This window comes from Plectropomus leopardus, chromosome 3 (assembly GCF_008729295.1).
Source record: "Plectropomus leopardus isolate mb chromosome 3, YSFRI_Pleo_2.0, whole genome shotgun sequence".
Lineage (NCBI taxonomy): Eukaryota > Metazoa > Chordata > Actinopteri > Perciformes > Serranidae > Plectropomus > Plectropomus leopardus.
This window is the reverse complement of record NC_056465.1, coordinates 32,938,745-33,008,276: the sequence shown is the minus strand read 5'-3', so window position 1 is coordinate 33,008,276 and position 69,532 is coordinate 32,938,745. Positions and strand designations below refer to the sequence as shown.

General features: G+C 39.5%; 1 protein-coding gene and 1 pseudogene across 1 annotated transcript; both read right to left on the bottom strand.

Annotated features, from left to right (window-relative positions):
• Positions 1-12,500: 12,500 nt before the first annotated feature.
• LOC121940987 lies at positions 12,501-19,091 on the bottom strand (annotated as a pseudogene).
• Positions 19,092-30,171: 11,080 nt separating this feature from the next.
• LOC121938372 (chymotrypsin-like elastase family member 3B) lies at positions 30,172-33,883 on the bottom strand. Its single transcript, XM_042481630.1, has 8 exons — positions 33,841-33,883; positions 33,630-33,718; positions 32,896-32,993; positions 32,647-32,775; positions 31,740-31,876; positions 30,679-30,821; positions 30,431-30,583; positions 30,172-30,316 (listed from the first exon to the last, which is right to left on the bottom strand). The coding sequence occupies exons 1-8, from the start codon at positions 33,881-33,883 to the stop codon at positions 30,299-30,301; spliced, it is 810 nt and encodes a 269-aa protein (XP_042337564.1). The 3' UTR covers positions 30,172-30,298.
• Positions 33,884-69,532: the final 35,649 nt, after the last annotated feature.

Here is a 69,532-nt window from a genome sequence, read left to right as displayed (position 1 = left end):
TCCTTAAAGGGACAGGTCACCAAAACAGAAACATTGTATACTGCTGCACATGTGCACTGCAGTAATATTTTGCACATTTTTAGAAGTAACTTTATCGGTTTTGTCATTGGTAATTGCCTACAGTAATGTGAAAAAGAAATGTACCTTTTAAGCACTTTTCACAAGGGACTGATATTACCAGGCAACCTCACATGATTTAGAAAATTATGTTTCATTTGGCACATTCACATGGGATAGGGATAGTCTGTATTTTAATTGGTATTTACTGTCATTATTCTCCAAATTGATGGCAAGACTCAACGTAACATCCACTTCATTAACGACAAGAGCAATGGCTACTATGAAGAAAAACAGGCATTGGACTCACGAAGAGACAGTTTAGTTGCTGTGTGGGTATCCATGACGCTGTCAAAACTTTCATTTATAATTGCCAACGAAGCCGCCATAATTTTCCACGGGGGTAAAAAGGTGTGGAGAAAACAAAAATTTCCAAAAAATACAAATAAAATTTTAAAAATAATAACTCAAAAGTTACACATTCTTAAGGGCAGGGTCACCTGAGTGACATGCTATCTTCAAAGCGTCACTACGGTCTGAGAATCAGATCCACCCCTCGCTCCTCCACAGCCCCACCCCCTCGTCAAATGTGTTCACTTCTGACTCCAAAAAACCAACATGACGACACCCAAAATGCCAAATTTGAGGCTTCAAAACGGCAATCCACAACCAGTGGGTAACGTCATAGTAGATACTTAAATTTTTAAACAGTCTATGGTACAGACATGACTTAAATTACCAAATAAGAGACTAAGTTAGCCAAAGTTGACCCCGACACCTGCTCTTGCACCTTTTGCTGTTACTCATTGACATCATCATTTCACCACTAAATTAAATTGATAAACCGACCATAAAAAAATTCCATTAGGATTCTGAGTCAAGTCACAGTTGGATACTGTAGCTCTAACAAAATCCAGTTATCCTAAATTGTGAAATTCCAGACCTGGATCATCTACAAAATCTGCACGTGACCTTATCTTCACGGAAAATTTAATATCATGTGTGTCACAACCATTTAAAAAGTCAGCTGATAATTTCTTTCCACTGCTTCAAGTTGCATACAATAAAACTGTCACCACCTGAAGTGGGCAGAAATTATTCAGGTCGTTTTAAACATGTGGTGGACCATCTCCATTTACTTTTGATTATTTAATGCGTTGATAACACGATGATTAATGCGACCTTGAATAGTTGGAGTATACTGTTCTTCAGGTCATGGCACTTTGACCACGGTTATTACACTGAGTCTCGCAATTGATTTACAACTTTCACACTGTTCATACTTTTATATTGAAATAAACTCTCACTGAACCCTGCGGGATATCTGATTAACATGCAGCGACAAAAAACTTTCACCAGTAGACATTCTTGTGCAGAAAAGAAAACGAATGTTTGATTTGCAGAATTCCTACAGTTTGAAACCAGCTGAAATCACGTGTTCTTGGCATGTGCACTCAATCATGTCAGCACTGTTAATTTTCCACAAGTGCAATTTTAATTAATGAACAGAACTTGTTAACCAAAGAGTTTGATGATACTGTCTGTAACCATCTAATTTAATTTCACTGCTTCTCAAATGGCTGCTGTAACATGCAATTAAATCCAGCACCCCACTGATTTTCCACTGAAGTTCCTGCACTGAGTTCCTACAAGAGCCTTTTCATGTGAGTTGAGAAAGTCTCCGCTCAAAACACACACGTCTGCCTGTCGCCTGACACTTGAACTTGAAGTTGTCTGCAGCTTATACCTCCGCTACTCCTCAGGAAGGCTTTTGAGATCCTGAAGTGACATGACCATTCAGGGCCACACGCCATAGATTGTAACATGGCTAAAAATAGCGAGTATCCCTGTTCAACCTCAGCTGGACTTTGGCAACATCTGTATCTGTAGCGACCTGGTGAACAATACCCCTCGCTGAGGTGATAAAAGGGAATAAAAACTAGACCATAAATACGAGCAGCTACTGATGTAACTCTCCTCTCCCTCCCACACAATAAAGCCCGTCGATTTCATTATTAGCTCAAGTGAACACCACATCTTGCTGCAGGCTTCGTTTGATTATAGAACTGTTTCAGCGACAAAGAAACCAGCCAGTGTTTGTTGGCGCTAATGATCAGTGCTGAAATAGACCATCTTTGATGTAATAAACCATTTTTGATTCTAGGAAAGGGAAACAACCTGCACCCTTCAGTGTCTTTGTGTCAAAGTGACTAATGGGAACGACATTTTTTTAAAGTGGTCCAGTACTGAGCGAGAGGGCTGCAGCCGGCAGCTGCATAAGAGGCCACAATGTGGGACAATTTTCGAGAACTTTTGAGGGGGCAAAACAAATCCCAGCCTTGGGGTAGGTACATCAGTGCAGCCCCAAAAAACTGCTTGGAGGGACGTCAACAAAACACACGCCACTTTTAATGCTGCATTCATGTGATGTCTAAATAATCGGAATAACGACTTTCCCGATGGGTAAATTCACATGAACGGCCTCTCATGTCGGGAAAACAACTTGGCAACTTGGAGATGATTTGACGTTATAAATGCATGAACATGGCGGGCATTTCCCCTGTTTACTGGTTTAGAGGAGGGAGGGGATTGACAGCGACACAGTAGAGACTGAAACATAAATTAGATAAATAATATAAGCATATTTCGTTTATTTAATAAAAAGCACAGTCTAGAGCCATATGAAAAGTGACCATAGATGTCTTCTGTTGTGATTTGGTGCTATTTATATATATAATATATATATATGATAAAATAAAATAGATTTTACTTTTGACTTGCAACCCATCTTCTTTTTAGCCTCCATGTTGCTCCCGCTTTATTACCTCTAAGCAGATGAACACAACAAAGTCGGAAGAACAACTTCCCAACTCGGAAACTCCAACTTTCTGCTATCAAAGCTTAAACTCAGAAGAAAAAGAAGAGGAATGATTACATCAACTCTCGAGTTCACTGGGTCCTACCGAGGACCTACACTGCAGTGGAGGAAGGCAAAGACACAAAGGCTGAGAGGACGGACTACGAGGCCATTCTTGGAAATGTTCCCACCTCCTAGCTTTTACCCCACGTTCCCGAAATCGAGCATATTATCCTATTATCAGCAGATCAGAGGGTGCCTCTGACCTAGGCTGCCGGTCACAGAGATTAATTTCACAAATCTAAAATATGTGTGTAGAAGATAAATTTGAATGTGAGTGAATTTACGACAGCACAGTGTGAAGTAAGTAGGAAATGTTTTCAGGGTTTCTGGTGCCCTGGGGAACAAGCTCTTTTTACACAGCATCTTTTTTGAAATGATACAGACACAGAACCTCGACCGACTGAGGTCAGAATACCACTTAGACTAAAAATGTCAGCAGCTAATACGAGTACGAAAGGTCCTGATGCACTGCGCTCAGACAGAGTGCGGGAAGCCTCTGGGGGAAAGCATGTGTCACCACCCACGCTACTAAAAGTAAGCTACACTTTGTCACAGCAACTCAAACACCAGAGAGGGATTTTGTCCACACTGAATAAAAGTTGTACTGCTTTCATTGCATGAACTGGCAGTGTGTGCAGCAGTTTGCTTACTTGAGATTATAGGAAGTGTGTGGGGGAAGTCGACAAGCCGGGAAGAGTTGTTCTTCTCGTAATCGCTGGGAGGCTGTTATTTACTGGACCCAGTGTGTACCAGTGCAGAGCTGGTACGAATTCAGATGTGGTTGCTCTCAGAGTTTGTTTTGATTGTCATGACAGCCTGCAGACACTGCACCTGTAGGATCAGTGAGGAGAGGATTATGTAGCTTTGTTGGTCTGTAGCTTGCTTTTTTGAAATGATGTGTTGACAATACTTCAGCCACCATTCATTTAAAATTTCTGCTACATTACACAACATAATTTCACACTTCCATGCCATTATACAAAATCAAAATGAACCTACCAACTTTAAATTATCACTTTTTAGCTCTCTGAAACCTGGAGTGACGTCATTTTTTTGGTGCTGCTTTCAGATGCCAACTTTTGAGCTCTGAGAAAAGTTTTTCAAAAACATGGGAAAACGCAACTAAGTAAGAAATTTTCCACAAATTGCAAGACATTAGTAGATTTATGAAATTATTTTATAAAAGTTAAAATATTCAATTTACATATATAAAACAATGTTATAAAATTATTCTAATTTTTTCAAGCACTTTTTCTACATAATTTCTTTGTGTCTTTGTTTTTATTTTTACTTTCTTTTTCTTTTTTATGTTTGTTTGCTTAACTTTTTCTTTAAATAGTTTTCAGGTCATTTTCTTGTTAGGTCTTTTTGCTCATTTCTGGGTCATATATTCTTTCCTTGCTCATTGCCTTCTTCCCATGTTTATGAAAGAAATCAAACCAATTTGCTCGGATTATAAAGGGTTTAGCATACTGAAAGCATCAAAGTGCATCATGTCATCACCAAAACAGGGAGCTGCCATGCCTAAATGAAACACAGTCATTATTAATTAAACCTCTGTGTTGCCTGCTATGATGTGTCAAAATGTCTCTCATGAAAAAAGCCTACAAACACCACTGAGTGCTGCAAATAAAGCCTCTGGCTCACACACAGACTTCACTCTGTATTCCAGCTGCATGAACCTTAAGAATGAAAAACTGAGTTTGTCCGACCACAGTCATCGTGTGTCCTCACTTGACGGTTAGCTGCAGACCTTCGCCCGTCAGCAACCAGTAATTACATACCATCCTGCCTGCTGCTGTGAAACCATCACTGCTACCGTTTAATAATCAGATTAAGTCGTCGGTCTCCTAACAGACTGGTGGCGAGGTGGCTGAGTGAAGATGCACCGTGTTACCTTAAAGACACTTTCGCCTGTACGTTCACACAAAAGTTCATGAAACAAATACTTTTATTTTTTGTTTATTATTATTAATATTATTAAATAAAGTACACACATACTATGTTTGTCAATTAAAGATAACAGATGGGTCACCTGATGGCTCAGTGGATAGAGCGGGCGCCCCATATACAGAGGCTGTTTCCTCGCCGCAGCAGCCGCCGGATCGATTCCAGCCTCGGCCCTTTGCTGCATGTCACCCCCTCTCTCTCCCCCGTCACACTTGTGCTGTCCTATCAATTAAAGGCAAAAACGCCCAAAAAATATCTTAAAAAGATAAAAGATAGATAATTTTCGAGTCCAGAGAATCACATTTTGCTGTAAAACTGTTCAAGTATAAGACTGTGAAAATATGTAATGATAAAGATTACACCACAAAAAGGATTGTGACCTTTCTTTCACTGACTCTAAAAGCTGTGCATTTTGTTCTTTGTTTTGCAACTTCTCACAGGTTTTAATAGACGACATCACATCACCCCAACCCTGGCTTCCCTCCATTTGCCCCCTGTTTGTTTTAGAATTGATTTTAAGATTTTACTGATCACTTTTGAAGCTCGTTTGGGTCTGGCCACAAGCTACATAACAGAAATGTTGACCCATTATCAGCCAGCTGGCAGCCTTAGATCCTCAGGTGAGAGCCTTCTGGCTGTTCCAAAGTCGAGGCTTAAAACTAAAGGTGAGCGTGCCTTTGCCATCAGGGCCGCTCGGCTTTGGACCGACCTGAGGAGATAAGGCTGGCAGAATCAGAGGCTTCTTTTAAATCGCTTCTGAAAAACCATTTTTATAGACGTGCTTTTATGTGATGTCGTCTATTTAAAATGTATCTATTTTAGTTTGTCTTTTAATTTATTCTTTTATTCTGTCTTGCTTGTGTTTAATTCTGTTATTAGCCCGATTATGTCTTTTTACTGCTAATCTTCTTTGAATTGTATTTACTGTTATTGGTATGTGTTGCTGTTATTTTTGTTTTGTAATTGTTTTTCTCTTGTTTAATTCTTAGTTTGGCATTATTGTTAGGCTCTCATAGTTATGTTGCCTCTGCAAGAAACTCTTCTTGCTTTTTTTGCTTTGTTGTCAAACTCTGTTTTTAAAAAGGTGCTTTATAAATAAAGTTACTCTTGTTCTTAATATTGGAACCAATAAAAAGACTATGAGTTGCTGAATAAAACACATCAGTGAGATGACGTTACATTCGTGCCGAGATAACAGCAATGCTGGTATTGGTGACATTTATCATGCAAGACAAGAGATGTAGTTCACAAAATGGTTTCACACAAAACTAAATAGCACTGCAACAGCCACCGACAAACTGCTACTTTCTTGACAGGTAAAATTATGCTTTAAATTGCAAACTTGTAATTCATTGCACCATTCACACAGGATTGGAAAAATCATTTTCCAACATTCGCTACCTTTCCTATTTTTTCCCAAAATACAGCCCCATTGGGGACACTGCAAGGGAAGTGACTGTCACTTTCACTGTGACCAGTGTGATTTATTTGACTGACATCTCTCTGACCCTCTTGTTTGGTTTGTTGCACCTGTTTGAATGGAAGTACGCCTTCATCAGTCTTATAGCTCAAATGTGCACTCAGTGATTCTAATCCACCACACTTTTGTCATATTCAGCAAATATCTCCTTGCAGTCTGCTAGCTGTTCGTTTTGTTTGCGCTGGGAAAAGACATGGTGTACATACACAGCTGTGGCTCTGTAAACAACAAACAAAGTCAGCCACACACCACTATTTCAGCCAATCAGCAACAGGGAGCATTCCTGCCCGTGCTCAGGACAGGGGAAAGGTCATAAAGTGCAAAGAGAAAGGGAGTGGGAGGCAAGAGGCACAGTAAATCAGAATCAGAAACACTTAATGCTAACATAAAACTCTTGTGCATTGTCAACAATCTTTATCCAGAACTTCGGACTCAACTTTTATGAAGTTTGGTGACCTCGCAGAGCTCCACCCAACTTCAACCTGAGCAGATCTGACAAAGTGAGTGGAAACTCCTGTGTGGGCGTTCAGGACCTTTAATATGTGGTCATATATCTGGTTTATTGTCCTTCAGTATGCATTGAGTGGCACTGTTAATTATTAGTAGAGTGTTTCTTAGCACTTCTATTAAATTGTTCATGAACACTGTTAAGTGTCGCCATAGTTTTATAGCACAGCATAACCTATTTAAAAGTGCACAGTAATTGCTAAGGTGCAGAATGACACAGAGGTGCCACAATTGTGAGCTATAGGTTTCAATGTATAGTGATCTATCATACTGCTGGAAAGATAGAGCGGCTCTAATCAGTGTTTCAATATTAAGAACGGCTCAGATAGTACATAGAAAATGAAAGGGGTCGCTGGCAGTGAAAGAGATAACTCTTATCTTATCACCTGCAAAGCTCCATGAAGCCCTTCATCAAGCCTTTGTCCCACATAATGTGCTTGATGACTGTCTTTTTCAAAAATGTTTAAATACAACAATCATTTCTACTTTTGCAGTTTCTGGCTGTGATAAATAATGTAATTTGGCAGTTTTCAAAGAGACCCACAGTCAGGTTTGGAAGGCTTGGAGGGCATGTTTTCTTTAAAAATCAGCAGTAAAATCATTACAAAATACAACCATTTAAATTCATATGCCCAGTCCTTAAAAATGTATTTGACATGCCTCCCCCTGTTGCACCACTCCCTCCCCTCTCATAAATAACGAACAGTCCCTTACTTAATGCAGGACTTTTACCTGTAACAGATATTTATGCACTGTAGTAGTATTGCTACTTTTACTTAAGTACAACATCTGAATACTTCTTCCACCACTGACACATACTCGCCACGCACGGACCCCTTCCTGCACGCGCAACATGCGCACGTGCACATTGTTTGGTTGAACAGTAACACATGGGAATCCAACAACAATAACAAAACGTGAGAAAATAGCTACTTAAATGAACAAAGGAAGCACAGAGCTACAGCCACAACCACACAACGCCGTTAAAATATCCCACCTGAACTGCCGGCTTCCTTCCGGCCTTCTCTGAAGAGAAGTTGCCAAAATCCAGCTCCGGCTAATGTTAGCTTGGATTAAACGGCCCACTAGTGACACCATGTCGAAGCGTCTCCGTGTTCTCAGTTAGTTTTTAATCCCGGACATTTGCGGAGGGCTCCTCTCTTGTTCAGAAACGCGGTTGTTGGTGTTTCCAGACACAAAAAACCTTCACAAACGGACAAAGTCTTCCTGTGAACTTGTGCTAACGTTAGCAGTTCAGCCGTTAGCATCCCGGTTATCCTCAGTCTCCGCTGCTAACAGTAACTCCATCACCCTCCGCCGGTGTTTTGGTGAAAAATATCGAAATAGGAGGCATTTGTTGTCGCAAAGTGTCATTTTTTTTAGCTGTTTTTTGAGTTATCCTTTCGCTGAATACCAGGCGCGCGCCTCTTCTCTTTGAAGTTTGACGTTTGACCTACGGCCTACGTCATTACGTAAATTCACATTGCGCGATTTAATTGGCTAATCTCATGAATGGATAGAATATATGATGTATTCATTAATTTATAAAACGATATTTTTCTTCTAAAAAGTAAATAAATATGTGACACTGAATGGAAGAGGGCAAATAGAAAAATAAATATAAAATAAATGAATGGTAAAATCAATCTCAAAGATGTTTATTTTGAAATTAATGTAAATTCATTTAATTTCAGGATAAACCTTTTGAATCTCCTGGGTAAATTTCCAATCTGTGAAATAAAAAAAAAAAAGAAATGCTAGATTTTATTTGTTTTACCATTCTTATTTTAGTGTAATGCTGTGGAATGTGAATAATAATAAAAGTGCATATAGAATACATAATTAAAACCTGCTATTTGGTAATATGTCGACTGCATGATTTTAAAATGCTGTCTGCGCCTGTGTTGTTGTTTGATACAAGGCTATCAATTGTGTTTTTGACAATATGTAGTTTCTGCGATGTCTGATTCGGTATTATTTACTTTTTTGAATAAAGTTGAATTTAAAAAATAAACAATAGTCTAATTTACAAGCCATTCAAACAATTTCATAATCTTTTAAAAACATAAAACAACTAAAAATATTCATAAATCTTAACACCAAGCCCTGTTTAGCTGCAGAGTCCGAGGCACATGACCACTTGGCCCATGCAGTAATCCCTCTATGATTGCATTCCCATTTTGTGTGTATGAAAATGCTGTTCAGATTGTTTATCAGGAAAAACACTTTCTCCGGAACAATTTCTCCATGTTTGGACTGTGGAGGGCAAAGCCCAGTCAGCTATACTCACACCTCTGATATCTTTGTTGCAAAACGCTGACAGCTTTTGTGGATGAAGGATTCTGATGGATGGTGAAACTGGAGACATTAATTCAACATTCAACTAAAGTTAAACACACCTAAAGGATTGCAAAGTTTGCTTTACGACATGGCTCAATGCTTGTGTTTACTGTTTTATACACTGTTGTATTTTATCATGGTATTAAAATCTGTCCCTCCAGTGCTCCACTGTTCTGTCTTTGCCTTTTGAGTTGTGCAACTACCTGAAACATGCCTGTGGTTGAAGTAGAAATGTGGCAAAACTGAAGAAAACTGCAGATAAAACTGGGTTACACTTCACATGAACTCCAGTATCTGACACTCTGAAAACACACACAGACTATTTTCATACCAGCTGCTGTGGATTAGAACTGACTCTGTTCATCAGTCAGCTTCTCAAATGTTGCTCACTGAGCAGTGTGGCACTTTGTTGTTTTCTGATAACAATGCACTCACTAAATCATCACATTGTTTAATCGCTATGTGACGAAAAAACAAGCTGTTCTTTAAAGCTGCCAACTAAGTATTATGATATAAATGTGTTAAATTCTGAAAATGGCAATTATCTAATAAACAGCTCATTTGGCATGAAAATAAAAAAAAATACAAAGCCATACTATACAGCTGAAAGTCTTTCAACATTGTCCTGAAATAAATTACATAACTCAACATTGACCACTGCCCTCATAAATTACACAGAGTGATAATTAAGTAATAAATAAAACAATATGTGGCTAAAGTCTCCCTTTTATCTCGGTGTCCAGTACGAGAAGTCCACTGCTGCTCCTGGACCGTCAGCAGCGTGGGAGGAGCAGACACTTTGACTGGACTCACAAGGTCAAAAGACAACAGCACATCTAGGTTAACCCTTTGAAACCTGTTCAAATTGGCCTTATTTCTTTAAAAAAAACAACAAAAAAAAAACATGGGAAGAAGGCAATGAAAAACGTAATAATAAAACAATGACAGAAAAATTTGCAAGAAATTGGTCAAAAGTACAAGAAAATTAAAAACTATTTTAAAAATAAAATAAAATAAAATAAAATAAATACTACTACTACTAATAATAATAATAATAATCAGGAAGGAAAACACTCAAAAACTTACAGAAAAAATACCTGAAAAAAGGCTTACAATTATAATAATTCTGTGAAATAATATTAAACATTGATAAATATCATTATTATCATAATATTATTATTAATCTACTATTTTCGTGCAATTTGCAGAACATTTCTTGCCAAGTTGCTAATTTCCTTTTATCCCATGTTTTAAAAAGATACCAAACCAATTTACTCAGAGTCCAACAGATTTAAATACTTGTGAAAGGCGTCTAAATGCAGCACAAATGTGATGTCGATCCAGGTTTCAAAGGGTTAATGGCCGTATTGAGGCCTCAACTTTTAAAATGGGTTGCTCTGACAAACATGGATCAAAACCTTGTGTGGGAAGCTCATGGCAAACTGGAAACAGAAGGATATAAAGGCAATCCAGGCACCAAATGAGGAGGAAAATATGAAAAAGCATTTTTTGTAGTGGCTGCATCATTAAAAGAGGCAACATGTTTTCTAAACTGTTTTTTAAAGGTTTTTAAAATCCTGACAAAGACCAGCAGTGGTAAAAACATGTTGGCTCTTTTAATAATTTAGCTACTACAACAAAGGCTTTTTAATGTTTTCTTCCTCAATTATACGTATTGTCAAAGTCCTGGATTTCTTTTCTGTGTATCCTGAATAGAGTATTGAAAAAAATTGCACCGGTCATTTCTTTTGTTCACACAAACTAAAAAAAACTGCTTACTAAATGTAATCACGAGCTATCTGGATGATATTGCTCCAATTACACAGTACAGACTTTGCCCATGCTTCAGTGTGAAGTCACAAACTTACTGTTCAAAGGAAAATCAGATATAAAAACATCTTATTTGCTACTTGAAGTTGTTTTTACTGAGCACCCTTACAGGGAACCAGTAAATCTTCTGATCTATCATGTGCAAAACACACGCACGACCAGGATTATCAAAGCTGACTATCAAATGAATTGATTATCCCTTTGAGACCCCAGAAAATTGACAATGCGCAACATACCCAAAATTACCAAGAAATTAGTAAAAAAAAATAAAATAAATAATACAAGAAAATTATCAAGAAAACTGCATAAATGTATTTTAAAAAAGGAAAGGAAATGGCCTGGAAAAAGTGGATTTTTAAAAATAATAATAATAATAATAAATCTTTTTTTCTATATTCTTTGTGTAACATAATTTTAAATGCAATATAATGATTATTAGAATTATATTTTTCCCCTAGCTTAAAAAAACTAATAATTCTTTCTTCCTCTTTCTCATTTTTCACCTTTAACAAATCCCCCCCCCCACCCCCCCCCTTTTTTAAAGAAATCAAACCAATTTTATCATCTTTCAGAGGTTTAAATGCTTTTGAAATGTTTCTGAATGCAGCACAAACAAATAACTAAAGGGTAAACAAACAGTTATAAACATTCATACCAAACTTGTGTTATCTGTGTGAAAATGATGTGCCAGGTGAAAAAAGTCACAAAACTCTAGTTTAAAAATAATAAATTTTTAATTTACAAATATTATTGAGTCTTAAAGGAGCAGTTTGTAGGATTTAGTGGCATCTAGTGGTCATGCTGTAGGTTGCAATCAACTGAATACCCCGTCCCCTCCCCTCCAAGCATGAAAAACTAACATCGGCCTTCACTTCAACATAAATATGTAAAAAGGGTCTTTCCAGAGTCAGTATTTAGTTTGTCTATTCAGGGCCACTGTAGAAACAACATGGCAGACTCTAAAGGAGGACCCGCTCCCTATGTAGACATAAACGGCTCATACTAAGCTATTATGAATATTAAATTCCATTTCTGACAATAGATGCCTTTAAATCCCCAACACTGTTCCTTTAAATACTGAAGAATAACAAATATATTAAATGCTACATTAAACATATTTAAAATTTTAACGTTACAAAGTTGAAAAAAAAAACCAACGACCTCTCACACGTCATATAAAATACAAAAACAAGTCATGACATTCGATACCACCCATAGTTATATTATAGCAGATAGTGAGTCTGAACAATAAATTTAAGACATAATAAAATAAACATCAGACGCCCAGAAACGGCAGGTTCACAACAACACGTCCAACACCTCACAGTCTCCAGCACGGTGGTGATAGACAGCGTTTACGACAGTGCTTAGTGGGGATCATGAGCATACCGCAACCTGAGAGCTGTGTGACTAATACATTATTGCATTGAGTTATAGATATAAATTTAACTTAATAATATTAAAATTGTGTCGCTTTATCAGCATCCGATGTGTCCTCGTCTCTCGACATGGCCGGATTATCATACATCTCCAGACTCTTCTTTTTGTTCCCCGTTATCTTTTCGTCCTCGTCTGTTTTTCCGCAGCTCCTGCAGCACTTGCAGCACTTGCAGCACCAGCAGCAGTGTCTGCCGCAGAAGCCCAAAGTCGAGGTCACCATTCTGTCCCCAGGGCGCCATGGAGTGCAGGGGCCGGGGCAAAAACTCCCAGTTTTGGAGGACCTCGGGCAGGAAGTGGGGGCAGCGATTCTGCATCACGTTGATAATGATCACAATGATAGCCAACGCAATAATGGGCACGCCGACGCCGACCAGGACCTTCCAGCCGGCCAGCGACAGGCCAAACACAGACAGAGGCAAAACCAGGAAGCACAGGAAGAGGTAGAGTGCGGCAAACCAGCGGTATTTGGCCGTACGGTTCCCCAGCGCTCTGGCCAACCTGATGGGCACCCGCATGAAGGGGATTGGATACCAGAGGAGGATACCCATGATGTTGAAGAAGAAATGACAAAGTGCAATCTAGAAAACAAACCACATGTAACAGTCAAACAAAAATATAACTGTCAGACGTCAAAGAAAATATTAAACAATAGAGTTGAGGGCTAACATCGACACGCTGACATGGTGACACTGACGATGCTCGCAAGGTGATGCTTGGCGGATATGTTTACCATGTTCAGCTGAGTGGTTAATATTCAATATTTAGCAAATTATTCAAATTAATTAAAAAAAAAAGCTTGGATTTATATAAAGCCTTTAAAGAGATTCAAGGTTGCTTTACAAAGTACAGTAAACTAATCTTCAATAAATAAACAAAAAAATATAAAATACACAGGTGAAAAGTAACCATACGTATGCATGTTGCTGAAAATAGTCATTAGTTATGATTCTGATCGTAATCCGCCTAAAAACAGGCAAATACTTTGTGCTGCATCTTACCTGCAGGGAGTCGGCTAGTGTTTCTCCAGGGCTCGCCATGGCAGCGAGGATAGCGGTGGTTGTCGTGCCAATATTTGACCCCAGTGTCAGCGGATAAGCTCTCTCGAGACTGATGACACCAATACCTGGAGAAAGAAGATTGACAGGATGTAAATAACGCTATCATTAAAAAATGATAACAAGATTTTAAGAAAATACAGCTGGACAATGCATATGTGGAGGATGACTGGAAAGAAGTGGTAAAATTGTGTTAGAACGAGTTTTACCTCCAATGAATTGAGAAAAATTAAATAAATAATTCTTCGTAGGTCTTCAGAATCAGTGATTTCTTTTAAATCACTTCTCAAAAAACCCATTTTTTATAGACTTGCTTTTATGATGATATCGCTTTATTTCCTTTTCATATATTTTTATTTCTTTTTACTTATTTCATTGTTTTAATTAATATTTTATCTTTTTTATTTCCTTTTATTTGTGGTTTGATTGCTTTTTTGTTTCTGTTATTGTTGTTTTGTTGTTCTATCTCTTTGTATTATTGCATATTGATATTATGCGACCTGCATCTTGCAATATTTGTCCTCTGGTTTTAATTTGATCCTAAATCTATCCTAGTTTCTTCTTTCTTGTGTTCAAAGGGACTGTTGGCTTTCCTTTGTTATATATGTATCTCTGTATCCCATTTCTGTTTTGTTTGTCAGAGCACATTTGTAAACTCTGTTTAGCTATTGTTATAATTTGTATATATCTATTAATCAAATGTTAATTTTACTGATTAACTGATTAAAGAAAGTGCTTACAATTTGCAAGGCTAGACTGAAATCTAAAGGTGTACTGTGTTGCTGTGTATTGTCTTTAATTTGTGTGTTGTCTTAAATTAATCGGTTGAGTCTGCTGTATGTCGATATTATAAAATTATGTATTATTTAAAAAGAAAAGAAAACACAGCTTGTAAAAATAACAACTTACCAACAAGAGGAGTAATAGCGGAGGTGAACACGGAGCTGCTCTGAACGATGAAGGTCATCCCGCTCCCACCAAAATCGCAATGTATCCAGTAACCCAAGCGAAAGGGAAAGGGAAGTCTGCAGTCAAACGGAGACACAGGAGGTGAGCAATAAACCTGACGAAGCGATCACAGTGTGACTGCACACATTACAACCTCACCACCAGAGCAAACAAGGAGTTTTTTCATCACTACAGTAATTGTGTCTGAGCTTTCTTCGTCACGCAACAGGACTGGAGCACCTGGTGACGAGCCAGAAGCACCAGGGAGGCTGTACCTGTGCTGCTCATCAAGCATCATCACCGAGTGCAGATGTGCTGACTATCAAACAGGCAGGAGAAACCACGGGGGGAAATCTTTTGGGGTTTTTTTTTGCTTACCTGTGTTGAGCACCTTCTTGATGATCACGGCCACCTGTCCCTTCAGCATGGAGTTGAGCAGCTTGACGATGAGGATGAGGCAGGTGCAGAGGATGAGCAAAGACAGAGCCAGGAGGATGAGGCCTACCGCCAGGTCCGGCAAATTAGCATTGGCGAAGAGGTGAGTGCCTGTAACCGGCGGTCAGAGAGATGATTGGCATTAAAGCGTCCACCCGAGGCTAGCATTATGTGACGGCTAAAAGTAGCCTCGTGTGCATGACTCATTTTAGAGCAAACCTTTCTTTGATAAATGGAGCTGATAAAACTGACTTTCATGCAATTTTCAAAACAAAACAAAGGCATTTACTTTATTGGGGGCAGCATACTTTGAACATTTTATGGTCATGTGGCACTCAGGTGCTTCAACGAGGCAGCATGAATAGAGCTATTGAGCAGGTAGACGGGTCAAGAGAGGGCATTAGCTGAGTCACTGTAACGACTCAAAGGTAGTCATTGTCCGCACTTCAGAGGGTCTGGGTGAAGGGGGCTGCTGTGTCTCGTATATCACTGAGCTCCAGCGGATCAGATAATCCAAATTGCTTTGTAAATGTTCTTTTTTCCCCCCGACCGTGGTTTATTCACTGATGCACGCTTACATTTCTCTTGGTAATCGATCCAAGACGAATTCAACTGGGTCCAGGTCAGGTTTCCTTCCTCCCAGCACACGGAACCGGCAGTGCAGTTCACCACTGTTTCGTTCCAGTAAGTCTGAGAGAAACAGGACAAAAACAGCTTCAAATCAATGCTAATGATAATCTTCAAATGATCATACTTAACATTTTTATAAAATAACACACCTTCAAAGCATGATCTAACAACACGATCACTGTGGTCACAATACAAGACGGACAATATCAATCATTAACAGGAGAAAGCAGAGCTAACCATAGCTTTATCAGGTGTTTTTACTGCTGCTGTGTTATGCTCCATGTGCGGCAAACTAATAATTTATGCATGTGATGCAGCTCTTGTTGATTTCTTACCGTGTTTACTTCTTTTTTGCACCACACTTTGATCAGACTCTTGTTTCTGGCTGCTGAGTCACCGGTGGCGATGCCAGTGATGACGGATTTGTCCAGCTAAGAAAACACAAAATAAAAACATGTTAGAGAAAGTTCTTTATGTTAATGTTCAGGCTGTTCTCATGCACTATTTGAATGTTTTCCTGCAGAAAGTAGTGCACCAAAATTGTAGATAACCTATGTGATCATGAGCCAGTAAGTCGTGTATAATCCATGTAATCAGGACGGATGTGATCATGTGACCAATGCACTGACGGGAGTAAATAAGGAAGTAGTCCCTGTAATGAGGCAGGTTTGGATAGTGGATGAGGAAAACAGGACTTTCCCCTAGGAGACAAGTGTTTGTGTCCCGTGTAAAACCAAGTGAGCTGAAGTTGGTTTAAGGAATATCACCACCAAGTTCAGTGTAATACTTTTAATACTTTTTTTTAATTACTCAGGTATGAATTTAAGGCTTATTGTACAAATACCCAAAACTGACACTTTGGATATGTTTTGTTGGTGATTTTGTGTTTCTCACTCTGCATATGGGAGATTCCACTGCCTTAATTCCCATCATGGTGAGTTTAAGACAAGGGATTAGGTAAATTATTTAAAAAAAAAAATAGATGTTAGACACCTTTCACGAGTATTTAAACCAAATAATGCAATTTTTTTCAAAAACTTCAGAAAAAAGGCAATAAGCAACTTGGTAAGAAATGTTCCACAAATTGCAAAATTAGTATAAAAAATTTTTGAGGGAAAAAAGCTACGGAAAAACTATATTCTTAATGATCATAGTTATATATTTAAAATTATCTTCCAGAATTCTTATGACTTTTAAGCACTTTTTCACGATCTTTCTTCTTTTGTTGCTCATTACCTTCTTCACATTTTTTTCTTAAAGAAATCAAGCCTATTTGCTAAAGTGTTAATGGATTTAGGGTACTGGTATCGTAATTTTCTAAGTAATACCCAGCTGAAGTGTTAATGTTGCATATTTTTGGATAATTTCAAAGTCGCTGACTCTACCTGGATGATGGCTTCGGTCAGAGGGTCTGTGATGACGTTGAGCAGGTCGGGGGCGTCCTCTCCGGTCTGGATGTTGAAGGATTTGATCACGAGGTGAGTGAGTTTGTACAGAACACCTGTGGCGACCTCCAGGGGCAGAAGAATCAGCACGGACAGCCAGTTGAAGAAATCGTGGACTGTAGCTCCGGCAAAGGCCCTAAAAGTGAAAGAACGAAGTGTTGAACTCTGTTTCTGCAGTTATTATTTTTATCTACAATGTTATATTAGTCCTCTCTTTATCATCACATGCTCTGATTTACCTGCGAAACTCATTTCGGTCTCCTGCCTGCATCATAGCCACAATAGTGTTGGTGACGGATGTTCCGATGTTGGCGCCCATGATGATCGGCACCGCAGACTGCACGTTCAGCACTGAGGGATAGAAGTGAGAGGAAATTACCCATCCCTCAGTCATGCAGAGGTGACGCCAAACATGTAACGTTGCACCCTTAAAAAGACTAACGGCATGAATGAAGGGGGATGATGGTCTATTTGAGAGAATCTTTCTTAATGTATCTGCCTTTTTTATATAGATGGTGTTTTTTTCTCCTTTATTTTCTCTTTATTTAAATTATTGTCAATGTTGTTCTGTATTTATTTATTAATATTATTATTATTACTATCATTTTATTGTTTGTCTCTTGTCTTTGAGAATGTGGAGAGCACTGTGTTGTTAAACTAAAAAAAAAATATTTTTTTAGGGTCATTTTTATAATTTGCCGGAAGTTTAATTCCAAATTGCTGATTGCTTTTTCTTCAATGAGTAAAAGAAATAGAACTAATCTGCACACGTTTCAAATGTTTAAATATATGTGAAAGGCGTCTCAACGCAGCACAATAAAACTGATCCAGGTTTAAAAGGGTTAATGTGTAATGCACTTTATATGCATGCATGTTTCTGAGAAACAAAGTCGACAAATGCAAAGTGCACGTGTGTGTGTGCGTGCTGCTGCTTACATCCAGAGGAGACCATGCTGACCACAATGGAGGAGGAGGTGCTGGAGCTCTGCACCAGCACTGTGACTAACACCCCGATCACCAGCCCGGCCACAGGGTTGGACAATATAACATTGTCCTGGAAGATGTCACCAGCAGCTTTGCCTGCACACACAGACAAACACAGACACACAGACACACACACACACACCCTCAGGTCAAAAAACACAGCTCTCCATGCACATTACATAAGCAGCACTCTGTCGGACTTGACATTACCAGGCAAATAAACTAAATGTGCAGTGATGGGAGGTGATAAAGATATTTAATTACCTCCAACTAGCTGGAAAGCCGAACTGAGGACATCCAGCGAGCAGATAAACAGGTAGAGGAGTCCGAGCAGCAGAGCGGTCTTCACAAGAGCCGACAGCACTCTCATAATCTTCCCCTTTGTGTCCAGATCTGTAAGAGGAAAATGAAGCGCTGAATCAGAGCCAGGTTTTGTAAAGGTGAACACGCCGTGCAGAGAATGGCACAGGTGCCTCACCTGACCACTTGACCCCGTGTCTTTGAGCTCGGGGAGATCCCAGGGATCCTCTGACTCCTCGTTTACAAGGTCCACGGTGGAGTAAGCCGGCAGGATGGCCACATCTTTAGTCTGAGTTTTTGTCATCTAACGGAGATAAAAAGGAGGGAATGTTAGAGAGGGTGGCAGCAACACACCTTCAGCTTAAGGCAAGTTTTATTTAAATCTTCAGGACTTTTTTTAATGCCACTTAGAATTATATTTAAGACCAATTTTACAACAACTAAACCTGCTAAAGGGAAATTATGCCAAAAAACTTACTGTAACATAAAAGTCATACGAGAAAAAATGGCAGATTTCACATTTTGCATTTACAATGCAACATCAAAAAAAATAAAAAATAAAAAAAAAAAAATCCAATATCCCATGCCTGAGAATTTTTTGACTTTTGAAATATTTATCAAAGGCATTTTAACACCAACTAAGGCTTTTTTTTTATTTTGAGTTATTCAATGTGTTTAAGACCCTGAAAATAGTTTGAGCAAGTACCCAAAGAAAAGAACATACCGAGAGTAGGGGGGGAATCAGTCCCCACTTGTGGTCTTGGAGCCATGACTGTCTGAGGACGAAAAAGTCAAATAATCACATAAAAAAAGTCATATACATGTAATTGTACAAAATAAAATTGGAAGTAGCAGGGGGAGCAAAAGCTGAAGTTGAAGAAGTACAAATTGTGTTCATGTGCAGATCACCTTTTAAAACATAAAATGACTTTTTCAATGCAAGGATTTTAGACTACAAACTATATATATATATATATATATATATATATATATATATATACTGTATATATATATATATATATATATATATATATATATACAAAAGAAACACCATATCACCTTCAGGACTCTCTGACATCACATAAATACCAAAATATTAGCATCATCTCTCACAGTTTTCTCCCGCGCTCCCTCGATCCCCAAATCACTTTTACAAATGTCCTCGATTACGATAATACGTCTCTGTCTGTGAGCACGCGGCCCCTGAGCAGCGCGTGGATGGCGGCGGGATACGCACCTGCAGCGGAGCTGTGAGCGGTGAGCGGGAGGCTTCACCTGAGTTACCTGTTGCTCTCCTGCACACTGCGCGCGCCTTTTATAGCGCTGCAGCGAGCACACGCGCTGCTCTCAGTTCAAAGGTCGCGCACAAATGTGCAGAGTACAGGAGGCTGGACGGTGCATCTGCATGTGCGGCACAAAGGGTTTGATAAAGAGCGAAGAGATGATTTTGTTATGTGAATTAATACACATTATATATACTGATTCGGAAATAGACAGGAAAACTGTAGTTTGTGTGAGTTTCTTTTTTCTTTTATCATCATTATTTTTTTCAGAACAACATGTTGGTCGGATTTAGTGATAAAATAAAACTGTTGTATATGTGTATAATCCATATTTTAGGTATAAACTGAGTCTGAGCCACAGGTAACCAGAAGCACAGACTGAGGACCATAGTTTAATACTGTAGTCATTTCTAAGGAGCTGCCCCCTGGTGGTTGTACAGGGAACACTAAGATGCATTTCCTCTAAATTGTTCTCTGTGGGAAAAGTTTTTTGGTTGCAAATTTTTCACCAGATACTTTCACTCTAAATAATGCATGTTTTTTAAAATTTTTTTGCATTTTATGTTTATTTTCTTGAGAAATATTTTTTTTTTTTAAATTTTTTATTTTATTTAATCTTTATTTAACTGTGAAAAAGAGCAACAGCACAAATTGAGACAAGCAACATAAAAATTCACACACCAGCAACATGAAACAGAAAACTGCCAATAAGCAGCATTCAGAAAGCAGACATGTGCATTCATTGTTAAAAAGTTCCTTCATCCTGTTTTTAAAATCTCCAAGGTTTACATCAGAGTCTACTTTTAGGTGACTCAAAGTAAGAAAAAAAAAGTGTATTCCTACAGAGCAAAAGATGCATCGCAACAGAAAGAATGACATATTTTATCAACTTTATGCTGTTTGTAATCACCAACATTTTAATAAACAACTGTATTTTTATTATATATACATTTATTTTATAATTTAATTACCTGTAACTAGTTACTCCCCAACACTTCATACTTCTGGACATTTAAATAGAACAATATTAAAAGTAAATCCAAATAACTTCTGTATGCACAAGGACCATACATTTAATGAGGGGCTCAGCAAAAGGAACTCTTTAACACTTTAAATTTACTTATTCTTTAAAATTTAGTCTGAAATCAGGGGCGTAGCACCAAATTCTGTGCCCTGTGCATGAGCAGTCCCTGTGGCCCCCCAGCCCTCCTGTCTGGGTCCATGTCTCTTCATGTGCATTTTGAAATTACGTGTTAAAAATTTGGTTTGTGGGAAAAGACACGACAAAGGGCGGATTAAACCATTTTGTACCTTTGAGGGGTGAGAAGGGATTCAGAATTTTTACTATTTTTTAATACAAATTTCATTCTATCAAGTGATTTATTCAAACAATTTTAATTTAATTAAGACACTAATTACTTAGAAATGAAAAACTGTACACAAAACCACTCTTTTCATTTAACTTTTTTTGGGGGGGGGGGGGCTTGGTTAACCATTCCCATTTTCCCCCATTAAAGGGGTTTTTGGGGGGAGTTTTTCCTTTGTCGCTGTGAGGGTCCAAGGACAGAGGGATGTCACATGCTGTAAAGTCCTCCGAGGCAAACTGTTATTTGTGATAACGGGCTTCATAAATAAAATAAATTAAATTAAATGGATTTTTTTCCCACAACTACAATGCCTCTGTTTGTAAATTAAAAGGTAAATTAATTATGATGGACTGACTGGTTTTGTGTCACACTGGAGCATCTTACTATTTGTGCATTTTACTGCAATTTCACCAATGTGAGTATTTATAACCATAACTGTAACATAAACAACTAATGTGTATCTCTACGCATTATCCCTACCTGCTATCTTTAAACAGGCCTGAGCATGCATGTGTTTGTGCATGTGTACACACACACACACACACACACAGGCACATTTATTGCTTATTAGTCTGAGTTTATAGCGAGAGATACGGCAGAGATATGACTGTAACAACATCGCATATTACATCTAAAATAAATGGTGTGAATTTGAGTCAATGATTAAGCTTGGATGATGTTTCAGGTACTCCCAAAGCGCAATAAAATAATCACTGTAGATTTAGTGCGATACTAAGAAGAGTTCAGTGGGTTCAGCTTTAAAGACTCAGGGCAGATCTTTTGATAGTGAGGATGATAATACATGTATGTTATGGAATATTTACCTAAATTGGCCTCGGAGCAATGGCTGGTTTTATGGCAAATGTGGGATTTGTATTTGTGTTTCAGCAAAACATACTCACACACACACACTTAGGAGATGATGTTTCCTTCTGAAATTGAACTCCAAAGACAGCCTGAAGAGTCCCACATGATGCATTTAATCTACTTTGGTCATCAGAGGTAGTTTTATGTGAGAGACGCTCCCCAGATTTAGATCCCTCGGGGCCTCTTAGATGCACGTCTGGAGAGCCTGTCATGCTCGTCTCCGGCTCCTTTTATCACAAACTGACAAACAAAATCTTAGCAGTTATTTCTACTAAATAAACAACCAAAAAAGAAAAAAAACAACTTCAATTTGCTTAATTTGCCTTAAGATGATACTGTAAAGTGATCCAGTATCATCTGGCTTCAAAACAACAGCTCATAACCAACTGTCATTATACTGTAAGGCTTTACTACACGGCCAATAAAATAATGAACGCTCAGGCAGAATTCAGGAAAACAACTGCACCAAAAATAAAGAGAGAAATAAAAATACTCCAAAAAAATCCACAAAATCTCCCAGCTGTCTGCTTAAACACAAAATAATGAAACGATCTAAATGCATATGGTAAATCAGACTTACAGACACATTTTTAAGTGCATTTAAAATATTTCTTTGGATGAAGGTGTTAGAAAGTCACAAATACAGTTTGCATTTATTCACTAATGTTGAGTTATTAATTGCAAAAGCAAAAGCAATTGAAAGTTGTTTATGTCACAAATTTCTGCAAAAAAATAGGTAAAATATCTATGGAGGCGAGTAGGTCCTGTCCTGTCCCGGGTCAGATTTTGACTGATTTTAGACAAATGATTAACTCTGAGCAGCAGGAACCTTTTTTTTATTCTGAAACTGGAAGTTTTAGATCTGACCTTGATTGAATTTAACAAACAATTTATTTTGAGCAACCTTAATCTTTTTTTTTTTTTTGATTTGGAAATTTAAAAAAAAACTACTAAATTATTTGAAAAAAAGATTTTAATTTGGATCTAAATAATAAATAAAAGATTTGCCTTATGAAACTTGAATTTTCTGGATCTGAATTTGTGAACATCAAAAAAAGGTTCAAATTCAGCTTCTGACAATCCAAATCAAGGAATTTTACATTTTAATTGATTTAAATTCAAGCAAATAAATTCAGTAACATGGTTTTCGAAGTAAAATATTTCAATGAAATTGCAAATGCAGTCAGAGTTAGTTAAATTTCAAAATTAAGTATTCAGTGGCTGCTGACATTTAAATACCAATGTCCCTTTCTTGATTTCAAAAATATCAGAATCTGGGTTTAAAATAAATTCATGATATACAGTATATGATGTTCTTTATTCAAATCATTTAATCTCTTCTCATTCTTTTTCATTTTCTATATTTTTTTTTTTTACAAAAATTAAATGTGAAAATAATTTTATTTTACTTTTAGAAAAACGGCAAAACCACGTGAAGAAGTGAACAAATGTATATAAATACCATCACAAATAGATTTATTGTTTAATTCATTTAATCAAATGTTTCTATTCAGATTCTTTCCGTATTAAAAGCTAAAATAGCAGTGTTATTCTGTAGTCATGTTTTCATTATTTTTTGTAAATTTTATAATAATTTAAATGTTGTATAATTGGATTCCAGCAGCAGTAATTACAGGTTAATTATTTTGCAGATAAACAACATAAAAGCAGGCGAAGCACATGGTTGATTATTAATTAAATAACTATTTATTACAAATTACTGGTAATTGACAGTTTGCACCGACGCCAAGAGGCTCAGCTTCTGTGCAGTAAAAACCAGATATATTATGTGTGATAGGTATTTGATTGGGTCCAACAGAGGTTCTGACCTTGACCTCTACGCAGCGCTCGCAGTAATATGACACGATGTATGCATGAGAAGGGCTCGACTCACAGCGCGGCGCACCGTTCGTTAACTATAAAGATGCATCTCAAAGTGGCTCGACTTTACAATTCTCCTGGTTATTTATTGACTAACCCATTAGGTTTGATGCAACTGTTTCTCACCATGTGACTTCAGAAGACCGATATATGATGGAGAGATCAGCTGAGTTTTACCTTTGACCTTTGGAACGCTGCTTTCATTGCCCCTCCACCCACTCGCTAATCAAAATACTTTACATTTATGTCTGTAATTATGGTTTTTCCAGTCTGAAGCTTTAACCCTCGAACACCTGGATTAACATCAATTTTCTTTTGTTGCATTTAGATTCCTTTTACAAACATTTAAACCTCTGAAACCTGAGAGAAATGGCTCAATTTCTTTTAAAAACAAGTTAAAAAAAACAAAATGAGCAACTTGCATGACATGACAAAATGAAAAATGTAAAATGAAAGAAAAAAAATCAGTAAAAGGTGACAAGAAATTGATCTGAAAGTTAACTTGGGGGGGAATTTGAAAATTGTCAAAAAACAAGGGACATATATTTAGAAATATCATATATTTAAAATTATGTTACAGAAACAAATGTATTTTTTAGCACTATCTTGGTCATTTTCTTTCTTCATTTTTTTTCAATTAAAAAAAAAAGGAAAACTTTTTTTCTTATTTTCTACTAATTTTCTGCAAATTTTTGGGCCAGTTCTTGTCAAGATGCTCGTTGCCTTCTTCCTATGCTTTTAAACGAACTCGAGCCAATTTGCTGGCGTTTCAAAGGGTTAAACTGTATTCTCCTTTGCCCTACTGAGTCCATCTGTAATGTTTTGTTTTCCTTATGAGAATTGTTATGGTACCAGAGTCAATGATTGCCTGCGAGGTCGCCGAGTTGATGCCACCCACAGTATCTGCCATGCTGGCACAGTCCACCGAGGGTCAAACTGTTTGCCCTGTTGTTACCCTCCGGGGCCACCCTGTAGTACTACGCCGTGAGTGGGCTGAGCTGCAATAAAACCATAAAGCTCAGCTGTTAGAACTCGTCCAAACTGGTTGGGTATCTGATGGTGACGAGACTGAGCGGCTACGGGATCAAAGGGACACTAAATTTACACGCGATGGCAAGTCTCTGTGCAGGTCTGCTGCTGTATTCAGTACGAGGCGCTCTCTGAAAGATTAAAACGAACACTAACATCATATTTTAATTTGCCTTTTGCAAAAAAATATCACTTCTGCCAATAACGATAACATCATCGCCCACATTGACCTTTAACAACACAGAAATCCCCTTTCACCGAAGGGTTAACGCGTGGCACCTTCATATGTTGAAATAAGGGAAAAACACTGCATGTTACACAAAAGTCTGGTTAATATTTGCAGAAAAAAAGGCAACATAATTCCCGTCTGGATTCTGTGCAGCCAAAATGTATCAGTGTCTGGCAGAGTTGTGGACTCGAGTCACATGATTTGGACTCAAGTCAAACTTGAGTCACAAATTTGACTCGGCTTGGACTTTGACGTCACTTGGACTTGAGCCCAAATATCAAAAAGTATGTCATTTAAAAAGCGTGCCATGACTCAGATTATTTCCCTTCATTTCTTCAGTCAGCTTACATTTATGTTTTTCATTCCCAGCAAGTCGACAGTTAGTTCTCCTGATCTACTTTGTTTAAACTAATCCGACAGCTTCCAGTTAAATAACAGGAGAGAACCCCGAAGAACTAACAAACAAGTGATAATCTTTAAATTTGATATATTTTTATTTGTCTTTAAAATGGCGTTACATTTGATGACGACCACGTTATTTCTTGTTTAGGACTCGAAACTCAAAGTTTAGGGAGTGGGACTTGACTCGGGCATTCTCAGTCTTGACTTGAGTCTTGAATGCTGAGACTCGAGACTTGTGACTTGCAAAACAATGACTCGGTCTCACTCTTGGTGTCGTCTGAATTATGATGTTTTTTGTTAAGTAACATCGCTGCCTCCACGCAGCAAAGATGTAGCTCCAAATACAGCTGAGTCTGTACTGTTACATATATTTTATTGAACACTAAAGCACAAAGGTGCTGTTTAGTATCAGTCGGGGTCTCCTGACCCTCCTGACACACTGAACCAGTGAGAAAAGAATCATTAACACTTCAAACAGCATAATATAGCAATATTATGATGATATACAGAAGAGTTTGTTAGTGTGCACAGTATTTCTTTGTAATACTATTATATATCTTTTTCGGGTGAGAAAATCTAATGTCTGCTTTTAGTTAGGTTTATATCTACATCTATCTTGCAAAAAGAGTTGGTTATTGCGCTTCCTTTTTTTAAAAATAAAATGACAAAAAATAAAATGCAAAAGCTTCGTAATCCTCTACTGTAGCATAAACTCACTAATCCTATTTGAAATCATGTTAAGTTTCCTTAACAGAGCCTGATATATGACAGATTATATTGTTAAACTGCATCTACACTACAGCTTATCTTTGGTTAATGTTAAAAAATTACCATTTTTGTAAGAGAATATTGACTGTTACTAAATCCGCAGTAACCTTTTCATCAAAAAAAACATTTAGGGACTTTGCTTTCAGAGTTGTGTCTGCAGGCCCTTCTCTTCAGGCTCGTATAGACGCACACTGAATGTAGCCTGAGAGGCAATGCCCAGGGCAAAACTGAAGCACTTGCTGCTGGCTGTCAGTTTAAGCAGCCGTATGCAACATTTAGAGCATATCTGTGACTCAGACTGTGCTACCCCCGTATTATCTAGTATACAAGAAAAATATTTAGGATGTAAGGTGCAATATGCCAAAAATACCAGGATGTTCTACTATATCTGGTTGGATTTTGCAGTATGCACGCCAGGGGGCTTTTCTGGCTATTCTGACCCATAACCCTTTGCACAGCGGCAGATTATGTCACAAAGACTGAGCTGCAAAGAGATGACAGCTGATTGACGGCTGATTGACGGCTGACTGACGGCTCACTGGCGGCTCACAGAAGCCGCTGTGAATTATGACAGCGCATTAAAGTGTCTGATGTCGATGAGTCGAATAGTAATATAACTGTATTATATATTAGGCCTAATTGTTTAAGTGAACAAAATAATCATAAGGATTACCAACAAAAAATTAAAAAATTAACAAAACAATAACAGAGAAATCCATATCTAGGCTAATTTTAGTAATTTAAAATGTTTAAATCCACAATATATGCAGTTATAATTTAAGGGTTAAACTACACTGCAAAGTAACGACAGCAGAGCTCCTGTTGATCTCTGGCTAGCTCTGTGAGTGATGTTTACTCTGATCTCCGTGGTAACAGATACATGAGTAAGAGGGTCAAAGTTCAGTGTTATGAAGTAGTAGCATGCCCTGTTTGTGTGCATACTGCATGCAGCAGTGCATACTATGTAAGGGCAGCCATAGTACCAACTAAAAGTAAAAGTATGCGATTCAGAACGCACTCAGACTCTGGGGCAGGATTGTCTGCACATGGTTCTCAACATGGAGGACGCAGATCAGCAGCAGCAACAGTGCTGACAGAGCTGACAGTGTTAACCTGAGGGGGAGACCAGAGGGTGGGCGCCATGCTTCTGCAACAATGCTGCCCAGCCACCGTGGTTTGGGACGGCGTTATCAGCGTTAATCACCGTATGAGTGCAGAGCAGCAACGTGATTACCTCGCCAGTCGGACACAAACACGGAGAGTCCCACGCACTAACATGCACACACGGGCGGAGCGTTTTCCACCACAAAGAGCAGAGAAGCTCCGATTACAACACACACAGAGGAAGTGTGACATTTTCTGGTCAGGACGCCATTATACTTCAGTACTTCATTATATAGTTAAATAGCAAATATTAGTTTGTTTCTATGTTAATGGTTAGCACCGTTACCTCACAGCAGGAGGGCCAGTGGTTTACAGTGATAAAGTACATTTACTTAAGTACAGTTTTTGAGTATTTGAACTTTACTTACTTGTTTTAGAAACTCATTACTTTGACTCGACTACATTTGAAAGACAAACATTGTACTTTTGACTCTGCTACATTCTTATAAAGGCTCTAACTACTCGTTACATTTGCTTGAAAGTAATGATTTGATTTTTTTCTCTCTTTTCTAAAATGCAAAAGTTCATAAATTCACACCAAATTGTTTGCACTGGCAACAGAAATTCACTTTTTGACTCATAAATTGGGAGGACGATATCCCAAAATTAAACATCTGAAAGTTGTTTTTGGTTGTGAATTCATGTGATATTTAATAGGATTTTGCAGTCTATTTAAATTAGTTGCGGTTAAACAGTTATAAAGCTACAGGTGTGTAACTGGGCTGTTTAGGTTAATTGTTTATTTATATATTTATTCATTATTTAGTTTCATATATTATCTTTTTGAAGAAGCTGCATCTACAGCAGTTACACTGTTTGAAAGACAAGGCGATGGCCAGAGGAACTTCTCTCTGTTAAGAATAAATCAAATCTTTCCCGGATCATTAACTCAGCGAGTAAAATAACAAACCCAAACTCTACTGTCAGTACTTCATATCCAAGCAGCTGAAAAGATCACGCTCACCCTCTGCACAAGTCTTTGCAACTGTCAGCTCTCCGCTATAAAGTCCCCTTGTCCAAGAAAAACACTTTTAAAAACTGAGAAGAAAAACAATATTTTTTAACAACTTCTCCTCATCTGCTCTCTGATGGCACGACAGCAGGAGGACAATAATCTCAGCGAGTAAAATAAACTGAAACTGTAAAAGTCAGATGGACAAAACTCTGAAAATCTGTGCTTCCTCCTATCGCAGCTCCATGTGTGATGTTTTTCTGTTTGTTTTGCTCTCGTCTGTCCCTCATTATACGGTGTCCCATATTGTAATTCACTGAAACTCAATTATTTCATTCATTCACTGACATATTTTTAACTGTGTGTATATGAGTTTATATAAATCAAGCTTTACTTACTGACTTAAATCTAATTAAAGAGCTTTTATGAAGTGAAATATCATATGAACATCCTCTGAGTTAGAGTGTCTCATGTAGTAAAGACAGCAGTTACCGTCGCAGTAGTCTGTCTCCGTTTCTGTCCACTGGATGGAGCTGCTGTGATGCTGTCAGACTCAGCAGGTTCCCTCATCTACCAGCAGATGGGGACAAACAAATGTCACAAGGTTTGTCTTCATGTCACAGTTTGAAGCAGAACTTCAGTCTTCAGGAGAAGTGGAACGAAACTAAGTACATTTAATCATGTACTTAAGTGTAAAATTGAAGTTCTTGAACTTTACTTGAGTGTTTTTATTTTCATGCTACTTTATGCTTTCCCTCCACTACAGCTCAGAGGCAAATATTGGACTTTTTACTCCATGACAATAAAAGCTTTAGTTAATTTACAAATTAAGGTTGTTTTTTTGCATAAAAACCATAAGAAGAGTATATAAAATATGGCGTTTTGTAAATGCCATTTTTGTTGGGTTTTTTTGTGAATAAAATGGAAACATAGACCATAAAACAAGTGACAAACAAAGAGTGACCAAATTGCCAACTATTTTTGATAAACACTGAGGTCTTTTGGGGGTGTTTTTTTTTTTTTGTGATGGTAGGTTTTTTGATGTTTTTTTTTTTAGGGTTATGGTTTTCAAAACAATATTTTTTGAGGTGTTGCTTTTTCTAATAAATTTTCAATAATTTTGAGTCTGGGAGTATTTTTTTTACTTCTGCTGTTTTTAAATAATTTTGAGTATTTTGTGTGTGTGTGTGTTTTAAAGATTTGTCTGCACTGGATACTTTTACTTTTAACACTTAAAGTAAATTTTCCTGATAATACTTACTTTTACGTCTGTAATATTTTCAATGCAGGACTTTTACTTGCATAATGAGTACTATCACCTTTAGTAATTTTAAGTGTATTTTTGCATTGAGTATTATTATATTTTATCATGCTATAAATAGCAAAGTCTCTTGTCTCAAACTGGATGCGTATTTGTCAGAAGTGGCTCAAAATGCTCTTGTTATCTGACGCAGCAGACCGCCGAGGTCGTGCATCAAGGTAACCTATCGCTGCTATTTATCTGATGCTGCTCTCCCGCTCGGCTCCCACCTGGGTGCGTCAGACAGTATGTTCACCAGCGCCGACACTTGGCCGACCTTGGTGATGATTGATAGGAAATACTGATTCATAAGTCCTCCGCGCAGGCTGATGGGCAGCCATTCCTCACTTTTCTTATCGCACAACAGAGACGGGAGCTGAAATATGAAACGGTGCTATGCATTTTTAAAGAGAAGGTGAATCTTTCTGCACTTTTCTCATAAAAAAATGCTGATTTTGTTTGATTCTCGCTGCTGCAGTGCTTTACATGGAACAGTTGTATATCAAGCAAATTATACACAAAATAATTTGGTTATATCTATTTAAAATGCAGATCCAATAATTTACAAACAGAGGTAGAGGACACACGTTTATTGTGCTGTATATTAAAAGTGTTTAAATATATGATGAAAGACATGTTGCTCTGTGTCTGACTGTGATGTTAAACTTTAAAATGAATAGAGAAAATATTTCGATTTGGGACCTTATTATTGGTCAATTGGTGTCCAGTAGTTCCTCAATATCGCAGCATGACCTGAAGAGAAAATATGACTTAAATATGACTTGAAATATGAAATTTTGTATCTGTTAGTGACATCTGTGAGCTGTACATGTCTGTGTTTCTGCAGCAAGTCTGTGATGAACTTACGTCACTGAGCCACTCTGTGAAGGCAGACGTGCGAGTGAACACGGTTGGTTTCTTCACCTCATTGCAGACACGGGAGGAAACGAAGCTGGTGACACCCTGGACGTACCACCTGCCATCCTGTCCCAGACAGTTGAGAGGACCGCCGGAGTCTCCCTGAGAGAGGGACAGAAAATTAAAGTAGCTGCCCTCGTTCACAGCAGGTAGTTCAGCTCTGACAGATGCTTTTTGTTTTTTGTCGTCTCACGTACATTGCATCCAGATACGTCGCCTCCTCCCGCACAGATCATGGTGCTCTTGACGTTGATGCCCCACCAGTCGCTGCGGCTGCACACGCTGTGCTCCACCACAGGCAGCAAGGCCTGCTGCAGCTTATCAGGCATGGGGCCGTGGGCTGGGACACACAGAGGACACAGCAACATATAAACACACCATACACATCTGCACACATATACAAGGCAGAGGGCAGTGCTCAGCAACAACCTTCAAAACTGGAACTACTGTACTTTATTATTTACTCTGCAGAAAAAGTAATTTGTTACATGAGTCGTACACTTATTACCAAGCCCATCTTCATCACAGGTGCCTTTTAACAACAACCACAGGAGCAGTGTGCAGAATTATTCAGTAAGGTTTTTAATTTAGGACTTATAGTGGAGTATTTTCATGGTGTAGTATTTCTACTTTTGCTTAAATAACAGATCAGAATACTTCTTCCACCACTGCCGTAAGACAGTGAAAAAACCAACTCCAAGATGTCAAAGTACTCATGGTAGAAGGATGAGTAGTCTAACTGTTGAACTATTTTGTTTAATTTAATCAAGGTTAGTATCGTGAATACAGGGGTGGAAAGTTTGAATATTAATGTTTAATATTCAGTTTTTTTAAATAAAATTTAAAGAAGAAGTAGGATTTGAGTATTCACTTCCTGCGACTCCTTTACAAACATTAACTTTGGTTGTTTGCTGAATATCTGCTGGAGTTTCTAGTGTTGTTTTCGTATTTATATCTTTCATTTTATTTTGCACGTTCAAAATTAAAATCTAAATTTAATCTCAACCATAACCTCAAACGTACACTATTCTTGATGAAAAAGTGATCTCATGACTTAGTAACATGTTACTGCCCAATAAGTGCAGAGAGTGCAGATTGTGCAATAGTCAAATGTTGCTCGAATTTTTATGTTAAAACTGATCACTGGGCAACATCTTCACCTTTCTGAGCCTGACACACATGTTATTTTCTACATAAATGAGCCTCTGCAGTGGTCGGTGCACAGTCCGGATGACAGGTGAGGACACAGTGACATTACTGTAAAGGTTGCCCCAGCCGGAGATGAAACACGGGGTCCCATGGGCGAGGATCTCTCCAGCCTCAGGAAGACAAGCCACGCCAACGCTGTCAGTCATTATGGGGCTCTTATCCAATTTCAGCAATGCGAGATCATTACTGTGAGGAAATAATTAGTAAAATGAGATTACCCCTTTAGTTTAGCTTATCTGAACACAATTAAAAACTGCATAAAATCCAGATGATTAAAAAAAAGGGGTCAAAAGGTCAAAAGGCTTATACAAACAGACCCACCTCAACTTGACAACAACAAACAAAACAAAAACTAACATTTTACAGAAAAATACAACAGAATAGAAAAAGTTAACAGTCAGTAAACATTCATCCAATAAAAACTAAGAAGAACAAAGAACACAGTAAAATGTGTGAAGGACAAGTTTTGTTTTGTAAAACATAAGGTGAAGCTGACTGAAATGTCTAATATTATATGATTAAATCTATGAATTAAATATAAAGAAACTGCTAAAAGATGATGGTATAGAAGAGGGTAAAACCATGTATTTTTATATAAACACATTTTTTTGGAATATTTGTGTCATATACTGAGAGCATGTTTAGTTTGAACACTGACTGAGGAGGTAAATGTACTTTTTTAAGCAAGCTATGATCATTCAGACTGTTTTATGCTCTTTAATAATATAACTTTAAAAAAAAAAACACTTACAGTATGGCTAAAAGGGTTACCATACTTCACGTGTTTGAAGTATGGTAATTACTTCATATTTTAGGTTATTTGCTTACAGGTGTAAATTAAAACATTATTATTTATGCTAATGAAGGATTCTACTGACACCAGCACAGTGAGATTTATATATGTGCAGAAGAGAATTTATTTATTTTTGCTTGTTAAAAAGTCAAAATAAACTCACCCGTCAGCCACGAAGTCGATGTCCCACTGGGGATGGACAATGATGCGCAATACATCTCTGATCTGCTCAGTTCCCTCCTGCTGGCTCATGTCGTGCTCTCCCAAAACCACACGGAGCACATCTCCGGGCCTGTGACACACACATCACATCGACCTGTGTTATTATATCCCTCACACAACCTTTGACCTCCAGCTCGCATGTGTTAACCCTTGAATCACACAGTAACTATCTTGTGTTAATGTAAGTCACCAGATGCAGTGTCCAGCAGTCAGCACCCAACGAGGTCCAATCAGAGTCCCTCCGCAAATGTGATGGAAACGGCTGCCGTGTTTCTTCTGCAGGGAGATCTGACAAAAAAAATGTGTATAATTAGAATTTATGCTACACTGAACCACAATTTCAATGCAAAAATGTTAAGTTTAAGTTAGAGAGCTAGGACTTTTTCATGCACTCAAGTGCAGTAGATGCATTTACCTACAATTTTGATCAAAATTTGTTAAAATCTGTGCTTGTTTTTTTGTTTTTTTTAAATATTCTTTATTCTGAAATGTTGGCATTCAAAAATAGTGTGACAGATGTCATCATGCATATTCACATGTACAGTACAGTATCTCCTGCCCACGTCAACCTACAAGATGTATGTATATACAACATAAATACATAAAAGGCATATACTCATGAGAATCGTTAACATAAAAGGCGACGTGATGAGAAATAGAGCATCCAAACGAACCACGAAGGCTCCTTTTCTAAGATAATCCACCCACCTGACAGGTGAGGCATATTAAGACACTGATTAAACAGCATCATTACTACACAGGTGGCAATACTCAAAAATATATCTATAGTGTGCAAAAAAGCCTATTAAAAATGGAAGGAAAAACAAAAGGGGTTGCATTTATTTGTTTTTAAAGTACAAATACAATTAAAATTAAAATTGTGAGTTCTTTTCAAGCACATTTACAGCATTACAGTCACAATACCTGCCAGGGCCAGCTATGGGGGCGAGCATCCTCTCCATTCACCACCCTGCTGGTATCAGGCTTCACAGCAGGTGTGCCACATCCAAAAACTACAAACACATGCTATAGATTAGATTAAGCATTTAGCTCTCAGTTTAAATGTCTGTATTTTGCAACAACTGCACCACTTTTTCGTTCAGTCTAACTTCTCCAGCTGAGCCGCACGACTCACCGAATGCCGCCTGAAGCAGCAGGAGAGCCAGTGTCTGCATCATGATGTCAGTGTGTAGATACACACAAACACACACAGCGCTCTTATACCTCCTCAGTCTGTCTATCAGCCAAAACACAGATTACACTGAACCCGTCCTCACCTTTGTTATCAGCGGCGACTGCGTCTGGGAAAAACGCTCTGTACAACAGATGCATCAGCAGGTCCGCAGGGACGCTGATCTTTCCACATATGGAAAAAAGGAGATTGCATTTGTACTGTACATGTGTTTACATACACGCGATGTGTCTGCACAGATAAGTTCCCAGTACAACATTTTGCAATAGAATCACGGGTATATCAACAGGCCCTCTCAGCACAGGCCCCGGGGCCCAAAGTGTCAAGTGTCAAATTACAAGCCTGCAAAACCTGCAAAAAGTCACTAATATTAACAGTACGGACCAGGAAGGGACAAAAAAAGACCACAAAGAGATGCAGAGGAACAGCAAAGAGACACAAAATAATTACAAAAAAGGCCAAAACAATCACAAAAGGATGCAAAACAACCAAAAGAGACACACAACGGCTACAGAGAGACACAAAACCAGGGAAAATTAGACCAAAATCACCACAAAGTCAGTGTGTCTCGCTCCGATGAGGAGAGTTGGCAGAGTTTGACAAAGTGAGAGTAGCTGAGGTAGCAACTCAGAGAGAGTGAAGAGGAAAACCAGGGCGAAAGGAGAGGAAGGAGAAACTGAGACGGGGGTTTAGTGTCGTCAGCTGTCCCGCTGCTCGGCGTACTGCGAGAAATAAATTTTCTTCCTGCGACCACAGAACTGGAGAGCTTTGGGTTACCTTCAAGAGAAACAGTCCTGTAACAACTTTCTCTCCTTTAATAACATGTTATACATTCACGAAGAGGCCCACGCTGCTGCCGAATCTGGACCCAATTCTTCACGCCTCGCTCAGACAGTATCCTCTCCTCCTGAGGGAAGCTAATATCACTCTCCGGAGGAGACGGCGTGCATCTATAAATTTCCCCCCTTTTAGGAAGCAAATCAAATCAATAGTGTCTCAACAGCTAAGAGGCTTTGCTTGTTTTCCCGCCGTGTTCAGATAATTCCCTACAGCAGACATCGCAGGAAGATTTATGAAGCAGACGTGGACTGTGTGTTTGCATAACACAGCAATGACAGAACTGTGAATAATTCGGATTAGGGCTGCAGCTCACGATGAATTAACCAGCGATGCTGTTTACAGGAGGTCACTCAGGTGGGAATTGTGATTTATTATCGGTGTGTGTAAAACAATAAATTGTTATAAAGTTAAACGCTGTGAAAACGAATTAATGGCAATGTTAAATCATGTTAATGCTGGAGGAGTGCTCTTATTTAAAATATAAATAAAGTATTTTACAACACAGCACAGCACCTTATTATTATCATAATAATCAAAACTTTCAATCACAGAGACGTTAAAAGTGATTACTGAGGAAAACAAACGTTAACATTAAAAGACTTTGCAGTTTCCAGTAACAGCATTACATATATTACAAAACAACCAAATGAATATGATAAAAACATACTGCTTGATTAAAATCTTTAAGTCGATTTATATTTGCAGCCTCACAGGAATGCAGTCATGCTAACAGCTTTGTGAGGCTGTAAGCAGGAAGCAATGAGTGCATGTATAGACAACACGTTTTTTCCCATCTCGTCAAATACCAATACTTGGTCAGTGGTTGTACACAACAAAATACGTCAATATTTTACACTAATATAGTATTAGTGTGCGAAATCTACCCCAAATGACAGAAACCATCTTTAAGGATACAATTATTTGACGTGTACTTTGATGCTTTAGCTTGACCCTTGCCCTATTCACTAACATGGAGGGGGCGGGCTTTTTTGGCCTATACTGCAGCCGGACACCAGGGGGCGATCGAGCATGTTTTGGCTTCACTTTCGGGGACCTGTCACCATCTTTATCATACAGTCTATGGTGGGAACAAGCCCCCAGGAAGTGCACCAGACTCTGAAGCAAATTTTACATACTGGCCAAAATTACACCATCAGGGTCCGTCACGTGACGCCCACAGAGACACTTTTTCCCATTGACTTACATTAGAAAAGAGATTTCATGCGCCAACGAGCAGCTCTAATAGGAAAGAACGGGGCCCCGCCCCCATGCTGTATCCAGATCTTCTTAATACATCCATGGTACATCCACCATACTTTGGTGCTTTCGGGAGGCTTTTCACATGGTTTTATGTTCTCAGCAATTTTTAAGAAATTGTTTTATTTTAACTTCAGCATGTTTCCATCTGTCAACATGTTGAAAGCCACCACCCACAACTTACAGCCTCCTGAATTTACACTCCTTGGAACCTGCGCTCTCAAATTTGTGGGCAAGACAGTTTTCTTGACTTTAGACATTAACATCTTCACAGTGGTTGAAAAGATTTTTCTCACTCAAACTGCATCAGAAAAGTCTGTCTTGCTTTGTGCTTTCACAGTTTCTAACTGCGAACATAGCTTTTACCAATCTCTCACAACATTTTTGTTTTGCAGGTATTTGGACTGAACCATCTGTGCCAAATTTCAGCTGTTTAGACACTGAAGACTGAGCAGCCAATAGCACGGTAAGGTGGCTAAATACAAATCCAGTCAATGTCTTCTTCATCAAAAATGTCCAGAGGAAACGATTTCTGTATCATGTTTCAGTGCATAACATTTTATAGCATAATATATTTAAATTTTATGATAAAATGGCTGGAAAAAATATAGTTTGGTGTAAAGTTATATGAGCTGTTCCTAAACTGCCTGCATGTATAACCCTTTTATTGTTTTTTCTTTCCTCTGTAAAATTTTTCCATCAAGACATTGTTCTGCTGAACTCCGTAAATCGATATTTCCAAAGAGAAATGCAGTTAGCCACAGAAGCAGGCCTGCTCTTTATTCACTGGTAGCTCGAGACAGAGATAAATTATCTGAGACCAGCCAGCACTGTTTAAGGCCAAGTATATATCTCCCAAGGTTTTCAGATATGTCAAAAATCTGACTGGTGCAGCCTGGAGACGCAGGAAATGCTGCCAATTAGACCTTTGAAACATAAATCACACTTTACTGCTCTGTCACATCAAGTGGCCAATATTCAGTTTCCACTCACTGAGAGGAAGAATATCAGTCACTAATAGACGGCATGAAATAGGTTGAATAAATGTGTAGCACATGAGAGGAAAAATGTGATGCGTGAACATGATTATTTGGTTGAAAGCACACGCTGTACAGCATGTCGCCCAGTTATTCATAAAATTTTCCAAAAGGGCAGAATATCAAAGGAAAGATTTGACATACTGGGAAATATGCTCACTTCCTACCTCAGATGAAAAGATTGATACCACTGCCACAGCTATGAGTCGTTTCAATCCTCTTATTAAAATCTTGTTGGAATATATATATGCGATTTTCCAAAAAGCTCATACTGTTCCTTTAAAAGAGCTTTGTGCAACATTCAGAGCATCAGAGGCATAGATTTTGGGGGGGAATGTCTCCCTCAATATTCAGAACAAGTGCATTTGACTCAAAAAACAACATGAAAGTAGTAAAGGCTTTTATTCCGATAAAATTAAAGTCACGAACACCATAAATTGATGCTGAAAATACACAAACTGGGTCCAAAACTTCAAATCAACCCACTCCATCAAGTTCGAGTTGCCTGTTTTGTCTGGCACTGAGACATGAAACAGCGTTTTTTTGTGAAAATAAAAAACAATTAATGAGCACTGCAGTGGGACTCAATCAGCCAACCAACGCAAGACTATTGCCTTTGTCAAGCTGTTGTCAAGCTCACCGCACTGGAGCCAATGAGGAGTAATAATAACAATGGCGAGCGCTATAGACCAGATGCTGCTATCTTCGCCCGACATCACAGTTAATTTTAATTACACCTCAATCTCAAAACCCCAGCACATAAGGTAGTATGGTGCCATGGTTGCTGCACAAATTGGTGCGTAAAAATATACAGAATACAGGAAATTAAGTGTTTGATACTGAAAATTTTCTGGTGGAGGACTGCCAGACTCCCCTTTTGGTATTTGCCTCAACCATCTTTTGAAACCGTCTATAACTGTATATAAAGAAGGACAACGCGCCCCCACTTACCCCCGCTATGCTTAAGTGAAGCTAAAATATCTGGGATTTGGCTGCTGATGAAACCATCCCGAGTTGGAGTCTGCGCAGTCGTGATATCCGCGGCGGAGGAGTTCCCACCAAAAACACCCGCCCTAATCGCAAGCAGCTCCATTAAATGCGAGTGCACGGATTGGCTGACGCCGCTGTCAATGATGGTGGGAAATCTCATTTTGTAGAGCTGAATAACTCATTAAAACCAAACTTTTTATAAAAACAGTTACTTGAACAAACATCAGAGTGAAGACAACAACCTTCGGTGACAGGAACCATCTTTGGGAAAACACAACAATCAGAAAGTGACACGCCGTCTCTTAACATTCAAAATGGTTAATAAGCATACCTAGCATGTCATCTTTTCACGTGCCACTCACCAAACGTGGGAATTGGACAAGTTGGGATGAGGACATGCTGATGGATGAGGACTGTGTTATACGCTGTGTGAGCACAGTGCAGAGCGCGGTGACTAACTAGCCGGTGAGCCTCAAATGCACTAAAATGCTTGTGCAGCCAGACCGTCTACCACAACAAAAAACAGAGAAGCTCAGATTACAAAACAAAGAGAAGAGTTGTGACTTCATTCTCTGCTCAGAGCGCCATTATTCCAGTATGACTTTACAAAGCAAACAGTGGTTTTCTGCTGTATTAACGTGCTGGAAGGTGTACACGGCACCTTTAATGCTAACATAGTACATTCAGCAGGTTTCCATGATAATTCACAGCATTGCTGGACTTTTTGATTCAATTACATGATCAATCAATTCGCTGTCTTCCTTCAGCTCCCCTTGGCTGTTTTGGTACCATCTGGATCTCTCCCTCCTCCTGCGTTTGCAGAGGACGGTTGCTGGTGATGGAGAAGCGGAGCGAAGTCCGCCTTGAGGCTCCAGTCAGAGATGATTATGTCTCCTAGTAGCTCTGCACAAAACGCAGCCTTCGGGTGTTTTTTTTTGACATGCAATCCTCTTCTCTAACTGCTGAGACGCTTTGCTCCGTTCTCACTGCTCTTCTCCGTGAGGATAGATGGGCTGGGTTTAATCTAATTATTGCAGCAGATGTTGAGCACTTTTTTTTAAAAAACATTTACTCAGCCGTGAAAAGTCGAGTGAGTAATTTTTTCTCCACAACGCCCTATTTCACACTTAGCTGCACAGTCTGTCTGTGCTGGACGCTGCCTCACTGGTGGTGAAGTGCTTTGTTCAACGAGACTTCACCAGCAGAGAAGTGTTCTGGTTCAAATTCATTTCTTACGCAACACATGAAGAATTAGAAGAATGTTAAACATCGCTGCTGTTATCTGTGTGTTATATATTGAGACGTCACTTTACATTTGGACTGACTTTGCTAAAGTCCTCGGGTTGAGGTCACTTGGGGCTCACCTGGGGATGTCAAGTGAGATCTAAGCATGTTGTTTAAAGGTTTCAGTCAAAGCCAAATTTGTTTTGCCCTCAAATGTCTTGTTCTGATTGCAGAATAATGGTGAGCTCATTGTCAGAAGGAAGAACGACTACAGAGACTTTTGCTCTTTTTCATGGACCCTCACGGTATATACCGGGCTGATAAATGATCTGCTTGTAATTGGAAATATTGTTGTTATTATGTATTATTTCCATCCCAAAATTAAAACTGATTAAATAGCGCTGATAATATGAAGTCAGACTGCTTTCACTGACTTACCAAAGGTAGCATCTACACACCCCGAGACAGCAGGTGGCGGCACACTTTTAAAGTTTATTTATGAGCTGCCAATAAACACAGAGAAGAAGAAGAAACAGCCCAGTACACTGACCACAGAGCCAAACATGTAAACGTCTTCCACAGTTTCAGAGAACGACGAGAGCCAGAGTCTGAACGCCGGCCGCCTTTCTCCCCACCAGATCAGTAAACTTTCGCTGCCAGTAAAAGATTGTCTCCTGAGCATTAGCATGAGTTTACACAGCAATCCAACACCGAGCTTTAAAACAGCCCCAAAAAACTCACAAAAAAGGCTAAACTCTGTCGTTAACCCTTTGAAACCTGGATCGACATCAGTTTTTTAGTGTTTTCCCCGGGTGACTCCTATTTTTAACTGCCCTCTCCGGCTGTCCTCCCTGCTTCACATTTCTCCTGCATTTCTCCAGACCTAGAGTCGCCGTTGACTCTCAAAGTCTAGGGTTTGCAGACGGACAACTACATAATAATAATAATTATTATTAATGATAATTATAATAATAATAATAACTTAAATATTTTAGCACCTTTAAAAACATAGTTTAAAAAGTGTTTTGACACACAAAGCAAAGCATCTGCCCAGTCAGAGCTTGTTGGACAGTAAATGAAACACAGTCTGAGGCAGATGCACACACAGCCCTTCTTCTCATGCAGTGTTACACACACACACACACACACACATTTATATATATATATATATGATTTATGATTACACAATGCACATCATGTCACCCCAGAAGAGAGCTGCTAGTGCCAGCTTTGCTAGCTCCTGCGGCCACTGTTCACATCGCTCAGCCCACAACAACAAACACTGGATTGATGATTTTAGTGGAAACAGACTCTGCAAGGGCCAAAATGAGTGAAATGTAATGAAAATAATGAACACGAATATCAGAAATTCTTGTCAGCCCACGTTAGAGAGGTAAATGATTCTGTATTTGTTCTTCCTTGTTTATAAGTAAGATAAAGAGTATTTTACGTAATAATGCTGTTGAATTTACTCCGCGTGGTGTGGAGAATCTTCCCTTATTTTGAGGTCTCGAGGTTGTCGAGTACGGTTATCGCATCGGTATCTGCCATGAGAAGCAGGTAATTATCAGTTATCGGCTAAAAAAATCCATATCTTGAATCCCTAACTCAAACCAAGCTAACAAAAAAAGCAGAAGAGAGCTATTCATAACAAGGCAATTACACCCCATTACAATAATTGGCGTTGATAGATATAGGAAACTTAAATCCAAGAAAACTGCCCTGGGCTGAGCAGCTGGAGCTTTACAGGAGAATATATTTCTCTTTCTCAGTGTCTTTAACCATCATCATCTTTTATTTCACACTCTGTCTGATGATCCAACCTTAACACCTCGGACCCCCGCCAGCCAGTTCACAAACGGAGTTTTTACTGGTAATCGACTCCATTTGGGCACCTCGGGGCTCCTGTGGCGCTACTTTTCAGTTTGATTCATTGCCGTCCCCCCTTTTTATTGTATATTTTTTTTACCTCCTCTTCCTCCCCGCTCTCTGCCTACCACCTAACTAAAACCTTGTTGGTCAAATTAAAAACAGTTTAGCCCGCTGCACTGGCTTGCATCACAAGCTCATAAACACAAAGTGCTTTGGTCATGTAGGACAGACGCCCTGTGATTATCTCTGCTCCTCTAACTCGCAAATCAAACACGGGTTCAGCTGCAGCCCCGATATGATAGCAGCGTTTTGTTAAGGACGGTGAAAACGAGAAGCCTGGCGATCTGACGGCGGCTCAGTTCGATCAGGAGCATCTCAGCACATGGAGAGCAGATCTGCGGTGCTGCGAGGGATTTTGATTCGAACAGAAAGACGATGAAACACACTTTGACACGACCAAAACTGTGGCGACAGATGGAAATGTGTTCATGTGTGAGATTTAGGAGTAACTCTTTTTGGCACTAACCTTTCAGTGGTTTCTAAAGTGCCACCTGGTTACTGTGAGATTAAATTGAAGTGAACAGATCCATAATTCGGGGTCTGGGACATCAAAAGGAAATCGACATAATAAGGCTTAATTGCTAACTTTCTGATGGCTAATGACCCCAAAATTGACTGTCGGGTTGGATTAGACAGCGCGGTGCCTCACACTAACCTACCAGAGCTGAAGGGAAATAAGCTACTGAATTTTGTTTTCAAAGGGAGGTTTTGGAGAAATCTGGAGATGCCAGCAGAAGAATGGTGACGGAGAAACAGCAGACAGAGAGAGACAGGCCTTCTCTTTAGTCTCCTCTCCCACAGAGGATAAAGTTTCTTGGCTGTGACTGATGGACAATAACAAGGAAGCCCTCCCCACGCACAACCCGTCCATAAGTCATAGTTATGTGTTGTCATCGCGGCGCTCTTTGTGTTCTCGTGACGTCTGAAATCCTGTTTTTTTGACTTCAAATGAAACAGAAAAACCACATGCACTTCAATTTCAGAGTCCTCGATTCTCAACATGTATAGTTAGATTTTTAAAAAAAAAATAGCCTTATTTTTAGCTTTGCCAGCAGCACGGCTCTCGGATTGGCAATGTCAGTCATCACACACATCCAGCCGAAAACTCAAACACTGTGAAAGAATTGCCATGAAATTTTGTACAAACGTTCATTGTTTCAAGATGATGAGCGTCAGTGACTGTGGTGATCCTCTGACCTCTGAAAAGGAAAGTAAATAAATCATAAAACTTAATTTATGTTGACTTTATATCGAAGTGTTAGATTAACTTTAAATTTAGTTGTATTTACATAATTTTGTGAAGTTGCAGCAACTTAAAAACGACATGTGAGTTTACCTGTTCTCTCTAAGTGTTAGCAACTTCAGTAAAGCAAGTTAGTCTGACTTAATTTGATCATCACAAAGAGATGAAGTTAGGAGATCTGCGAGTTCTGTTTTTTATAACATGTTTAAGAAAACACAAATATGCAGATACAAAGCACAGTAAATTTGGTTTACTGAAGGAGCTCAAACTTATCTCTAAACTTATCATTTTTAAGTTCCAACAACTTAACAAAACTAAGCAAATATAACAAAATTTTAAGTAAACTTAACAATTAGATATGGAGTAAACATAAATCAAGATTAAAAGTTCTCTTTACTTACATTTTTCATTCTGTTTAAACCTGATATTTGTGCAGAGGTTGTGTCCTCGCTGCGACGACCTCGGGTTTGACTGATCTGCGGCCCTTTGCAGCACGTCATCCCCTCTCTCTCCATCTTTTACACTACAGCTGTCTTCTCTGTAGAAAAAACAAAAAAAAACTGCTTTTTCACACAAGGTGAAAATATGGGCAACTTGACGATTACTGGACATTACTAGAGCAATTACATAAAACAGAAAATAAAATAATTGTATTTAATACATTTTATTCCCTTTTGCAGGAACAATTCGACATCACCTTTGGAACATATCATCATGCACGTTTCCCTTTGTGGTCCTGCCATTTCATTGTTATAAAGGCCCAAACGCTGGGCCTGCTGCGATGGATCACACCAGTAAACAGGTTAGGTAGCTACATCAGATTATGCTACAGCAGCTTGATAGGGCCGTCAAGCAGCAGCCGAACAGCACTATGAATTAAATATATTTATTAAAAGACTAACTCATTTACTCAGAAGACTCACTACTCAAATTCAGGATTTTGTTTAGGGTTTGTTTTAGGATGACGACATTGTAGAATATGACTTCAGACATTCAAAGCTTCATTTAAAAACCTCAATAGATTCTTCTACAGTAAAAAAAACAGTACAGCCCCAGAAGTATCATTGCAAGAGGCTAATTTTTCAGGATTTTTTTTTTTTTTTTAAGTTTTCTGAACATGTTAGGTTCATAATGGGGCCATTGACCAGCTTGAGCTCACCTCACACTCCCACTGACACCTGCAACACCCTGCAAATTGGCAGGCGGCAGTGGTTTAATATACTGAGCTCTGAAGTGACCATAAATCTCCTGCAAGCCGACTAATAGCAGCCTGGAGGCCACTGAAGAGACAAGGCCTCTCCTGATACACAGCCCACAGAAATAATATCTTTACTCATTGTGTATCCTGCATTTTGAAGTAAAAAAAAAAAACAAGCAAGCTGATGAAATACCATAAATACTTTTGATAAAACGTTTTTTGATTTTGTCTTTTGGATGATGGAAAATGCAGCGCAAAAATCCAAGACCTGACATGATATACAGAAGCAATTTAGCAAAGGTCAAACAGTTCCACACAGAAATATCCTGTATTCAGCGATATATTTTCTTGCCCGTAAAAAAAGGGACTATTGGTAACCACAGAGTGAAACTGTGTAACTCTAGATGACCTTGCAGTCACATGGTCGGCAGCACCGACGTGTTAATGAAAGTGACATGTTCCCAGCTCAACCTGAAACCTGAAGCTTAAACAAATACATACAAATCACTGCGGCGATGTGTCCAACAGTGCCGGGTCTGAAAGACAACATGGAATAAAGCAGTCCTCCCCCCGTCCTTACAGGTAAATACACCTGTATATTTATAATTTTATGCAAACATTATATAAATATTGTCACAAAGTCGCTGACATAAAGTTGGAGCGCGCTGACTGCTGGTGCCTGCAGAAGTTTAGAGCGATACACAAAGAGCTCTCTGTGGAGCATGTAAGCATTCACACATGCTCGACACTATGCACACACACACGCACGCACGCACGCACGCACTCACGCACTCACACTGTGTTGGAATCTCGCTGCCATTAAGCCACGTTTACAATTTGCCCAGCAGATATGGCGACAACGTTTTCATGATGTAAATATTCGACTTCTGATTTGTCCTCTAAATGTTTAAATATCTCCCGATTCATCTCATGTTTCCCAGGTGGATTTATTTTGATTATTTTTAAAGAATAGTGTGGCTGCGTCAGGGGTCAGGAGTGCGGTGGCGAACATGCCATTTTTCCAAACACAAGCTGAGTGTGTGTGTGTTAGGGCCCATGTGCTAGTGATTTCAGCGCTCTCCTCTGTGTACGCTGGGCTGACAGGGGCCGAGGTCTGGGCGGCCCGGTGCCGGCACCACCACTGTCAACAAGGACCGCCAAAGCAGCTGATAGAAAGAAGGTGTGCTGGTTGCTGATTGGTTGTTGTCCTTACAGAGGTGATACACAGCGAGTCATGCTCTGCACAGATTCTGAAAAGGTTGCAGTCTTTTTGGAGACTTAGTTAAAATTTTTAGGGCTGTACCGAACTCAGAATTATGCTAGTTAAATCGGATTTGGCTGTTCAATATGAAGCTCTATGATTCATCTTGTTTTCCACACAAATTTTTAAGGTTAAATGGGCTCCAGGATGTTCAGTGTGACAGCCGCATCCACGCCACATGTAAACAAGATAACGGTGCTGATGATGGATCACAAATGCGCAGCAACATTTTTTGTCGTTTCTGTCGTTTATGTCCACGCTAAGACGGACTGTCGCACATGTCTGCTTTGGAGCGGGCTGTCTGACATGTCTGCGCTGCGTTTTCGTGTTGGCCGGTGTAGTTTGCTGTCCAAAGGCGATAAAGTGCCAAAAAAACACAGATTTTTTTTATGTGAGACGGCTTAATTCGGTGGTTTTATTGGCTTAAATCATTGGGTGTGTTTACTTTGGAGAGGAAGAGACTGCTGTGGATATTTTGGCTCCCAATAAACACCTCCTGAACATCTGGATCTTAAATCCAGTGTCTGGTCTGCAACATGCCAAAAAAAAAAAAGTATTGGAAAAGCAATGAAACTGCTTTATTTAGTGTTTTTACTGTTTTGAATCACCTGATCTATTTGCTTTAGTGAAGAAGAGACCTCTGCGGATAAATTGGCTCCCTGTAAAAACTTATGGCACAATGAACACTGATTGAATTCTAACCAGGAGAAGTATCAGCTGATGCAATCAGCAAAACTCAACGTGAAATGTTGCTAAACCCCCAAAGTCTTACGCAACACAGGAACTTTAAATTTTAAAATGAATTGTCAATCCATTCCTTAAAGATTTAAAATGGACTGACAATCAAACCCTCTAAAATCTGGGCTTGATGTCTTTCAAAAATGCGAAGAAGGCAATGAACAATTTTAGAAGTAATTACCCAATAATTAGCAAGAAATTAAGAAAAAGTACAAGAAAATTACCTGAAATTGAAGAAAAAAACAACAAACAAATAAAAACAAAAATGAAAAAAATAAAAATAAATCATAGAAATGACCTAAAAAAACTGAACTGCCTAAAAATGATGATAATTCTGTAAAATAATTTTAAAAATCTAAAATAACAGCACAGGAATCATAAGAAAAGAGACGTCTATCCTGGTTTCAAAGGGTTAAACGTGCTATAATTTTGCTTATACAGCACTGAATGCACCATGTCTACATGTGTCGTAGCTCCATGCAATGAGATGATTCAGTTTTCCTAAATAAACCAGTGTGAGCAGGTGCAGACTCCCTCTTGGACCTCTGCAGTCCAGGATGTTGCTGTCTGTCTGGAGGCGTCTCTGCTGTTTGTCTGGCTCGTCCAGACAGAATCCACATAAGACCTGTTGTGGCCCATTTGTCTCCTAACGAATCAGTTTCAGGCGGATTCTTCTGGGGTTATGTAAGTCTCTGGGTGTGAGGGAAACGAGACTGGAAACTTCTTGAAATCCCAGTGGACGTGCACGGAGTCATCTGATTAGTGAACGACACGCTGTCGGTCTGGGGAATGTTATGACAGGATCCACATCCTCTTTAGCGCTAAGCAGATGTTCCGAATTATACTATGAGCGGTATTAATCTTTTCTCTGAGAAGGGAAAGGAAAGGTGTGAACAGCAACTTCCACTAAAACGCTGGATTTATTATGATAGCGAGAACGATTCATTTTCTAATAGCTGTTCATGGTCAGAGCTCTGACATTTACCCTCCACACACGTACACCTGTTTTATTGCTCTAATGTTAAACTGAATGACATCACACAGTTTACAGTGGGGGTGTGCCCCGTCATATCATTCACAAACATTCAACGTTTTAAAGGGAAATACACAAACATATAATTTTTTCATAAGATAAGAAACATTTATATTGCGATATTAGCAATATTCTGACTTGTTGACGTGCTGTTTTGCACTGCTGCAACAAGCATGACTGAAAGTGAAACTGCTTCCAGCTCCCAAATAGAAGAGTTAAAGGGATACTTCACCAAGTTTCAACCAACTATGTATGATAATTACTAATTTTAAGGAACATTATTTATTCTAATATCGCTTTTAGTGTAATTACGACGCACTTAAACGCACTTTCGTGATGCACTTTAAATTGTATCCACAATATCATATTAACATCATTGTGCTGGTCAAGACCCAAGAATTTTGCTCTTTTTTATTTTTAATATGACAAGATGCAACAATAAAGTGAATCTAAACCTGAAAACGATGTGGGCAGTATGTGTGGATGAATTATGGTAAAATCCCTTCTCTCTAACCAGAGCCGAGATACCCCTCCTCCCCCGGTGAAACTCTGCTGGATGACATAAACTGATGCAAAACATGATAAGTGCCAGAGTTTTCGGTTCTCCGGCTGTTGTTTTAAGTATTGGCTGGACTCCAGCATTTTCGTATTGCCTGCTACCCATGCCGCCGCCGCAGACACCAAAAGCATACAAGTGCATCAAAAAACAGACCCGCTCCTCTGTCTGTGCTGCGTGGATACAAACAGAGATAATGTTACTGCACTGCTTATTTCTTACCTAAAATGTTCTTACAGACACATTTTAGTGCCCTGTTTAGCTGTAATAGCAAGAGTTTATGAGAAGGAAGTGGGCATAGTACTGCTTCCTGCAAACTGAGGCCTAAAAAGCAGAGATCAAACAGTAAAACTATGAAAATAAAAACAAAGATTCTGCTACTGCGTTGCGTATTCCTCGCCTCAAACACGTTCAGAAATGTGTTTTAGCTCACTGTTTAACTGTAATATGAGAGCTTTTCTTGCCAGCCACTCGCCATTGTTTCACGTGTACAAGTTCCCATTACGTCACCGACCAGCGGGAGTGTTTATTGGTCCACAGCAGCCCAGTGCATTCTGGTACCTGTAGGTTTTATACCTCCTGAGTAAGTGTCCTTTTTCTCAGTTTTCTCTGGAAATGGAGCACCAATTTAAAATGCATTCGTGTCTTTCTACTGCAAAAACATTCTGGTTTCATTAAAGTGCCATCATTTCAGGAGTGTAAGGCTTTTTTAAAGTAAAAAGGGGAGAATATTCAGTAGTGTAGAGTCAGTGGTGTCATTAGACCTGGATGTGCCAAATATTTTATGATCAGCACCAAACTTCACTTCACTTCAGACACTTTTAGCGACTTTCTGTCATCAGCTCCTCTGCCAACAGCACAGCACATGATTTCATGGTCAGAATGACAATAAAATATCCTCAATCCTTGATTTTTTTCAGATTTTTCTAAAAAAGAGGGAAATTACCCATTGATCTATTTATTTTCATATTTTTATTTTTATTTATTTTAAATCCATAGCTATATAGATATTTATTTATATATTCCCAGTGTATAAAGAGCCCATTTTAAGTGTTTGGCAGCTGTTTAAATGTGTAATTTGTGGTTAATTTTATTCCATTGTACTGTTTATATTTTATTCAGAATCTGAAACTTACTTGGAGTTACCATTGTTTACAAACTGAGGAAAAGAGAGATCAATTTTATTCCTTTTTTTTCTGAATATTTGAAGGCAAATTGTTCCGTTCATGCTGACATTTAAAACAATGACACTTATGTTTTTGCTAATGTATGTTATTTAAATTAACAATATCACAATATATCCTTTTTTTAGTATTTTGTCATATTGTCAGGTATATATTTATTGCAAAAATACCCTGAAATGCGCTGATGATTTTTTCAGGCCACATCACCCACCCTCATTCATATAACTGTGTGACCTGTTGGATGATTTCTCTAAAATGATCCAGAGGGGGGCAGTGTCTCAAAAGGCATTCGAATTTACAACATCAACAACTTGTAATATGTGTTATTGCTGTCTGACATGTGTTTAAATCTTGTACAGAATTTATCACAAAATTAATGCATTTTTAGAAAAAAAAGTGGTTTTAACTCTTTGAAAGCCTACTTAAGATAACAGACACTCTGGACTAAAATAAATTTACACTAAAAGGTGCAAACAGATTGTTTCCCAGCAATATTTGCAGCTAACTGAATAAACTATGAAGTGTCTCTGATGTTCTAGTCTCCAAAATATAACCTTAAACCGTCACTTTAACAAATTGCTTTTTTAACACAGCCTGTCTTATTCTATTACTGAGCAAACACTGACCGTGCAGCTCCTAATTTTTGACGCCTAAGAGGAAATTTGAGCTCTGAATCATTCAGTCCTTATTTATGAGGCTCGAGGAAAGACTTTTTTTGTTCAGTTTTTCATTTTAATGACACTGGCAACAGGAGAAGGCCCAAAGAGGCCTGACCTCATCACGGTTAGCAGCTCCCGTGTTCGTGTGGCTCACATTTGCTGTTTTATTGTCTGCCTGTTCTTGGATTTTTGGCCAAACTCGCCCGCACTCACACAAGTGTTCTGAGATCATTTTTGGATGTTGGAGTAACAATCCTCTCGAGCGGCGTGATGAGAGTGTACTTGGGAGTTTTTTTTCACATAAACTGAATTTCAGGGTTTCTAGGGTTCTTGTTTAGAGCTGATTGTGGCTCCAACACTTGAAACCAAAGAAGGTCACCCTGCTTTTATTCGATCATCACTGCAGGTGGTTGTAGTTGTGTTTTGAGGCCTGGTGAAATACCTCAACAGTCTCCAGTAGATGGTAGTAGTGGGTAACGCTAAACGAGGTTTCAGCACTGCAGAGGGTATTTAGATCAGTTTATTCATTAATCAGTGTAACATTTAATTCAAATACTTTAGCTTTTTACAGGACACACTGATGTTTTGATACATTAAGGGACATATTTTGGTGAAACTTGTTCCTCCAGGCACCAAACCTAAAAAAACAAAAATGTACTTGTAGTAATTACACAGTACAGTTGCTACATTTGAGGTGATGACAGAGTGGAAATTAGTCAGTAAAAAGAAAAATGTGACCCCTGTGTAACTGGGATACTTAATACTTGTGGACATACAGTGAGGTGGCATGAGTTATTTTGTGGTGGATATTAGAGGAGGCTGCATTTAGAGAATTTCCCCTCAGTTTGTGCTGTGACACATAAGAGCAGATATTAACAAGGCTAAAATAATTTTAAGCTACAATAACACTTAAGTTAAACTCACTAGGTTTGACAGGTCACATCTCAGGAGAGTTGAAGGTCTAGGTAGCTAAAGATCCTTTATTTTGGGAGCTGTGAAAACAAAGTGAAAAAAAAAGAAAGGACATCATCATCACGGTGCAGGAACACATGCTAAGTGTCTGCTAAATGTTGAACTAAACAATTAATTATTAACCAATTAGTGATCTACATTTCAACAGAATTGTGTAAAAGTCTATGTTTCAATAGGCGGGTTTCCATTAGAGATTTGCGCAAAACTTTTTGAAATGTCAATAAAACACAACTGTGAGATGACTACACTTCCATTGACAGATGTTATGCAAAAAGCATGGTGATGGATGTTCAAAACAGCAGCAGGTTTATTTCTATTGCAGCCACCGCACGAGCCGTCATTATTTCCAAGCAAAGGCGACGTAGGCGTGTTATGTGAGTGATAATGGAAAGCCGAGCCGATTTCTGGGAGGTGATAGTCGACGATTTCACAGAGGAATTGTGGTTTCTAAACTTCCGGATGATCTGCTCAACTTTTGAAGAGTTATGAGATGCAAAACACCTCCTGTAGCGCCTGCTGCATCACGCCTGAAGAAGCCAGCTCCTTCAGGCACGCACACAGCTGAAGCATCATGTGACCTACAAAAGCGAAATAGTGTTTCCATTGCAGTTTTTTTTTTAAATTGAAGTGTTTCTATAAGGCGTATATTATAGTCGCAATTTCAATTTGCGCAGTTTGAGGGTTAGTGTGACTGGCTCTGAGTCGTTCTGCCCTTTACTAGTGAAAAACTTCTTACTGTGGCTGTAGATTATTTCTGTTTGTAGCAGTTCATTTTACTGTAGGCTCTAGCCTCAGCATCATTTCTGGCAGTGATTTTGCTTTTCCTCGGACAGCAAAGGATTGAGCGACCTTACTTTGCTTCACACTGCCTCTGATTGGCTTACCCGGATATTATTACCCTATCCAATCTCACTCCGCTGGCCTGAACCTAACCAACCAAACCAATAAAGACAAGTATGAGCCAGTCACTGGCAGAGCAGGGCAGGTCATTCCTTTGTTATTCTTAGAAATGGAAATTCACTAACTGATGAGTACCATAATTGACCTATCGCTAAGCCCCACCCTCAAACACTACAAGCAAATCATCTTTTTCAAAGCTAGACAATGCACTCGGACTTCATGCTTGTAGAACTCAGTAATAAAGCATCAGAAATTTTGATTTTCCTGCAGTTTTATTTAAATCGGTGCAGTTATAACTTTAAAAAAATGGTCAAACGATGTGCATGGGGTAAATGCAACACTGATACGAGGTATCCGGAGAGGCTAGAGAGTGGAGTGTATTTTACGTTCCCCAAACCTCAAATAAACATATAAAGGAAAGAAGATAAACAAACAAGGATGTCGACATTTGTTTAAAGGTGAGGTACCATAGTTACAGCAAAATCTGCGACAAAGTGACAAGCATACCTCACACATTATGGTGCCAACATCGTGTATAACGTCATCCTGCAGCAAACGTTGCTCGGTAATGTAAGCTTTATTTCAGTGATAGCCGCTAACGTTTTGGACAACTTCAGCTTCGTAACTTGAGCTCAACATGTCATCAGTTAATCTTAGTCTGGTGGATTACTGGATCCACTTTTCATATTAAAAAATAGTGATTAGAGCAGCTTTAAGCTCATGAGGAAGAAAATTCAAGTATAATTCTATAATTCAGAAACAGTCATATGAACAGCAAACATACAATCTGTGATTAATTCATTTCACAGCAAAAAAATATTAACTAAGAAACGATTATCTGGTTCAAAACTTTGATGCGCAACAAAAAAAAACCCTTGTGCTGAGCTCAGGCTTTACAGCCGCGGCTCACCTGTGAATGCTCATACGCCGACCTCTCGCTGAAGAGCCGAATGTTTTCATAAGTTAATGATTTCCTCTGTGAACAAAAACACACACAGGAAAACCGAATTCTTCATACCTGTTATCATGGGCCATGCCTCTCAGAGCTTAACTCTGTTCAGGCTCATGTTCTTCCAATTTTCTTTAAAGGCAGCAAATCCAATTGATACTGTTCCTAACTAAGATAAAAGAGCCAACTGTTTTGGGCTGATGTCATCTCTGACAGTAATGAAATTGTCTCAGTGGGGGGGATCTGGTAAAAGTTTAACACACATTTTATTTACTGACAGAATATCTGGATGCAAAAAATTTACAGAGCAGATGGCCTTTAATGAAAAAACAGCCTTTAATAGGTAATTTTTAAACATCTTCCTGCCAGATGATTTTTTTAACAGTCTTTGATGATGTTTTCTAAATGCAAGCCACAGGATTAACCAGCAAAATCACGTATTATTTTCACCAAACCTTCAATATTATTCTATCCCCGCTTTTAACTTTAATCCATTTAACTATTGTTTGCACTGCGTGTGTGTGTGTGTGCGACCCGTGCCTAAATTGTCGACAGGATTGTTTCCAGGAGGTCATAATGAAATGCAGATCATTTCATCGCCGCGTAAACTAATAAAGGAGGACAAACAACAGCTCACCAGCATAATCAAACCTGACGACAAGTGACAGCCGAGCATTAGCCGCATTTCACAAAATTAACATTTAAGTCTGCGGCAGGGCTAAAAGTCACATTTGAAAGGGCTGTGAGGAGTTCATGGAAGCGATTATGTGGCTGGCCTGTGGCCCTGTGAAGACCCTGACAGAGACACGAGGTCAGAGGTCGCGCCAACCATTAGCGGCGTCATTATGGGGTTTCACTTCACATTTACATGCAGAACCAGAACTGAAGACGAGATTAGGGCCCTTAGAGCCATCAGCGATGCTCTGCAGCAACACACAAGTATTTATAAGCATGCATGTGTGCCTTTAAGAGCACCCCCCCCGCCCACTTCATTAGAGACCCATCTCTGCAGAGAGAACGTCGCAGCTGAATACATACAATTCATCATAATCCAGTTGATCTCTGGGATGTTTACTGGAGCTTTAGCGAGCTTGATTTTACTGATAACCCAGTTTGTGGAGGCTTAGACGTGCGGTCGAATGTGTCAGAAAGTAATCTTAGGACTGAGATGGTTGCCTTTAAAAATTCAGGGTTGAGTTATCAGCCAACAATAGCACCACAAATGATCCTCTCGATCTCTTTGGCTGACCTGATAATTTAAACAGATACCTCACTGATTTTCAGCCGGCTTTACATCAAAATAATGTAGAAAGTATATGTTGATGAACTGTGGTAAATTTCTCTCCACCGAACCAGAGCTGAGATCTCCTCTCCGAAGACAAAACTCCATCGGATGATGCCGGGTTTACCGCTCCTGATCTCACCTATTTTACGATTCTCACACCAGTTTTCCTTATCAACCCTTTGAAACCTGGATTTTTTTTAATTTTAAAATTATGTTACAAAAAAACATATGCACTATTTTATTTTTAGCAAATTTTTTATTTATTTTTTGTTTAATTTTTTATTACATTTCTCCATCTTTTTTTTTTTTTTTTTGCTTACTTTCATGTAATTTTTGGGCCATGTCTGAAGATGCTTTCATCTCATGTTTTTGGGAGAAAAAAAATCAAGGCAATTTTCTTAGGTTACAAAGGATTAAACAGAAAAATGCTGTACACTTTTTGAATGACACTTTCTCTCTGTAATGTAAGAGCGATGATGCTAAATTGCCTCGTTAACTCATCATAAAACACAATTGACAGAAACAAAATAAAAATCATCCAACCGTCTTGATTATTCTTGCTAGTAATTTAGTCTGTAAATCCACTGTCCCAGCAATCACCAGCTCCGGTTTGGGTGAAATAAATCCTTAATTCACAAAGTTAGATGTAAAAGCATGCCATTATTCCCCACGGTCTCTGTCATTGCCGGCCGCCGGCCGAGTATAGTCCTGTAACTTCTCCCTTTCTCACTTTCTCCAGTCGCCTGCCATTTCACACGTAAGAATTTACATTACATCACCTACCAGTGAGAGTGTTTATTGGTCTGGTGTTGGTGCATTGCATTCTGGTAGTTGTAGGTTTTCTACCTCTTGAGTAAAGAGGCATCTTTTTTCTGTTCTATCTGGTCAAGCAGCACCAATTTCAAAAGTATTTGCATCTTTCTGCTAAATAGACGGCCTGTTTTTTATTAAAAGGCCATCTTTCCAGCAGTGGAATACTTCTTTAACCAAAATGAGCGTTTGCGGCATCTGGTGGTGTCCGTTAAGAAGCTAAGAGCTCTGCTTCATATTCATGGGCTGATGGGGGATGGTGTGGCGAGAGGAATTTCACTCGCCTCACTTGTCCACCACTGCTTGTCACACTTTGGGAAAGTGCACAAACAGCGCGCACGCACAGACACACAAGCACACAAAGCCCGTGGAATGGTTTGTGACTCTAATGGCCCGTTCCTTTGGGGGCACTTTTAATTGTTTGGTCATCGTCTCCATGCTCAGTGTGTCACAGTCAATAAAGCCACATTAGAGGAGACAGGAGGTGAGGGGTGAGGGGGCCGACACAGGGGGTTAGGACCTCGGCGTGGAGAGAATATAAAGCAACTAAACCCTCCCAGAGTGGCATTCTCCTGCTATCAGAGCTCCACGGAGGACGGGCTGTCACTGTGGCCCATTGTGAGGCCAATGACTCATTCTTACTCGGGCAACAACCTTAAAAAGTCCCAGGGATTTTCAAAAAGTCTGAAAAAAACCTCTAGGATTTGCTTCAGCTCATGTGCACATTTGCATGTGTGAACGCTGATTTTAAATGAGAATAGACCGCACTGCAGCCCCAAATCCATATCCTTAATTTAGCCAATCACACAATCAGATATCATTTACCTCTTGCAAGCCATAAAATTTTTGGTAACCTTTGCTAATGTGTACAAAAATAACACAGAGCCTCTCAGGCAGAAAATACACCAAGCAGAGATTTAATTTGTCTCATATGTTGCAGCTCTTACATGCATGGCTGCAGCTCTTTATTTGATGTAACTTGCTTTTAAGCCGCTGTCAGTGATAGCCATAACATGTCACCAGAACCTGGGAAGTGTGCGATGGTGACTGCGATAACCCTGTGGCTCAGCCTCAGAGATCCCCGGTCTTAACTGTCACTCTCAGCATCTGCAGACCACCAAGTGAGTCCCACTGACCTCCCTGTGACCTGCTCCACCTCACTGTCATGAACTCTGCTCGCCACACACCCAACCTATCTGTCTGCAGCAGGCCTGGGTGCCATTCTGAGACACACTTTTACAGTTTTACACTCATACGGAGCATCATCCAAATTTACTAATACAGCGGTCATATCCTCTAACTGTGGATGTTTAACCAGATCAGATTTCGGTTTTCTTGGACAAACCCTCTGAAACACTTTTATGTTTCCATTCATGTTCACAAAGATGACCTATGTCTATATCTACATCCAAAACCTCAAGTCAAAGTTCAGCTGGACTCCAACAGCTGTGTCGTCCTGGTAACATGCTCCTCCAGCATAGATGAACCAGTGTTTCACACTTATGACCTTTTGTCTCCCAAATAACCTGACTGGTCAGCCTGCTGTTGGCTCAAGTGTCAACATATGCATGCAATACTATCATTATGTGAAATCTCTGGGAACAAAAAAAAAAAATAAAAACTTATACAAAAACATATGTCACATGTCTACAGATGTCACATGGCTACATTCTGCCGTATGTGTGTATGTATTATATACATTTGTGCAGATTTGTTTTGTTTATATTGCTATTGTGCATGAAAATGGGCTGTTGATGATAATTTGCATGTTAGTTTCTGTGAATGAATGCACACTGCCACTAGGAGGCTCTTACTGGGGTCTGAATAAACTGAACGTGGAGCAGATTATTGTATTTCACTGGTGCCCCTCCCTGCTCTGTGTTTGAGGACAAGTCTCTGTTGGACACATAACTCAGAAGTGGTTCTTGGACATACTGTTCACTCCATATAAATCCTGCTCGTTTTATGAGCCCCTGGTTTGCTAAAGCTGTCCCCTTCTCACACACACAAAGACACACATGCGCACGCACAAACACACACACACACACACACACACACACACACACACCAGTCGGGTCTCCGCTGGGAAGGTCACACACCTCGGGCTTATTTTGAGACTTCGAATGTGTCAGAACACAAACCTGACTCATTGCACAGACATGTTTTTTTTTAAGCATAGTTACGCGTTAGAAAACACTGTCCTAAACTGTTTTCTCATATGAACTCGGTCAACCTTTCACACATGAAGCACACAACAGGAGATTCGTGTCTGTGTCAGACGTATTCTCGCCTACTGGAAATACTAGCTTGATTTAGGCAAGGGGTGGCGCATCAGTAGACTGTGCAGAGGAGGCCAGACATGCCACAAGAAGTTGTGGAAATTATGGTGTTTTGTTAACGTACTGTAGATTTGTAATTTGGTCATAAATAACCAAGTTTCTTACCGTTCCTTTTTTTTTGTCCCAAGATTTCTGCGATGGCCCTTACTGATGCTGCAGTCTACTTTCCAAATCTTATTGTCTCTGCAGATAGAACTTTCCGTGGTTGTCTTTGTTTAAAATGACCTTTTTTCTTTATGCACTGATGTTTGTATGATCCCATATGTTTTGTCACATTCGTCCCGTTGCATATCCATCACATACATCATTAGTGCAGTATGCTTCCCATATTAGCAAAGTATGCTATGTTGTTACTAAAAGAAAGTTGACATTGGGACACGAACACATGTCTCCTGGGTGAAAGTTTTGTGCTTGTTTGACCTATCTGCTACTCTTCCTGCCCACCCTACAAGGATTTCTTCCATCTTTATCAACAATAATAGGGACTTTGTCACTTCTTATGTAACCTCACTCATAATAACAACAACCACTAGAGGGTGCTGCCTTACATTAAATGTAAATATGAGCGGTAATAAGCTGCTTGCATGGTCATTATGTGGCTGTTTTTTCGGTGACGGCGGCCTGGAGCTGGCAGTATAAAGTCCGTTTAACGTCCGGGTCTGTGTTCTCACTTACAGCTCCTCCAGTTAATGTCTAGATAAGTTCAGGGTTGCAGTGCATGTGTGACAGGGGCTTTGGCTTAACTTTAAGAGTCATGGGAGTCTCATCACACTGATACGACTTCACCACGCAAATCGCACCAACAGATTTTGGCACCGATGAGGCAAGTTATTGCTGCACTATTGTTGAAAGTTCCAACCACAATTTAAGTTTAGGTCCTTGTCTTGTGTGGCCCCCAGTTTAGTTCCCACCTGCCAAAGTAATTTATGATCCTGTTAAGAGAAACACTGCCTAGGATCTTGAAGGCTGAATTTCTGGCCCCAGCGCTGCTACAATATTTCACGATTATCAGGCTATCCCTGGCGGTATCATAAAACACCTCATATTACCACACTTCCCTGTCTGTCTCCGCCGAGGCCTTTTTTACACCCTCTGTGGTGGGTCACAATTTAAGGCACTTTCAGGGGGCGGTATTTTCTTCCAAAACCCAAAACTGGAGCGTGTCATGAGTTTGTCGGATGTGTTGGTCGTTAAAAGAGGGAGTTGGCTAAACGCTCCTGTTATTCGTATAGCCTTTGTCAGTACAGAACGTATTGTTTCTCCAAAGTAGATGCATGTTTTGCTGATGCAGAACGAAGGAAGTCTCAGAGGGACTGACCACAACAGTGTGTCTCAGAGTAGTATTTTACTGGCAGATCTTTCACTAAAGCGTATAATACTGGTGTTGATTTTAGCCCGCTGCAGACGAACTCCAGTTAGTCCAGTCAATGGCACTGTTCAAGGCCTCTCCATCATTCTCCGAGAGCAGAGCTGCGACTTGCTCGTAAAGCTGCCCATAAACTGACACTAACAGAGCCGGCTCTGCCCAGATACATAAAGTATCCAATGCAACATACAAACGCATTAACAGCACAGTATTAACAACAACTCCAAGCACCGTGCGCTCTTTTCACCTAAAGAGTGATTGAAGAGGCTTTAAACTGATAAATGTTTTAACTCCACTGCACTAAAACTTTATATGAAACTGTCTGTTTAAAAGTTTTGCACTCACAATGTCATCGCTCTAAGAGGTGACCCGTGAATCACCCTGAAGTGATTTGACTGAGAGCTCAAAATCAACAGAGTAAAGTGGAGGGCTGAATTAAGACGAGAAGTTTAAAACCTCTTTTGTGAGATGAAATATTATAATCTTCCAGAGTATGGGGGGATTGACCTGTCAAGCCTGCACTGTATTGAGTAAGGGCTCAATATTAGCTCAAATAATGACCCGATCTGAATTAGCTAATCCTGCTATTATCTGAAATACGAACAACTGGCCAGACTCGGTGACTGCTTGGCTGGGAATCTGTTTTGTGTCTTTGCTTACAGTTTTAATTGTAACAAGCTGAGGGGAGAAAGCAAAAAAGACTGAAATCTATTATGCCAATGTCACTTGCGCAAGCATTCCCATTGGAACATCAGAGCGAAAAGAGGTCTTTAGGTGCAGATTCCCACCAGAATCGCACAGAAAACCCAGCCAGGAAAGCCAAAGGCAGGTCTGAAGAGAAACAACCTCATTTTACTGGAAAATTGTTTAATTGAGAAAACTATGAAGCACAAAGATTGCAATCGAATGGGGGCAACAAATGGAGCAGACAAAAGGGGTCAAAGGTTTTTGTTTTTTGCAGTGAATGGAGGCACAGTGACGGAGGAATGAAGACAGAGCAGCATTTAAGGGCCCACAAAGCTGTGCATTTAAATAAACAGGGTTACGTCCTTCTCCTTTGGGCCCAATGAAGTCCATCAAAGAACATGGTAATGCCCCAGTGAATGGACGCAAGGACTCCCAAACTCCCGCCTTTTCACTTCGTGTGAAAGAATGTGACATAATAAACACAACAACCCCCCCTGGAAAAACAGACATAAACTGAGCTTTAAACATTTTCTGCCCTGGTTACAGCTTTAAATCATTATTGGGGTTGCCATGTGAGATGTTTGACGGTGTGTAGATGTCATTATTTGTGGGAAGTTAAAAAGTTAAGTTGCGCCCTAAAGAAGTAAAAACGGATATACAGGAATCAATATAAATTGCTGAGGGGCTGGGGCACCAACAGCAGTGGAAAATGTGTCGATTCTGGTGTCAATAAACGACGTCTACACGACTCCCAGGGTTTTCAGTGTTTAGGATGTGCTCACCCTTTACTCAAGTAAAAGTTGTGATATCACCATGTTAAAGTCTTGCATTCAAAGTTTTAATTCAACCTACAGTAATTGATTTGTTCGGCCACATGGGGGAGTGCAAAAAGTGGTAAATACTACACTGACATATTATCACCTTAGTGTTTTATCTATTTAATTATTTTTTGCATCAGGTTTTTGACAAGCAGCCACTTCTGAGGTGGAAAAACCAAAAACTGCAATTCCTCTTATGACCACTAGAGGTTGGCTCAAAAACAGAGTTAATCCCCATAGACCCCCATGTTAAAATGCCCAACTTTACAGCAGAAATAAACACGATTATAGCCTGGTGTAAATGACGCTATTTTTCCCTATTTACGGCAACTGTGACTGTGTGGGGTAGATATTTCTCTCCTGTTTACGTTTTAATATGACTTAAAATTGTGCAAAATTAGAGGCGTGGATGCTTTGAGTGACCGTGTGTCTGCCGATAGCATCCTTCTCGGTCAGATCCAGCCTCTCGCCTACATATGGTCACTTCTGGCTACAAAAAAAGTAGATGACGGCCAAAATGACGAACTTGAGGCTTCAAAACAGAGTCCAGAGGTGAGGTGGTGGCTTTACTTTTACAGTCTTTGGTTTCTGGTCACCTGACAAAGATAAGTCCAACATTTAATCTCCTTTAAGCTCTGCTTTGGTTTCCAACAACTTTTAAGGGAAATACAGGTTAAATAAACAGCACTTGTATCAGGTTTTTCTAGTCTCAGATGACTCAAAGCAAAACATCACTCACATTCACACACTGATGGCCAAGGCTACCGTACAAGGTGCCACCAGCTACTCAGTAACCTCACACGGACTCTCACTCTGATGGTGCAGCAATTTGGGGTTTAGTATCTTGCCCAAGGATACTTTGAAATGCTGACCGGAGGAGTCGGGGGTCATAAAATCAAAACCAAGAGCTATATGACACTAAAACACACCATGGAGCTGAGGGAAATTCTTGTCAGGTGATAATTTTCTGTATGTTCGTCATTAAAAGCGACCCCTTTTGCAATACAGTCATTTGATCTATTTTTTATATAAAATATTGACTGGTGCATCTTTAATAAAAGTATTAGCATATTAGCAAAATATATTGGGGAGCCTGTAGAAAGGCCAGTTGCACATGTTAACGTGTGAAAATGAAAAGCAGTTTAAAATTGGGTAGTTTCTATAACAATGCATCACACATTTTAAAAAGTCTTCATTTGTCATAGCTTCTATATTAGTTAAAAATGCAGTGGAATTATTTTTGCCTTCTTAAATATAATGAAGTACAAAGCATCTCAAAATGGAAATATACAAGTACAGTACAAGTACTTAAACGTGCTTAATTACCTTCCACCACTGCTGAAAGGTCAGTGCACTGCAAACAAAACGTCCTTCACACAGAGCAACATTTGACCAACTTAATCCTTCACTCCAAGATGAGCCAGCCAGATATCAGCAACAAGAGAAGATTTTATGAGCGTGAACAGATGTTATTTTCCTGCTTATCATCTATTTCTGTTTAAGTGAACATGCACACACAATTGCACGCGGAAAATCTTGTTTACGATGTCGGCTCAGAGATTGCGGGCTCGTTCAGTCGGGAGACAGGTGTTCCCCGCCGGCTCGGTCCCAGCAGAGCCGCTACATAGACGTAGCTCTTTTGCTCGGCAGAGCATCCACATTCCAACTACTTTTAATTTTACTAGAGCCCAGGGGCCACTCGACCCGCTCTGGCTCTGGATCTATGGCGTCTGGGCCTGGATGTTCTCCATGGACCCGAGTGTCTCTCTCACTCACACACACACACACACACACACACACACACACACACACACACACACACCACACACACACACACACACACAACACACACACACACACACACACACACACACACACACACACACACACACACACTCTATCCTGTGTAAACACTGCAGGCCGGGCCCTGTTAAGGCCAAATTGGGTGGGAGAGCGGTGCTGCGCTTCCACTCAGACATCTGTTCATTTGACTGTTATCTGCCATCGTGCCCTCAGGTCGTCTCATTTGGCAAGCTGCTCTGTTAAGCTGAGAGGACAGGGGGAATTTTACGCTATAGGGTTCTGGTTGAAAGTTATCTAAATGTTGTACTTGGAAAGGGAAAGACAGACAACTTAGTTGGAATTTTGCTCCTTTTGTAGGTGAACTGTCAAGGTTACAAGCATGTTTCTCTCTCATTTTCTGCTTTCTGCAGACGCAGTATCTTGTGCCGCTGTGTGCGAGCCCCCTCTTCCTCCACATAAATGATTAAAACCCTCATTAGCGTTAGGTGATACGGCTGCAGTGGAAAAGGTCTTGGAGGGAGTCAGGAAAGAGAGGGAGAACATGGAAAAGAAGACGGGGAGTGGACGGGGCAAAGAGAGAGGGATGGCAACTAAGAGGAGAGGAAAAAACAGATTGGGGTGAGGGAGGGGTGGAAAAAGAATGGGTGGCAGGAAACAAGAGGGTGGAGAGATCAGTGTGGAGAAACATAGCAAAGGGGAGAGGAGATGGCTGAATTAAAAGGATTGAAATTTACGCTTATGCAAAGAATGAGAAAGATAAGAAAGCACTTTTTGTTTTGCATCCTTTCTTCAAAAATTTCTACCAAAGGATTTGGTTAACTATTATACAACCTTAAATCCAAAAAGTTGTGAGGCTGCATGAAAAATAAATAAAACACAGAATGCAATGAGTTGCAAATCAAAGGATTCAGAGAAGCTGCAGAAATCTCTGCATGTAATCCTGTATGTCCATGATCTTTGACCTCAAACTGCACTGCATTAAAAACCAAGATGATTGTATTAAGGATATCACTACATGGGTTCAGGGACATTTTGGAAAACTCTTGTCAGTAGTTTTACAGTTTACAGTTCAATGCTGCATCTACAAATGCAAGTTAAGAATCTACCATGCAAAATGAAAGTCAAATATTAACAACATCCAGAAACACCACTGACTTCTCTGAGCCTGAGCTCGTCTGAGATGGACCGACACAAAGAGGGAAAGTGTGCTGTGGTCTGATGAGTCCACATTTCTTTTTCAAAACTTCTACAAATTGTGTTCTCAGTTCCCAGTGTTGATGATTGAAAAAAAAGATTATGTAATGCAGTTCTTAACACGTCCCTCTCCAAACTTTTTTGGAACTTGTTGCAGGCATGATTCTGAATTAGTGTATATTTACAAAAAAAATGGAAAAGTTTATCAGTTTTAACATCAAATATCTTGTCTTTGTACTGTATTCAATTGAACATAGTTCAAAAAGAACGTGTAAATCACTGAATTCTTTTTTTTAGTTGACGTTTTACGCAGCTCTTCCAGAATTGGGGCTGTATTTCAAACGCTTTAGAAAGAGTCCATTGTCATCTAGAGCAGAACTCAGGGGTCTTGACCTGCGGATATGAGCCTTATTACCGAATCATCTCTAATCTGTTGTGCAATCCTCCTCTACAGGCCTTGATTATAAGTGCAACTGTTCCTTAAAGAGCTCCTATTTAAAAGCTGGCACTCTCTGCTGCAGGTTCATTCATCACACAGGGAGGTCCGGTTCAGATGAGCAAATTGAGGTTTATTTGCCCGACTGCTAAAAATCTACAGAACACACTCTTCTAAATAAAGCCTGGCAAACTTTGCCTTCTGCGGTTATGCCTCTTGTAAGTGTCTGTGTGTGAGTGTGCGCACACATGCGGGTGGCCTCCATAAAAGCAGATGTTACAGCGCAGTGCGGCCATAAATACAACCACTACAGTTTATTCCTTTAATCAGTGATTTACAGCAAACTACTCAGCCAATGACACGGTTGGGTTGCATGAGCAGGAGCTGTGCTTCAGCTGTTATCTTTGGCTCTGATAGCATATTTATCTACTCCTGGCCAGAGACACCTGAGTGTTAAACATGGTTCCAAGTCCCAGGAGAGATTAGATAAAAAAGTAAATGAAGTTAAAAATAAACTCGAACACTTGAGATATTGAGACCCTATAAAATGCTAACACTGACTTTATGATTTGACCGATTTCACTTACCTTAAAACCACCCAATACCATCTTTTATTATTGAAACTTAAATATTTTATGTAACAAATATCATGTGAGAGCAATCTCCTTATGTATAGGGCCAACCTGATCTCATCCCTGCTCGCAATGTTTTGACGCTTGAGCAGAAAAAAAATGACACTGAGAGCAGCATTTTGGGTTGTATTGTGGCTCAGAAGAGGTTGGCGGTAAGAAGGGGTTAGGTTCAGGTAATGACACTACTTGATTATGGTTAGATGTTGCTAAAAAATACCTGGCTTTGGGTGGCACAAATGTGTCATTATGAAGGGGATGGCAGTTACTATTAGGCAACAAAATTACTTTGTTATTGTCAGGAAGAGATGGTGGATGTCTCTAAAAAAAAAAACACCTGGCTTTAAGTGGCCAAAATGGGTTTTGTGGTTAGGTTTAGGCAACAACATTACTGAGTAATGATTAGGAAAAGATAGTGATTATCACTGAAAAGCATCCAACTTTGAGTGGCACAAATGCAGCTGGAAAAGCAGCGGTGTCTCCCCGAGAAAACACCTGGCTTTAAGTGACAAATGTCCTGACTGATGTGTTTGATTGTTGATCTCGAGCACCGGTCTCCTGAGTCAAAGTCCGTGTCAAAGTCCGGTGTTACACACCAAGCGCTGAATTTCTAGGCCCTGTGGGCGAAACCAGGCTGTGAGGGCAAGTAGAATATCTACTTTTTAATGACGTAATGACATCGTTCTGTCATTCCACTAACCTTTGGTCCAAACTGATCTCAAAAACGGTCGGATGGATTGCCATGACGTTTTGTACAAACGTTCCCCAGAAGATAAATCGTCTTATGCCACCTGTACTTCAGTGAACTGTTTTGACAAGTAATGGATGGACTGCCGTGAAATTTGATTCAGACATGCACGGTCCCTTCAGGGTGAATTGTAAAAACTTTGCTAATGCCTTAAATTTTCACCTTGTACAATCATATTTTTACAGCACTTTGGTTTATGAACAAATGTGTTGAGTGTTAATTAGTTATGTTTGCATGCACACACTCTAAACTAAGATGGAAACATGATAAACAACAAATGAAGAGTTGAGATGCTGACCTCACTGACTCAAGATTTGACCAAAATAAGTGAGTTATACACTAATTACTGGCTCAGGATTACGTGGGATGTGTGCAGATTTTGGTAAATTACTTTTTGTAAGAAAATGTACGAACAGCGCGAGTGCAGTGCAAAATGGCATCAAAGAGCAAGCCAGAGAGATACGCACACGCACTAACATGCACGTGTGGCTGGACCGGCTTACCACAACAAACTAGGGGTCCGTTTTAGTAGTTAATGAGACTGATAACCGATATTTGTAACCAATATGTATACAATAAAAATGAAAATCTTTCTGTCAATATTTAGAATTTGGAATATAACGAACTTTATCTAAATGCCTTTGGCAAATGTTTAATAAAAACTGAAACTTTCAACATCATATACAGAAAGTTCCCAGCAACTTTTTTTCATAGTAAAAGTAAACTCAAATAAAAAATGAATAAATATAAACAGCTCCCTGAGATTTCACAAAGTAAATGTTCCTCCTATTCTGACACTTTTTAATTAATTTATTTTATCAGGGATCATTAAAATAAAATGCTGATACAGATGATCGGCAAAATGCCAAAGATCGGTAATTGGCCAGCCTGATAATCTGTCAACCCCTACAGCAAACCACAGAGAAGCTCGAATTACAACACACACACACACACACACACACACAGAGAGGGAGCGTGACATTAACCACCAAACCCTCAAGACGCCATAGCTCAACTACATAACATAACAAATAGTGGTTTGCTGCTATATTAAAGCTGAATGTCACATGAACCTTTAAATGTTTGCTAAACATCAGTCTAATATGCTGATGTTAACATTTAGCTGATAAAAACTGCAGATTTGGAGCTTGTTGTAATGTTCTCAAAGATTTGCCCTCATGCTTTTGTTTTTTAAATGGAGTGAACTCAACCACAGAGTCCGAGTCGGTCATGGCGATTATCGGTGGTTAGAGCAAAGGTTGGAAAACAAAGTAGAAACTGGAATGACACTGAGATCGGATTGTTGTTTTTCTCGTAGATTAAGTATCTACCTACTCACCAACGTCTATCAACACACTGTTGATAGATTTGCTGTCACTAATAACACAGCGTGTATGAGATATGACTCAGTTATGAAAGATATGAACACCCACGACACCATTAACCCTTAGAGCTGTCATTATGTAAGGCTGGAGGCACACTTTCACATTTGGCATGCCACGGGTAAAGGCTTCGAGTCGAGGTCCCTCCCCTCCCACCACACTCATAACAAACGAGCGCCCGCCGCTGATAAAGCGCTGGAATGTCTTGTTTAGCTCCACGACAGGTCGGCATTATACGCAGTTGTTAGTGGTTTACCACATTATTAATACTTGTTGAAGGCTGCTTACTGTCTTGCACTTACAGGCTGTGGGGGGCTCTTACATTTCTGTCCTTTTAGAAAAAACAGCAGCAATATATATATATATATATATATATATATATATATATATATATACTGCATGTGCAGCAAACCAGATGGGGGATAAAGGCAGTGATGCTATCTAAAATGTGCAGAGTGAGCGATTTCCCGTCTCTTCATTTTTGACAAAGAAAAGCAATTAACAAGCAGTGAGGAGGCTAATACTTCTCATTACAGACCTTTGACAGCCTCGGCAAGGCTCCATACAAAAGGAGGAATTACACTGTTGTGAAGAGAAGCAATAAATGTGAACCTCAGCTTTAGCATGTAGCTATTTTAGATCTGTCTGTAGACCTACTGCAATGTAAATTAACTTCTCTGTGGACTCTCAGCTGTCTGCAGAAGACCAACACAATAAAAAGAAAATATAATGCAATTCAGCACAATATCCATGCGATAAATATTACTTTTTTTGAGAAGCTGTTGTTGTATTTGGTTTCCCATTTACAAACAATCATATATAAACACAAGGAGAAAAGGGCCATAAAAGCCTACTATCACAATGTGATGATAGCTTAATAAGTATTCAGTATTTAGTGAAGATCCGACTTGCTGGAAATTATTCAATTACTGTTTAAAGGTCATTTGTAGGCAGCGCTTGTCCTTGCATTTGATGAGAAATGTATCTAAGTTGACGCAGCTATGATGCGTGGAATTGGGTCATAATTCCATTAGTCTAGCAATTTTTGTAATAGCATGCTATTACAAAATTAAGGACAGCACGACAGCATGGTTAAGTAATAGTGGTGCATTCAAAATAACTTGAACCCAGCACACCCTAGTGAGAAAGTTCAAGCTGCAGGACGACAGCATTGCTTGTAAGTCATGTTCATCAGAGCCTAAGGTAAGCATGATTGACTGGGAAGAGGTCACATGAGAAGAGATTCATGAACTCCAGCCCGTTTATTCCCACGCTGCCAAGTACCATCTCCGAAGGCACCCTTTGGTGTTGTACTTTCAAATAACTCCAATGTAAACACATCTGCTGAAGTATCCGACACTCAGAGAATCGAGTATAAAGAACAAGAAAGCATCCGAGTCTTTATTAATAACACTATAGATACTTCCTTATTCTTCGAATATAAACAAAGTTCTATCCCGAAAAACTGCATTATTCAAGTTTCTAACCTGAAACTGCATGCTCTTTTTCTTGATGATACATCTAAACACAACACGATGATATTTTTTTTACCTTTGCCTAAAAGTCATTTGACTGAGCCGAACTCGAACACATCACAATGAAATGATGATGAGATGGTGCAGACTTAAACTTTGTGTCACAAAATGTCAAAATTATTGTACATTGTAGCACTTTTTGGCATTATTGGTTGTACAGACAGCAAAATTAATAATGATAATACAAAGCAACACTATGAAAGTTAACACAAGATCGATTAAGTAAAAGAGGCACATGGTAAAGTTCAGAAAAAAACACACGTCCACATGGGAAGCAAACTCTAAACTCTAGCACGAAAGTCGGTTTGGAGGTCCCATCCACCTCCCTACTCGCCTACCCTATAAGCCTACTCGCACTCCTTATATGATGTGCTTAAGGGCAGCGTTATTTGCTGACGCTGTCCTTCAGCATTTCAGGCACATGCAACTGGTTTTGTCCGGCTGCCTTGACAAGTGACGCTGACCGTGCGTGTTGCACCTAGACACGCCCACTGCCATCCAGCTGCCCGCCAGTGTACAATAATAATGCCACCTGTTCTGTCTGACCGCATAATCATCTGACACCGTTTATGCTTGTGTGCATGTGGGCATGGAAGGTAGTTTTTGGCGTCAAACTTGCACGCCAAAAGCCCCGACACAGCGGCGGTATTTGACGAGTTTGGATTGAGAACAGGGTGTCAACTACCACTACACCACAGACTGGCATACTATCAACACTGTCCATCCACTACTTCAAGGAACTCGTCTGTATCTTCAAAGTTTGCTTTAAATTGAGTTTCCACTCTGTATGTTTGTTCAAATTGTTTCTGCAGTATACATGTAGACTGTAGATCAGTGTGCTGTCAGCATTTTATTTAGGGACTGTTTAAAAAACAGACTCTGTTTCCAAAAGATGCAGCTAGAAAACTCAGAATGAGCCTTCTAGTCAAAAGAAAAATCCTTAATTCTTTCAATAAGTTTATCTCTGGCACTGTAGATAAACACACGACACTCCGCATTAATATCTGTAATGAAATATCTTTGTTGGTAACAAGTAGCAGGCGTCGTCTGCTATTTTACCGCTGACAGTCTGAACAGCTGCCTCACTCATTGTCCTTCTGTTGTTCGTACAACCACAAACTGCAACAATGGCGAGGCTGAGCCCAGAGGAATGTTACACACACACACACACACACACACACACACTGTTGCCTGAAAGTGTACACACAGAAAAGAAGGGGAAAAAATGTCTCACCTCAGCAACAGGATTGTAAAGTTAAGTTTAGGAGTGCTTTAAAAGGGAAACTGTGTCCTAAAAAAGACCCTCACCATTACGTATTTATTGAGACACACCCGTGTGTGTCTGTACGTGTTAGTTTGAAAGGAAACACTGAGGCCAAAATGCACTTTCTAGTGGTGCAGTTTGCTGTGAGTTCAGCGACAATCACATTACAGGCCACGTATAACCGAATACAGCATTTAATCCCTAAAAAGTGAGAAAATGACTGGTTAGCTTTGTCCTGATTATAACCTTTCAGTCTGAGGTTTCACCTTCCCTGTCTCCCTCCAGGACTCTTTGGATTCCTGTCAGACTTCATAAGCAGGATCCCAAGTTCTTTCCAGAGGTCTCTCCAAACTCCAGCTCATCCATCACTGTGATCTCTATTATGCAGCGAGCTCCCTACCGTGGTCAAGGACCGTGATAACAAGACAGCGCAGAAACAGATGTGTGTGAGAGAGCGAGGCGAGCGTACGCTGCAAAATGGAAAAGGTGAGCAAACACCTTTATTCATCACGAGGAACTTAGTGAAGAAAATGACTTGTGAAGTTTAGGGGGTTCAAGAGGGAGAAGGGCAATCAATGGTCACGCTGCATAGCTGCACTACAGCCAAACTACAATTCTATTCACCTTACCCCCTCCGGATTTGACTTCTAGCACATACAGTGTTTAATCACAGAGTAATGACCCTCGGGTTGTCTGTCATCTTTGGTTTGGCACAGTCACGCTTTTCAGGCCAACTCACAGCTGGGTATTCCTGGCTCACCTCTTTACCCTCTGCTTAATTTATCCATTTCCTCTGAGAATAAAGGACATCTTTGACGCCATGTAATGAAGAAAACCTCAATTTCTCAACTTGCGCTGTGTGAAGTCGTTTCAGGGATCCACCAGCTCTGGGACGCAGCGGCCGCTCGTATTCTCAGGTTGTGTGACCCTATTGTCTCCCTCGTGTTTTCACTGCTGTCAGGAGGGAAGTGTGATAAAGTTGCCTTTTCTTTGCCTGTTTCTATGTTTGACTGTCTCCACAGTCCGCTGGTCGGTCTCCTCCTGCTGCAGGGGGGGAACTTTGGGCACACAGGCGATTGTTTTACGCGAGGTTACAGGAAGGTCAGATCCAAAATCAATGAGGAAACAGCTCTGCTGCTCTAAACTCTATTTCTGCCAAGCAGGATCCTCTGAGAGGAGCCGGGATATCAGGAACCCCAAATGGTAGGATCGTTAACATGACAGATAGAGGGAAGAGGAGGGATGAGAGGAAGAGAGCGAGGAGAGCTGTTACTCGTGTGAAACGTGAAACGCGCAGGTGTAATGGAAGAGTAGTGTTTTCTTGAAAACAGTTGCGGTGCTAAGCAGAATTTTATCCCCTGGATCC

Coding starts and splice junctions, on each gene's coding strand:
- LOC121938372 (XM_042481630.1), bottom strand. CDS start 33,883: ATGATGCAGACACTGGCTCTCCTGCTGCTTCAGGCGGCATTCG. Junction 32,776..32,895: donor ACTGCTGGACACTGCATCTG/GTGACTTACATT, acceptor TGTGTGTCACAG/GCCCGGAGATGTGCTCCGTG. Junction 30,584..30,678: donor GCGACGTATCTGGATGCAAT/GTACGTGAGACG, acceptor TCCCTCTCTCAG/GGAGACTCCGGCGGTCCTCT.